The sequence below is a fragment of the Balaenoptera physalus genome (genome assembly GCF_965194825.1).
Source record: "Balaenoptera physalus genome assembly, chromosome: 7".
Classification (NCBI taxonomy): Eukaryota; Metazoa; Chordata; class Mammalia; order Artiodactyla; family Balaenopteridae; genus Balaenoptera; species Balaenoptera physalus.
Window position 1 is genome coordinate 6861515 of NC_138886.1, and position 71709 is coordinate 6933223.

The 71709-nt window shown below is 50.1% G+C and overlaps 2 long non-coding RNA genes across 2 annotated transcripts; one reads left to right on the top strand and one right to left on the bottom strand.

The window, feature by feature from the left end:
* Positions 1–372: 372 nt before the first annotated feature.
* LOC309663788 lies at positions 373–4561 on the bottom strand. The gene is made up of 3 exons (XR_014265468.1): positions 3102–4561; positions 1617–2269; positions 373–1329 (listed from the first exon to the last, which is right to left on the bottom strand). It is a non-coding gene; the product is annotated as an uncharacterized lncRNA (long non-coding RNA).
* Positions 4562–5502: 941 nt separating this feature from the next.
* LOC309663786 lies at positions 5503–7977 on the top strand. The gene is made up of 2 exons (XR_014265466.1): positions 5503–7111; positions 7750–7977. It is a non-coding gene; the product is annotated as an uncharacterized lncRNA (long non-coding RNA).
* The last annotated feature ends 63732 nt before the right edge of the window (positions 7978–71709 follow it).

Below are 71709 nucleotides of genomic sequence, written 5' to 3' on the forward strand. Positions count from 1 at the left end.
AAACATTACTTCTTCCAAGAAGCCTTCCTGGACATCCCAACCCCTTGTCCGCATGGGAACCCTTGGCCTTCACAGCTCTGTACCCACCCCCACCCCCTGCATAGTGCTTCTCCCAGCGCTCACAGTACCGAAATGTGAAATTATTTGAGGAATGTCAGCCTCCCCAGGTGAGCTCTGTGAGGCCACAATCACGTTTTGCTCCCCATTATCGTGCAAGCACCAAGGACAGGGTTGACCCAGGGGCCCCCCAAATATTCATCAAATTGAATTATTAATTTCCAGAACCTCCTTGATTTGGGAAACTCAAATTCTTTTCAATATAGACAATCCATTACCTACATAACGAAATAGGCTTTAACTTTCATACCTTTGTAAGACTTTTCCACTCATGACACGAACAAATCTGAGAAAACCCTCAGCTTCATCCTGCGTCCTAATTTTTCAGCTCGTGGTCACTGAACTCAGAGCAGCAGCTGTTCCTGCTGTGCCTCCTCGCAGCCCAGCCTCCGGCCACCCTTTCCTCAGAACACGCAGGAGGCTGCGGGCTGCTCCAAGTGTCACCCCTTGCCTGGGGATAAATGCCAACCATGAGTAATGGTGGGTGGCTGAGGGAGATGGAGACGCATATTCAGCCCAGTCAGCAAGATCAGCGAAAGCCAATGTGGCCCCTTGCCTGGGGTTAGGGCCTGACTCAGCCGGTCCACACACAGCAGCCCCCCAACCAGCTGGGGAGTGAAGGTGCGGACCCCCAGGGGAACACGGGACAGGATGCCCAGCGAGGCGTGTTGCCAAATCCCGTGCATTCATTGGTTCCTGCATCTTCTCCCTTGTCTATTTCAACAGTCCAGCGACTAGTGTCTGCTCCAACCGGTTTGGGGGAGGCCCTAGTGAGGCCCAGGGCTCACCCTCTCCCCAGGCTATGGGATGCTCTACAAGATGCTTCAGAGGGCCCCAGGGGAGGAGGTATTCAGAGAGGGGCAGTGTTGAGGTCCATTCCAATGGTTCTCCATGAAAGAACTTTCTTGATGCGGTGATGCAAATAGGCTACAGGAAACAATCACCGTTAGTACCACTGGTGCTGTGATTGTGGTTGGGGCCAGCTCAGGGAAGGTGACACCTTGAGGACTGGAAGAAGGGTGGACTGTCCCAAAACATAGACGAGTTGGGGGAGGACTTAGGACGTGGGGTCACCGTCTGGTTGGGCTCCACAGGCACGGAGGGTGAGGGTGAGCCTCAGGGGGAATGAGACCGGTTGAGAGGGAGGATCTGCGCCTGGAAAAAGGAGCCTGGCCTGGGTGGGGGTCCTAGGTTCCGCCAGGGCTCACGTTCCTGTGGGATAGATGATATAGACAAATTGAAACAAACAAGCAACTAGATGGGATGTGGGAGGTGGCAAGGGCAAGGGGCGGAAGTGGGTGGTCAGGGAGGACTCCTGGCGGGGAGAGGGTGGGCCCTGGGGATATCTGGGGGGGAAACTGCAGGAGAGATGGCCCAAGGGACTCCAGGGTACCGTGAACTTGAGAGAGTGGAAGAGAGTGGGGGTGGGGTGGGGGAAGGAGAGGGAAGTAGGGGAGGGGTGGGAGAGGGAGAAGGGGTTGGGGGGGTGTCACACTCACCCACATACACACAGGGAGAGCTTCTCCAGACAGCTGTGCGTGCCCCTTGTTTCCTTCCCAGAATTCCCGGGCTCACCCATCAGGCAACAGGCTACACCCCACCCCCCAATAATCAAAGTCCTCCTCATCTATGCAGAGCTTTAGGGGGGTTCAGCCTTTTTGGATCCTCACAGCTGCCTGTGAGGTGTCCTAACCCCCATTCTGCCGCTGAAACAGCAGAGGCTTTCGCTGGAAAGGGGAGCAGATTTGGGATGGGGATGGGGGAGGCAAGAGGCCTGGAAACCCTCAGGGAAATGCACATTCCAGCTGCTTGCCAGCCCAAGGACAAGCGTTCTCAGCTGCTGTCACATCAACACACACACATGCACACTGACACGCACGTGTGTACCCGGACACACTCACAATCCCACCCTCACACTGTCATGCGCACACACTGGCAAACAGATAAACACAATGACACACAAGCATAGCCCAACACACTACCACACGGCACAAACATACACACGCACACACACACAAAACTGCCTCTCTAGTTGGTCTGCGCTATCTGCTCCAGAATGGCCATCTCTTTAGGCTGGAGCCTCCTCTGGGAAATGTTTCCATCTTCATATGATCCTCCAGGCTGCCCCCCAGCTGCCGGGTCGCCTAAAATCCTGAGAAATAAGGGAAGATTCCTTTAAAACGCACACTTCAAATTTTAGGCTGAAACAGTATTTTGGAAATTTGGAGCTCAGTCTTCAGGCTCAGTCGGATGTGGGCTTGTGTTACCAGGCAGGTGGGGACAGGTGGGATGCTGAGGGCCCGCGAGGGGGGCTCGGGTTGCAGAGCAGGGGGTGTTGGCGGGTGGTTAGTCTGGGCAGATTCCACACCTGCCCCACCCCCCATGGCTGGGAGCAAACTCCACAAAGCAAGAGCTGGCCGGGGGCCGAGGGGGTCAAGGATACCGCTCTGGGAGTCCCACCCCACCTCCCACTCACTCTGCAACCCTCCCCAAAGGACTTCGCTCCCGTGAGCCTCAGTTTCCCCATCTGTACAATGGGTGCGATCCACCTCTTAGGGCTAGTGTGAGTTAAATGACATACATCATACCTACAAAGTTACAAGCCTTGGAAGCCCAAGAAAAGAAAGTGGGGCGGGGGATGGGAAAAACTCGAGGCAGTGGCCTCTCGGGCGTAACCGGGCTGAAAATAACCAGCATTTTCCTTTTCTCTGCGGCTGAAGCAGCGCTTCCCATAGGACCGCGCCTGCTTATCAGGAGCAAAGCCGCTCTCTCTGCCAGAAGGTGACTGTGGGGGCTTGGCTCCCCACTCCAGCCTCCAGCCCGACTCCCACGGAGGAGAACACTGAATTCCTCCCTCCCAGTTCAGGTTTCTACACCCCCGCCCAAGCCCCCCAAGCAATTTTGCATATATTTAAATCTCTGCTGTTTCCAGGTTTGAACCGCGCCCCCCGCCCCCGCCCCCGAAAAACGGAGACAGAAATTACAAAAGCCCGTCATTTGTCTCCGTCCCCGCACCCCATCTATCAGGGCCGCCGAGCCCGTCGCCTCGAATGATGCGCGCGCCCGGACGGCGCTTTAATGGGGCGCCGCGTGTGACTGTGCAGCCGCGGCGCAGCCGGCCGGCATTTGCATACATATTAAACGTAGCAGTAAAAAATGCAGACATGCAAACCATTTGGATGGGCTCCTCGGCAAGCCTGCCAGGAAATCAATCTTCTGGTTTCTTAAAGGAAACCTGCTCGGGAGGAGGTGGCGAAGCCTCGCAGCCCACTGGCCCTGGGAGGGGGGCGGCCGGCATCTGTCCATCTGTCCGCGGAACCCAGTCGGCTCTGGGGGTCCTTCCCGGCCACCGCCTCGGTGGACTCGCGGACAGAGAGCCAGGGGACCAGGGGACTGGAAGGCATCATCAGTCCCTCTGGGAGTGGGTCCTGGCTGGACGGGCTGTGTGCCCTGGAGTACGAGGCTTGGCCCCTCTGAGCTCTGCCCACCCAGTGGTAGTGATAACTTAGCACAGCGCCTCCCCCATCCCCAGTGGGTGCTGGAGCTTTTTTTCTCACTTGGTGGCTCTGGGGCTTAATGACTAACCCAAGGTGGCCCATCTCCTCTGTGACGAGCCCGGATCCCAAGCCAGGTGTGGAAGAGATCAGCTAAGAGCACAGGTTCTGGAGGGCAGAGGCCTGAGTGCCAAGTCAGGCTCCACTCCTTACAAGCTGTGTGACCTTGAGCAAGTGCATCAACCTCTCTGTTTCCTGAAAAAAAGGGGGGATCAATATTCTTCCTTCTTAGGCGTGTTGTTGGAATAAAGTAGGTGTCATTGCCTGGCTCACAGTAAGGACTTAGCTGCAGAGCAGAGTGTAAGAGGGTTCTTGGTATTACTGGTGTGTTTTTTGGGGTTAAAATTCCTTGCTATGTCTAGTGGCTTGGCAAGCCACTCCTCCTGCAAGCCTCTTCACCTATAAACGTGGTGTTTGATTCTCACAGGAACTTCTAGCTCACATGGATCACCTACCCCGCCCTCTGGAGATGTGGGTCCCAGGAGATCCACTGTCGATTCTAGCCAGATGTGGCCAAGGCGGCACCTCTGAGGGCTCTGACACCGTCATCCCCTGGCAGCTTAGGCAAAGCCCAGGGCCCCGGTGGGGCACACCCGAACAAGCCCCAAACAGACTGAACATCTATGGGACCAGGAAAGGCAAGTGGCCCAGAGTCTCCGCGGAACCAGAGGGGTCCTGCTGCTCCGCCCACCCTCTCTCTGAATTCACTTTACAGATAAGGAAACTGAGGCTCAGAGGTGCGCAGCCACAAAGCTTGAAGGTGATGGAACCGGGATTCAAATTGGGTCTGAATGACTGCAGAGGCCACCTCCCCAGAGGCCACTTGTAAATACTGTCCACAGAAGAAGCTCATTCTGCAGTGTCAGGGAATGCTGCTTCCCCCCAAAGAAGGTGTGTGCTTGTGAAGAAAGAAATCAGTTTTGTGCCTGGGCTCAACATGCTATTCAGAATTCACGAAGGTTCTTCCTTGAAAGGAACTGGAAGGAAGGAGGAGGGGGGCTTTTGAGAACCAGTTTGCCTTTCATCCACTTCCTCCACACTCCCGGAGGGAAGCAATGGAGGTGACCGGTGTCCCCAGGACAGGCTGGGCAGTGGATGGTGCTGGGGAGGTGATGCGGGGCGGGGGGTGGGTGCACCCAGCCCAGTGAGAGCCATCATCCTCTCTGAGACCCTAGCCCTGAGTGAAGAGCCAGGCCAGGGCCGGGGGGTCTTTGCCTTCAGCTGGGAGGGGGTCCCTGGGATTCAGAGCTGCCCATCTGAGTGGCAAAGTGCCCTCCACGCTGTGTCAAGTTGTAGCCTGGTGCCATGGGAACCAAAATGTCTGAATCCAGGGTGTGGCCCAGTTCGGTGGTGGCGCCTCCCTGAGGGACCTTGGGCAAAAGCCCTACGCTCTCTGGGCCAAGGTGGCTAAGCTGACTGCACTCCTTCTCTCTCTCCTTGGAAGCCCCTCCCTTTCACCCCAGCCTCCAGGCTCTCTGGGCCTCTGTCCCTCCACCTCTCACTGCAGGCCCCAGAGTACAGGCCGTCCCCCCCTGCCCAGCAGGCAGCGGGTGGAGGTAGCTGGCAGGGCGGGAAAAGGCAGGAGGGGCAGGAGTTACAGGAACCGGCTGGGCCTGGGCGATTGCTCAACTGGGGAGCCTGGCCGGCTGGCCTCCACAGGCCCCCACTTCCACCAGCCGCCCTCCCTCCTAGCTCTGCATTGCAAACATTCCTCGCCAACCTCGGTTGCTGCAGCCCCGGAAGGGGGAACTGCCACAGACCCAGCACGGGGCCGCCAGAAACACTTAACCCCTTCCTTCCTTCCAGGCAGAGCCTGCAGGCCAGAGGATGGGGCTGGGCCTGGGTTCCCAGACTGTGTGACCCGGTCAGGCGCATTGATGGCAGCCCGGGCTGGCCCCAGGTTAGCAACCTGGATCAACAGGCTGCATGTCGGCTCGTACAGTTGCCAATCAAGGATTCACTCAGCAGGCATTCCCAGAGCTCTCCCTGGGTGCCCAGCACTGGGCCTGGCACAGGCAGGGAAATCCAAAAGGGGGGCGCTCAGAGAGCCCACATTCTAGTGGCGGGGAGGGGTGCAGATCAGATAAACAGGCGTTTTTTTAGCTCACTACAATGATGAGTGCTACAAAGGAGAAGGACAGGGTGAGCCTGAGTGCGAACTAAAGTCGCTCAATTAGGCAGGGAGGGCTTCCTGGAGGAAGTGACATTTAGCAAGCAACAAGAAGAGGAGAGGGAGAGTGTGTCAAGCAGAGGATGTGAGGCTCTAGAGAGGAGAGAGAGGTTTCACGGTCCAGTCTGTGTGTCTGGAGGAGGGGGGGAGGGTAGAGAGCCCCCAGGTGGGAGAGCTTGGACTGTCTTGAGGGCAGTGAGAAGCCATGGAAGGGTTTTACCTGGGGAAAGACGTGGTCAGGTTCAGCCTCAGGCACTAAGATTCCCATAACGAAGAAAGGGAGCTAGCTAACTAAGGTTTCAGGTACAAATCAAATACACACAAAGACCAGGAGACCTGAAACTCACCAAAGTGCCACCAACAGGAGACATTTCAAATGGCAGCCTGGCAGCTGGGCCTGGCACCTGGTCCTCCTGGGGCCCAGGGTGCACTCTGAGCCCTGCCATCCCTGGGCCAGCCAGAGGCAGCAGGCTCAGGTGGCTCCTCCTCCCAGGATGGGATCCACCCCTCCCCTGGCCCAGACACCAGTCTGCAGACAGCTGGAGCTCAATAAATGCAGCAATTAGAGTGTTGAAGCTGGAAGGGGCTGAGAGACCCTTCAGGCCCACAGTCTCCTCACTTCAGATGAAGAAACTGAGACCCAGAGGCAGCAAGGGCTGGCCCCCCCGCTTCCACTGAGGGCAGATGTGCAGCTGGGCTGGCTACCGTGGAGATGCTCCGGCACAGGGGGGCCGAGGGGCATGCATCTGAGATGCCCACAGTACATGTCCAGAGAGGAAGCCAGCACACCCAGCCTGCTCGTGACCTTGGCACCCCAAGACCTCTGTGGACCCCCCAATCAAAGCCCCTTCCTCTCCCCACCTTTCACGGGACCTCACAGAGGCCGAACGGAAACAGAGATTCAAATCCAGAAAACCAGGAACCATTTGGAAATGGGCAGTCACTAAACCCAGCTGGTGGAGGCCGTCTATTCCTCTGTTCCCTTAGAGCTTGAAGGAATGAGCCAGGGGACAAAGTAAGTTGGTGGGAAACTTCTTGATTGTATTGTTTTCGCTGTAGACATGTTTCCTTTTGTTTTTTTCTTTTTCTTTTTCTTCTTCTTTTTAAATGAAGTGCTGCTTAGAACACCAACATACCAAAGAGATGAAAACGGAGCTCCCCTGATTGGAGAAGAAGGGGGTGGTCTGGGACCCGCCCCATGCACACCCACATGGGCTCTGTGTCCCCCTGGGCAACCCCAGGCTCCTCGGAACCCACTGAGGGCCAGCAGGTAAGCCCAACCCGAGATTTTAGGGATGGGGAAACTGAGGGCCAGGGAGGTGGAGACACTTGTCCAGAGTCACACAGCCCTGAGGGATGGAGCCAAGCGCTGTCAGGCCAGCCTGACCCAAAAACCCTCCGTCAAGCCAGGCCCAGGCTGTGGGATCAGGAACTAGTGCCTACATTGTGTTTTCTGAGAGTCTCTATGCCTGGTCTGTTTGTTGGGACAGCAAATTTAGCCAGACCTCCCCAAACCCTGCTCAGCGAGTTGAGACTTCTGAGGGGAAAACATGCCCAGGACGCTCCCTCTGTTGAAATCATGCTGGGACAGGACAGGAAAGGGCCTGGCCGGCTCCAGGCCCACACATGCCCCCAGCAGAAGCAGGAGCTGAGTTCCTTCCAGCCCCCCTGGGGTGGCCCATACAGGGGGCCCGAGCAGCAGCGACTGTCTGTTTTGTGGCTCGGGGTCCACTCTCGGTCACAGAGCAAAGATCTTTCCAGGCAATGGCACTTCTACAAAGGTTCTTTGAACCTGGGGTGCCACCACCTTGGTGACCCGCCATCAGCTTTGCCAAGATAGAGCATTCCAGCACCTTCTGAAGCCTCATCACAACCAGAAGAGTCGGCCATTATTACCCCATTTTACAGGAAACAGGACCATGAAGTCACTTGCCTGGGTCACAGAGCTAATAACGGACATGGCAGGCCTGGGATACACGTGTCTTGAGCACCCAGGTGTCTGCTCCTTACCACTAGGCCACCACCGGAGATGTGACCCCTTCTCCTAGCAGGAGGCTGGGGCGAAACCAAAGAATTCCTGGCTCACCCTGACTCTTCACACACTGTTAATGCACACCAAATAAATATTTTATCTCACCTATTTATTATGTATTTATTTATTTATTCATTTTTGGGGCCGCACCACGTGGCATGTGGGATCTTAGTTCCCTGATCAGGGATCGAACCCACGCCCCCTACAGTGGGGGTGTGGAGTCTTAACCACTGGACCACCGGGGAAGTCCCTATGATGTGTTTCTCTTTGGCATTTATCCATCCTGAGTTTACACCCCACTCCAGTCTTCTCCACGTGGGTTCACACGGGTCTTAGATTTTGTCTCTGCATTTTCAGGGGGCAAAGCTGCTTGTGTCCCTGTAGCCATCACTGCCAAAAAAAAAATCTCATTTTATACATTTCACAAAAATGAGTGGCCTAACTTGGAAATATTGTGGAACTTGCTGCTTGGGGACAAGGAATGCATGTCTCCACGATGCCGTTGAGGCACTTGGCATAGGGTGAGGGCTCAACGAACGGGCCTGGATGATTATTATTGCTGCTGTTCATGGGGTGTTGGCGTGGCTGATAAATTCCTGGTCTCCTCCTCCTTCATATCACAGGTTAGCAAGGTCCCTTCTCAAAGTTACTAATTGGCACTAAATGGTAAGAAACCAGCTGTGAGAATGAGAGATGTTTTGTCCTTGTGCTGGAGAGATGTTTACCATGGCAGTTGGCCTGCAAGATGGTCTCCAAACGATTTCGACCTCCTTCAGCCCTTCCCACAATGAATAGGGCTGCCCTGTGGGACCAATAGGACAGTGTAGAAAGGACCACATGTGCATTCCAAGGCCAGGTCGTGAGAGGCTTCAGTCTTGCTCTCTTGCATTCATCTGGGGGAAGCCAGCCGCCACATTGTGAGGAAACTCCAGCAGCTCTGTGGAGGAGTCTGTGTGGCAAGGAACCAAGGCCTCCTGCCAACAGCCTGCACCGCCCTGCCAGCCGGTGAGTGTGCCACCTTGGAAGCTGATCCTCCAGCCCCAGTCAAGCTGTCAGGTGACGGCAGCCCCAGCTGACACCTGGAGTGCAACTTCGGTGAAGACCACAAGCCAGTTACGCCAGTTCTGAATTCCTGACCCACAGACACTTTGAGATAATAAATGCCTATTGTTTTAAGCCACTAAGTTCGAGGTGATTTGTTATGCAGCAGTAGATAACTAATACAGAAACAGAGAGACCTTTTAGTTATGAGGGCCTTTCATTGACTGGGTTCCCAAAGTGTGTTCCTTGTAATACTGACCCCAGGCTATGCTCTGAAAACCACAGTCTGTCCAGTATTGGCAGATTGCGGACTTTCGTCTCTTATTCAAGATGCCCAGTGCACCTTGGCATATTCAACCAGACCCCTCTGGGCAAGGAAGCTGTTTCTCAGGAGTCTTTGTGGCACTCTGGCATCATAGTTTCAGAGCTTCTTTGGGAAGCACAGCCAAACTGCCATGGCAGCAGGCTCCTATAGCACATTAGACAATTGTGTCCAACGTAAAAACAAAAACACTCTTAGCCTGATATTCAGAGTGTGGCTGACGGTGTTATATACAAAGACAAGAGGGCCAGTCTCTCTGAGCTCTTCTTCCAGCTGAAGGGCTGGTTTGCCCTGGGTCCCCTCTGGTCCCACCAGTCATACAATCAGTGGTATTTATTGGTCAGGGTTCTGAGCCAGTGTTTGGCCGTGGACCTCAGTGCATTTGGGGACCACTGGGGATTCAGATTTTGGTTCCTGACCTCTGTAGCTCCAGCTCTCATCAGCTCCAAGGCCCACTGACACGCAGGCCATGCTGTGGCCTTGAACTCCCCGCCCCTCGTGTTTGCCACGTCTTCAACAACAATGCCTCAGAGCTGGATACTTCTCAGTGGGAATGCAACCGTGGTCTTAAAACACGCACCACTGGAAAACAGCATTTGATATAGAAAAAAATCATTTTACAGGCAACTTTTTAAGAGCGAATCCACCCCCTTCAGCGAAGGAAGGCTGTGCTCAGAAAACCACATTCTTTCAAACCCCTGGGGCTGCATGGGGGGTGGGAACGCTAGCAGGCAGAGGCCTTTTCTGTTGAAAACATAATTTTACCCTCATGTTGCTTCATCTTTCCCTGCATGGACATTCTGGCGGCTCTCAGGCCTTTCTGGAGCCATCGCTTCCAGACACCAAGTGGCCTGCCCTCCTCCCTGGGCCGGAGGCCCCAGTGGGGGCACCTTGTTACTCAGAGTGTGGCCCTGGCTGCCTCAGCACCTGCCTCACCTGGGAGCCCTGCCCAGGCCTGCTCCATCAGAGTCTGCACTGGAACAAGATTTCCAGGTGATTCTAGGCACATTAAAGATGGGGAGTGCTCGGCGGCACCCCAGAACTGCCGTCTCAAGGTGCCTGCAGCCTGCCCGCTAACGGGCCGCCACGCCTGCCTTCCTCACCCACCTTCCAGGCTCCCGTCACAGACAGCTTCTCAGAAGCTGCATTTCCCGAGCCCCATTTCCACGCGCACTCTGCCCGCCCCTGCATCCCTCTTTCATCACGGAAATCCAGTGAGAGGATCACACACGACAGGGTGGGAAGTCAGGACACCTGAACAAGAGGTAATGGCAACAATAAAGACACCCAGCCCTTACAGAGCGCTTCCAACCCAGAGGGAAGCAATAGGACCCAGGGGTTCAGAGAGGGAAAGCCATCTACCCAAGATCACACAGCTGGTAAATGGCAGAGTCAGGATGACCTCACAGCCACCAAGCTCTCCCTGGACACCCCGTGGCAGGAGGACATCCTTGATGGGGAAGTGGGAGAGGCTGCAGGGATTGTCAGAGAGTTGCACCCTCATCCCAACTGGCTTAGCCGAGTGATTCCCAATCTGGGGTTCCCTGGGGGAGCCCGCCAAGGATTTCTGGCAGCGGGGGTTGGTGGGGGGGGGAGACTCCATGCTATTTACAGCCTCTTGAAATCCCTGATGGTCACTGCACCTTGACTGAGGGCCAGGCCACCACAGACTCCATACGACATCACCCTTCTTTGCTTTGGATGGGATTAGATCAACCCACTGTGCTCCTTCAGACTCTCCGATGGGAGTTGCACAGCATCATGGATGCCCTTGATTAACCCAAACTGAGAAAGCTTCTATTACTTACACAGAGGCAGTTTTCTTGTTGGGCCAACATGGGCCTGGGGGCAGATAAGAACAGGAGGAACTTTTCTGGTGGGGATGGAGAGAGGAATCAGCTTCTGTTTTCTTTAAAGTGAATCGAGTGCTGGAGGCAGCCCCAGCGGGCAGGGCTGAGCCACCCGGTCTCACAGGTCTTCACGAGATGCTCTCGTGCCATGCTTTCCACGGAAGCAGACCATGACGTGTGGGCTCCTGTTCGCAGGAAGCCAGCCACTGACAACCTTGAATTTCTTGTAGAGACCGGCAACGAGACCTCTCGGTGGGCCTTGCCCGCGGCTTCCACTCCACTCTGCACCTTTCTTCCCATCTCGGCTTGTCCGAGTGCACGTTTGGGGCTGGAATGGTGCTTCCCTTGCTCCTTCTAGGCAGACCCTTCCCCTCCATCCCTCCCACCTCCACCCCACACCCACAGGAGGTGTTAGGCCTTGGAGGTTCTGGTCAGGAGCACTCAGAGGTTAACCGCCGGGGCTCTGAGGTCCAGTGGATACAGGGGGCTTGCAATCGACTGACAACTTCAGCTCACGCCCCTGCCACACGCTTCCTCCATCTGGAGACACCCTGTCGGTGTGGGGACCCCAGATTCTTGACCACTGGAAGGTGTCCTTCCACGAGGGACTTGAAGTCACCTTTGGACTTGGGATTGGGGGGGAGGGGCACAGCTACTTCTTAAAAAATGATCCTCTTGCGTCTGCGTAGCAGGAGCTGGAGACCCCGGTCCCAAGGCCCCGTGATCGTGGACTAAACAGCACAGTGAAGGACAAGCCAGCTGGGTTTCAAATACAACTCGAGCGGAGCCCGTTCTGAGGTATAAAAAAAAAAAAATGTACCATCCATCAGCACATCGAAGGGCCTAGAACTCTTATGTTGATGCACCAACCAGGGGACTTTTTATAAAGCAAGTTCCCTCGGGGGTCTTTCTGGTGATTCTTTATGAGATGGATCAGCTACGCAGCCTCGGGTGCCCCCTGTTACACCACGTTTCACTGGTTTTTCAATGTGTCCCCCTCTCCTAGGGGACGTAGCTCCTCCAGGGCAGGGGCACCCCTGGTTCGTCTTTGTGCCCTGAAAGCTCACTTAGGGCCCTGCAGCCAGGACTCACAGGTCTGTTCATCAGTAGAACAGAGCGTCCAGGTCCAATGCCAGACTCATCAGTTTCTCAGTGTGGAACGTAAAGCCAGTCACGTCTCCTCTCTGTGCCTGTTTCCTCCCCTGGGAAATGGCGATCTCAGTCCCTTGAACCTCGTGGGGTTGCTGTGACGTCGGCCTGAGCAGGTGAACACACATATCACAGGCCACACCCACGAGCGGGGTACCTCTATCCAGCCCCAACTCCGATGCAAGGCTGGGCACATGGCAGGTGCTCAGGTACTGTTTGGTGTTCAGATTTTTTTTTAATTAACATTTCTTAAAGTACAGGGATAAAAATTGTATATTATTTGTGAAAGTGTGATTTTTTTAAAAAGAGAAAACTTGACCTCTTTCTTCCCACCTACAGCCAGCATTCAAGATAGATACTCCCCATGCATGTCCCCCTTTTACGAATGAGTAAGTCAAGGCTCAGAGAGGTCAAATGAGGTTCCCAAGGTCACTCAGTGACAGAGTCAAGCTCTTAACCATGAGCGTCCTGGGTTTATTACCCCTGGCCTCCATGAGACCCTTGATTAGACTCCCCCAGAACCAAGGGCCCCATCCCAGAGAGAAGCAGCAATGATCAACTGCACACATGAATTAACCGGGCCAGTAACCACATAATAAGGTCATCTCTACTTCAAAGATTTCTCTGAGTGGGAACCAATGTGACAGGGAAGGAAATTTTGAATCAGGTCACACCAAAAACACCAGGCAACTCTGGAAGAGTACAACTTCCCCAAGCCTGAGCTAACTCTGGCCAACTTCCATCTGATTCCCTGGCAATCAGGCAAAAGGCGGGGAGGGGGCAGATTCAGATTAGAAGCCTCTTGGGCTTTAGTACCAGGCCTGAGAACAGTGGGCAGGGGGTAAGGGTGGGGGGACTTATGCTCTGTGGCTGTCTTGAGGCGGGTCTCCGAGAGGGTCTTTCAAGCTGCTGTATGAGTTGGTGATTAGAATCTGGGCTCTCGAGCCACAGAAACCTGGGATTCCCTCTTGGCAAGCTGTGTGACCTCTCTGACCCTCAGTCTCTTCATCTGAAATGTGTCCACCAAAGCTTTATTGTCCAGCTGCTCCTTGAGGAGCTGATGCTGGGTGCCGGGGACTCAGCAATGAATGGGAGAGACAAGATTGGGGCCTTCACCAAGCTCCCCTGCCTAGCAGGGGAGACAGTGAGCGTGGAGACAAACACGCTCAGATATCAGCTATAAGGAAATAACCCGAGGATGAGAATAATCTCTATCTCAAGCTGGTGGTGAGGATGCAGAGTGTGCATCCAAGTCAAGGCTGAGCCCAGCATTCAGCACGTGGTGAGTGCTCAGCCCGTGAAAACTGCTTTAGTTGCTGCTGTGGCGATGATTATTACCGTAACCTGAAGGAAACTGGGCTGCCTTGGGGCCCAGTCTCATCACCATGTCCCGTTCAAAAGCAATACCAGTCTGACATGCCCAAATCGTCGAAAAGCAGTTTAAATCGTCCTGATCTCTCAGAGACACCAAAGGGGATTTCCTTTGCACACCACACACAAAAGCATTCTCAAGACTCTCTGTGACAATCTGTCTGCCTAGAAGGTCTCAGGGCAGCTGCTCCAGAAGCATCGCCCCTCCCTGCATCTCCCTTTCGTCCTTCCCAGAGAGGCAGGGGCTGCTGGGCCTGGCCTCGGGGGAAGGCGACTGGGTACATCCAGGCTCTGCTCTCACTAGCCACGTTGCTTAACTACTCAGTTTCCTCATCTGCAAAATGTGAATAACAATAGCACTGCCTCCAATGAGTTATTGTGGGGAGTCAATGAGATAACGGCTGGAAGGTGTCTAAGACGGGCAGGCACAGCTGGGCTACCCCAGTGTGAACTCATGGTTTCCTTCTACTGCCTCCCCCACCTGCCCTTCGCCCCAGTTAGGAGCTCTGGGCAGGGTCTCCCTGTAGTCAGTCTGGGCTCTCTAGGTCCTAGCACCCAGTGGCAGCTCCACCGGCCGCCCTGCTGAGCACAGGGAAAGAGCCACTGCCACGCAGGTACTTGAGACCTGCTGATCACTGGGGAAAGACGGTTCCCCACCAACAGAGGCCACTGCTTGCCCGAAGCCTGGGCAGTGTGGCCCAAGATCTCCTCCTGCATCAGAGATCTGGTGTCTCTCTTCCCAAGGGGCTCTGGACCAGGCCCTCGTCAGGCATGTGGTTCCTGCCCCCAGAGGGCTCACAGACCCGTGTGGGAGGCAGATAATCGGGGCCTGAGCTTGAGGTGAGACACCCAGGGCAGCAGGAGGAGAGGACCTGCTGGGGCATCAGGGAGGGCTTCCCAGAGGAGGAGACACTGAAGGGAAGGCCACACCTATAGGCAAAAGCCTGGAAGGGAGAAAGTGGTGGTTCTAGAAGATACAAGAAGTTCTTCCCACCTGCCCCGACAGGTACAGTTTGCCGAGCTCCGTCACCTATGCCATCTCACTTGGCACCCCCCCCCACCCCACCCCAGAGGACAGAGGGCAGGAGCTCTTACTCACCCCATTTACAGATGGGGAGACCAGTGCCAAGAAAGAAAGAGACAATTTCTGGCTAAGACTAGAGCCCGTATCTCCTGACTCCTGGCTCAGGTGAGAGAATCAAGATGCAAGACGGGGCCCAAAGCACCCCTGGCATCTGCCTATTATCATCACCCCTATTTTACAGATGAAGAAACTGAGGCTTAGTGAGACCACAACATCCCTCCAGTCCTGCTATTTCTGTCTATCTCCGGGGACCTATGACAAGCCTGAGGTACCCAGCTGCCCTCCCCAGGTGGGGCAGGAAACAGCCAGGAGCACCGGTGACTCTGGGTTGGAGGAAGGAGCGGAGCCGGGGTGGAGGAAGGACGGGAGCCGGCATGGGTTTCACAAATGAACACCAGACTGGGAAAAGCGGAAGAATGTGGGTGGGGATAGGGGTGGACCTCAACAGGAGGCCAGTCTGGGCGGGGCCCAGAGCCCTAGGCAGCCCCCTCACTCACGCCAGGGTGAGACCCTGATTTCCCGTAAGACACCACCCCCCCCCCCCCCCCCCGCTGGGCGGGGAGAAGGACCAATGCCTCCTGGCCGCCCAATCAAACGCACTCCCGGTCTGATGGGGGAGGTGGCCAGGGAGAAGGGCTCCCAGGGCCTTCCAGGATGAGCCCCCCGGGACCTGCCCAGGACTCAGCCGCCCACCGCCCACCCCCAGCCTCATTAGCACCGACGCCCGGCGTCCTCCCCTCGGCTTTCGGGTGGCTCCAGAATTTAAAGGTTAAATCCTAACCTCGTCTCAGCAGTTTCTCCCGGCTTTGCCTATCCAGCGCCAGTTGCTGGTAATTATATGCATCTCCGAGCAGCCAATCAGCTGTCAGACTGACAGATACTGATCTTTTCGTTTTATTTTTAGCTCTGTGCTTCCCCCTCTAGTTGCAAAAAAAAATTCTGTTTGTTCTGTGTGCTGCTTGGCTCCCAGCTCTGCAACCGGCTCTCATCTCCGCCAGCCAGGTCCGGGAGCAGGAAGCCGGAGGGGCTGGAGCCTCCTGCCCCTCCAGAAAGGGGGGGGGGGGACACAGTGCACCCGCTGCCCCCCAGCTGCAGACCCTGGGCTGCGATGGGGAAGGGAGGAGGGTGGTGCTGCCCAGAGGCGCCTTTGGACGCCAAGGGAGCAGGAGAGGAGATGTACTTGGCACTGGAGGGGAGCAAGTCCTCACCTGCGAGCTGGAGGCTGGGAGAGAGACAGAGAGACAGCCGAGAAACAGAGACATGCAGAGGCTGAGATAAAGCTAGACTGAGAACAAGAAAGAGAAGGGAGTGGAAGGGAAAAGACAAGCTCTCGCCCCCTGGAAATATTCTCCCCCCAGAACTGAACAGAAGGGGGCAGGGATGGCTGTCAGCCCAGCGAGCACTAGAGTGGCAGTCAGGAGGGGGCTTCCCAGCCAGGCCTGCAGGGCTCAGGCCTGGGACCTGGCGGCCCCTCCCAGGCCTGTGTGCCTCCCCTACCCTGTGAAGGGCAAGTGAAGGGCTCCTCAGAATCCTTTTCTGGGGAACGTTCTGGAAGGTTCTGGGACCTCCCTGGAGGCACCAGGAGGCAGGCAGGTGCGGGGCCTGGCTGGAAGGAGACCCCTGTTCACACGAGGTCTTTGGAAGGAGAGGAGGAATCTGAGGACCAGGCAGGCTTTCAGGGCCCAGAGAGTCTCCCAGTCAAGGACCCTGGTCCAGGAGAGGGGTCAGCAAATGATGGTGATGCTTCCTTCCATCATCACGGCTCTCTACAGTTTGCAGAGCCTCTCCCCTCGCCCCGAGGGCCTCCGTTCCTTCCCCATAGCCTCAGGAGCGAGGATCACCTCTGTTCTGATTGGCCCTGGGGGAGGGGGCTGCAGTGTAGCTTAATGGTCTGGAATTTGGGGCACAATGGACTGGAATTCAAGCCCCTGGGCTGCTGTTCAAGCTCTGTGAGGCCTAGCGGAACACCCCAAGCTCTCTGGGTCCCAGTGTCCCCATCTGGAAGGTGGGCCCCATGCCACCCCCTCCTCAGAAAACTGTCTGGGGAGTGGCGTCACCCTGCGCGGATGCTCCCCGTGCCCCAGCATCCGCGGGGCCCAGCCCACCTGTGAGCGGGTATTATTAGCGGCACCGTTTTGCGGATGGGGAAACTGAGGTTCATGTGACTTGTACTTGGCAGAATTGGGACCAGAACCTCCCTCTTCTTGGCTTCCTTTTCTCTGACACCACAGATGGCGCGCTGAGAAAAAAGAGAGAGGAGAGCAGGGAGAAGGGAATTAGGAGACAGAGCAAGGTGGAGAGAGGCAGCAGCACAGTGATCAATTACTTGGGCTGTAAATTTCTGCTGTTTTGCGAAGTGAGCACACAACCTTGGAGAGGCATCGCTCCCCAGGCTGCTGGGGAGAAACCAAACAGCCAAGCCCACAGCAGACTCTCGGATGGTGGGAGCCAGAGAAGGAGAAGGGAGAGCCCTAGAGTGGGGTCAAAGTGGCTGGCGGCGTGGGCGGAGGGCAAGGGCCCCTGGAAAGGAACGGAGCAGGGCGAGCTTGGGAGCTGCCTGGAGCCCCCTTGGGAGGGGACTCGCCTTCCTCTTCTCTTCCCAGCAGCTTCCTCTCCCACTGTTGGGAGTGGGAAAGGCAGTCCTGGGGAGCCCTATCTGTCACAACACCCCTGCCTGGCCAGACCCTGTCTGCTGCCTCCACAGCTGCTCCTGGGGGCTGCTGGGATGGGGACTCAACTTCCTCATCTGTAAAATGGGAATAATGACAGCGTTCATCCCCAGGAGTTGATCTGATGGGTCAGAAAAATCTAGGATATAAATGGTCTAGCTTGGAGCCTGGCACATACACAGCAAGTAGAGTTAATATTGTTGTTGTTATTATTATTATTATGAAGGTAAGCAAGGGCTAAAGGGTTTGTAAAGGGCTAAAGGTAGTTTGGAGACCAATTGAATTATTTTAAAAGTAGGGGTCAGGGGACTTCCCTGGTGGCACAGTGGAGAAGAATCTGCCTGCCAATGCAGGGGACACGGGTTCGAGCCCTGGTCTGGGAAGATCCCGCATGCCGCGGAGCAACTAAGCCCGTGCGCCACAACTACTGAGCCCGTGTGCCACAACTACTGAGCCTGCGCTCTAGAGCCCGTGAGCCACAACTAGTGAGCCCGCATGCCTAGAGTCCAGTGCTCCTCAACAAGAGAAATCAACACAAGGAAAAGCCCACGCACCGCCACAAAGTGTAACCGCCGCTCCCCCCAAACTAGAGAAAGCCTGCACGCAACAGCGAAGACCCAAAGCAGCCAAAAAAAAGTAGGGGCCAGGCCTCCCTCTGAGGCACAGTGGTGGAAAGGGTGACCCACAGTGGGGTATATCATGACCTTGACCTGTGTCCTTCTCCCAGCACGTAGGGGCGGGGGCCAGGGGCCAGGGTGCAATTTGTGCTTAGGAAATGGGGCCAGAACGAGGCAGCCCAGGCCCAGACTCCTGGCCTCCACCTTCCTGGAACCTTGCTACGGCCCATTTAGGGAATGAGCCATAGGCAGTCCAGCGTCTCCCTCTGGTATCCAGGTGCTCCAGGAAAATGGGATTCCAGCGACAACCCTCTCGGGGCTTTCCACACGGTGGAATTGCAAAGACCACAGCATTTCAGAAGCACCCTCTGCGTGCTCATCTTCTCTTAGGCACGAGGAAATTCAGCAGGGAACCAGCCCCAGGCCCTGCCCTCAAGGAGCTGTGTGGGAGAAAAACAAATAGATACAGCTGACCCTGAACCCTGGTCTTTGGACCCCAGACAACAGCCAAAGTAATGAGAGGCCACGGGATGGAACAGGAAGATCACAGACTATAGATATCGTGAAATGAGGAAAGCCAGGTAGAGGGGCCTGAGGGCAAGGGGTGAGGCCAAGATGGGTGGTAAATATCGGTCCTGGAGAAGGTACCTTGAGCTCAGGTGGGTGCCAGGCACAGGGCCCACCGTGCACCCTCTGCAGCCTTGGGGATCCCAGGCTGAAGGTAGTGGAGGAGATTGCTACTTGAAAGGAAACCTAAGATGGATTCCTTTAAAACGAAGAGCAGCTCCCCTGGATGGAGATAATAAAAATGTTGTATTAGTCAGGATGGGCTAAGGGATATAACAAACAACCCCCAAATAAAAATTTCGTATTCACATCACAATCTACTGTGGGCTGGTAGAGGGGAGAGGTGGAGGCCTTGCTCCATGCAGTAACTCAGGGGCCCAGGCTCCCTCATCTTGTGGTTCATCAGCTTCTAGGGACTTCTGCTCCTCGACAATAATCTTGTGGAAGGGTAGAGAAAGAGTGTGGAGGATGGCATAGAAGGAATTTTATGAACCAGGCTAAAAGGGGTGGTGGGGCACATCACTTCAGCTCACATTCCATTGGCCAGAGCTCAGTCATGTGGCCACACCTAACCCCAAGGGAGGCTGGGAAATGTAGTCTTGCTACATGCCCAAGAGGAAAATAATGAACCAGGGTTTGGTGAAAACATAGCAATCTCTACCACAAATGCTGTTCGCTTTAGGTGGATGAGCTGATGCTCACAAAGCACCCGGTGTCGGGCCCGGCCACTGACTTGTGTGCTGAAGCTGGTTATTTGTCTTAGAAATCCAGAGGCTGCTCGCCTGAGGGTTAGGACGGGCATCTGAAGCCTGTGCCTAGTTCTCTTCCTGAAATGGTACGTTAAAGTGTGTGTGTGTGTGTGCGTGTGTGTGTGTGTGAGAGAGGGAGGGAGGGAGAGAGAGATGGATGAGAGATATTTTTTGGTCTAAGGGGAGCATCCAAAGCTTTCACCAGATTCTCAAAAATATGAGCATAATGGCTTAAAGAGAGGTATACTGTCTTTTATATACTCTCCCATTAAAGCAACATTCTCTTTTATATACTCTCCTATTAAAGAGGTATACTCTCCTATTAAAGCAACAGCTTAGCTGTGCAACACTGACCTATTTTGGGGACTTAGCAAGGCCTTGGTACCGAGCACATTGATCCTTATGGCCCCACAGTAGGAGGTAGAACCAAGGATTCCGCAGCTACCGTCTTCCCTCCCCCACTAAACACGCCCCAGAGATCCCAGGGTCAAGGCAGAGAAGGCCTCAGCTGCGCCATGACAGTGGACATGTCAATTCCAGTCGGCTGCAATGGCCAAAGCAGCCATGGGGGTCATAGATGTCAGCATGGGAGGCCAGCTGAGATGCGCATGTGGAGAAACTGAGGCCAGAAAGGGGCCATCCTGCCCAGGGTCACACAGAGATTCAGGCAGAGCCAGGATTCACATTCAGCTTCAGTCAGGTTTCTGTGGTTGTAAGCAACAGAAACGGGCTCTGTTTGCCTTGATCAGTAAGAGGCTTCATCACCAGACTGAGGGGGAGTTCAGAATGGACGGAGCACAGGAGGAGCAGACAGGCCCCAGTGAGGATGCAACCAGAGCATCTTGGAGAGCAAGGGAGACTCAGTGACACCCTTAGGGCTGGCCATCATGACAAGGACTGAGTGCCCCATCCCCGGGGACGGAGGGCTGTTGACCCAGCCAGGGCCACAGGCCCGTCCCTTAGCACGGAAGGACGGAGCATTTGGACGGGCAGCCCCCTCCCCAGGCTGCACACATGGGGGGAATTCCCCATGAGGCAACTGGGGGACTTTTGCCAGAAAGAGGCGGGCCACGGGTGCTGGGCGGCCAAAACAGCAGATGTCCGCTCTGGCCTCTTGCTCCGGGGTTGTGCAATCGAAACAAAACAACCACGGGGCTGGTTTCCTGCAACCCAGAGCTGCAGCCTAATCAGAGAACCCAGCCCAGAGCGTGACCTGGAGGCCCAGAAAACAGAGGCGCTTGGCGGACTGGTGTTCTGGGCTCTGACGGCTCCCCCAAATGACCAGCAGCTCCTTGAGGCTGGCCCCACACCAGGCTGGGCTCCCACAGGGGTTGCCCAGGCTGGTTGAGGGAGATTTCACAAGCAAGGGACGCATGGCTGGAGGAGGAGCCGGGCTGAGCGCTGAGGGTCCAGGTGAATTCACTGCAGGGGAGCTGGGAGCCCTGCCGACCTCACCCTGCCACTGGTGGGGGCCCTCTGAGAGTGGGTGCTCAATCTGGAAGGAGCTAGAAACCACAGACAGAGGAGGAATGATGTGATGCTTGGTGTCAACTTGGTGAAGCTACAATCCCCAGTTCTTCAGTCAAACACTAATCTTAGTGTCACTCTGAAGGTACCCCGTGGATGTCATTGCAGTCCATAATTGGGTGACTTGAAGTAAGAGAGATTGTCCTAGATATTCTGGGTGGGCCTGATTCCATCGCTTGAAAGGCCTTAAGAGCAGAGCTGAGGCTTCCCTGATGGGGAGGAAATTCCGCCCACAGGCAGCAGCACCAGCCCAGGCCCGGAGGTCCAGCCTGCCCTTCGGACTTCAGGCTCGTCTAGCCAGCTCCACAATTGCTTAACCAATTCCTTGCAATAAGTTTCTTCACATAGATCTCCTGCTGGTTCTGTTTCTCTGGTTGAAGCCTGAGTGAGGCAGATGGGGAGGGGAGACTGCAGCGGTGCGCTAGGAGGCCCCCAGTTCTCTCGGAAGGGGCACCTAACATCCCTACAGCGGAGTGCTAACTGGGTCGTGTCCCTTAATGCAGCCGGGGAACAAGGACAGTGGTGCCTGGAGGGGCTGCACGGCCCCTGGGTATCAGTGTTCAGAAAGGTGGCTCAGAGCCCTGGGGCTGGCCTGGCATCCTGTCCCCCGTTCCTTGCGCCCCACCTGCCGCCCCCTTGTGTAGCAGACACATCACTGAGCTGAGTTTTCCCGGACTTTCGGAGCCGCGGGGGCAGGGAGTTTGTGTTAGCCTCTTGGACAAACGAGGAGACTGGGGCCTGGACTCGCTCACCTGTCTGGGGGTTCAGATGGTCCTGCAGCCCCTCCTCTCTCAATGCAGCCCCTCCCAGCCCACCACACGGGTGCCATGGCTGTGGACAGAGGCTGAGGTGACTGGCAGCCCCCTCACAGTGGTGCCAGGGGGTCTGAGCTGTCCTGGCAGAAGGAGCGCCGTAGAGGGGCTTCCAGACCCGCATGGGCAGAAACCAGCCTGAGACTGGCTGATGGTACCTGGGGGAGAGCAGGGCCCTGGTGGGGAAGAGGCCACATCACTGTCAGCCCCTCTCCCCCAAACCAGGGGTCTCTGGAGACTTCAGGCCCCTTAAAGGCTCTCCCCAGCCTGTTAGTAGGAGCCCACAGGCAGAGGCTAACAAAGCCCCCATGCTGCCTTTTGAGGGACCTCAGCCATCACCAGAGCGGGGGCAGCTTTTCATCCCCCACCCCCTCAACAAGGAGGGGGCAAGAGGGAGGATAAAGAAAAGGGGAGACTCCCTGACTTGAACTGCAAGCCTGCTCCAACAAGCAGCTGGGCCTGCAGGCATTCTGGGGCATGCCTGTTGGTGGGTGGGGCTTTCACTCTTATTTATCCATAAAACAGGAATACAGAGCCCACCCTGCCAGGCTCAGCTCCAAGCCCCATTGGTTGCTCACTCCTTTCAGCCTCACGACCACCCTGAGAGGTGGAGGGGCCAGTGGTATCTTCATCATCCCCATTTTACAGAGGAGGAGACTGAGGCAGTTCTTACCCAAGGCCCCACAGCCGGCAAATGGCAGGCGAGCTCTGTTGCCCTGTGGTTCAGCCCTGTCTCATTGATCCCAAGGTCTGACCTACCTCTCCTTCTTCTCAGGCCACCAAGGGACCTCCCCCAGGAGGCCTCCCGTCCCCTGGGGCATCATCTAAAAACCCCCATGTCAAAAGGATTCTCTCTGTCTTCTATTATAGTACATACCGCAGCCCTGGCCCCATTCTCAATCTCTGTTTCTCTCTCATAATGCTGTTTGTTTGGTCTTTGGGGCTCCCACCCCCATTATCAAAGCAATAAACACCCATGATGGAAAGTTTGGAAGGCACAGAGACCTCACACTGTGGTGTAATTGATCTGGTCCCACAGCCAACAGTTCCCCCCAGACATGCAAAGCCCGGTCACACTGGTGGCTGCTTCTGGGGGGTGGGGGCCCAGTCCAGAGCAGGGACGGGGAGTGTCCCTGCCGCCCAGCACGGCTTTGCGAATCTTGAGTTGGTTTGTTAACCCAGCACCCGGTGACATCCATCAGAGCTGTCATCTAGGGGCATCTGCTGGGTGGCGGCACCAGGCCCTTGTCCTCCCTGTGAGTGACTTATCGCCTGCTTGGTGCAGACGCGTTCTGCCCAAGACCTCACAATGCTAAGACGGAAACAAGAGGCCACACGGAGTAGCGTCCACTCACTATATAAAACAATGATGGGCAGATGTCACCCTGGGGTTAATGCACCCAGCAGACGCTAAGGCTAACCCGTATTTTTACCTTAACTGGAATCCCAGAGATTCCCATAAACCTGGTTTGCTGGAAGCAAGGGAAGTGGGGATTAACTGAATCTGGGCGGTTTCCATGGAGCCCGGATTGTATAAAACAATATTTAGCCTCTGGCGGGGGTACAAGGACCACAGGTTGGGGAGGGAGCCCTCTTACCTGCCAAGAAGGAACCTGAGAGATCATTCCACTGCCAACTGCCAGCATCAGCAAGATGTCTGGGTCCATGGACCATCCCAGCAGGTGACACAGGGGCCATTGTGTACTGGCCATACTTTCTGAGCACTTCCCTGGCCAGGAGAGCATGGTTTTCATTGGCATACTGGCCCCAGCCCTCCCCGGGCCAGGCTGCAGCAGATCTGCCCAGCGTGCTCTTCCCCAAGACCTGTCTAGGGCCAGGAGATGCCAAGGAGACAGAATGTCACTGTCAGGCAAGGAATTCCTCAAGGTCTCCAATGCAATCATTCATTCATCTATTCATTCATTCATTCCATGTATTCATCACAAAGCCTTTAATTGTTAGATCCTTTCTCATCAGTGCCTGAAGGGTTGAGAGCAGTCATCCCCTGCTCCCCAAATCCCCCAACCATCCCTGACCCTCCATACCCCCCAATTCACTGAGGCTGAGCTGTTGGGTGTAGTGAATCGCATGCCTACACAACACCTTCTCTGGGCATCAGATTCGATTGGACAGTATCTTTAGCGATAACAGCAAGAGCTGGCACAGAGCTCTTACCATGGACTCAGTCCACCATATATTAGCCCATTTACAATGGCCCGAGATGTAGGTGCTACACTGTATTCATTATCATAAGGTAGTGTATTCATTCATTAATTCTTCCAACAAATTCTTATTGAGCATGGATTCCACCCCCAACCCCAGGTCTGTGCACGGCCCTGGGGAAACCCAAGGCGAATAAAGCAAGGCTTGCTCTTGAGGCGCTAAGGGTACGGTGGCTGGCTTCCAAGATGGCCCCTCCAGGTATTAAAGCTCTTGTGTCGTGACCAAGAGAGTGGACATGACAATATGTGACGATATGTGACTTCCAAGGCTGAGTCACAGAGGGCACAGTGGCTTCCGCCTCGCCCCCTTGGATTGCTCACTCCAGAGGAAGCTGGAGGCCATGCTGTGAGGACACTCAAGCAGCCCTGTGGAGGGGACATGAGCTTGCCAGGCCTGTTCGTGAGCCACGGGGAATGTACGTTCTCCAACCTCATGCAGTCCCTGCGGACACCTGACTGCAATCTTCTGGAAGACTCTGAGCCAGAACTACCCAGCTCAGCTGCAGCCAAACTTCCGACCCACGGAAACAATGAGATAACAAGTGTTTATTGTTGTTTTAAGCTATTGTGTGTTTGGGGGTTATTTGTTATGCAGTAACAGATTAATGAGTGTGTGTGTATGTGTGGGTGTGTGTATAACAGACTTGTAAACAGATGAATCAAGTGCAAAAAGGTATGCAGGGGACTATCCAGGGAAGGAAGTGTCCCCACGAGCTAAGTGACGTATTCCCAAGCACGGTGTCCTCAGAGTATACAGAGGAGACACGCAGGAAATAATGATTCACAAACTGTTTCGTTCATTCAGAAAACACAACTGTGAGTGGATATATATATATATATGTATAACTGATTCACTTTGCTGTACACCTGAAATGAGCACAACGTTGTAAATCAACTATACTCCAATAAAAATTTTAAAACACAACTGTGCACTTGCTGTGGACTCGACAGTACTAGGTACAGGGGCTAGGTGTGGAAAGCAGGCCCAGTGCCAGCTGCGATAAAGTTTTCATTCCAGTGGGGGAGGCAAATGCTAGATGAAGTCATAAATAAACATATAATTCCAGATGAGATGAGGGCCATAAGAGAAAAGATGCTGGAGGTCTTACTTAAGGCCGTATAAACTTAGGCCAAAAGGAGCTGCAAAGTTGGTCAGGTGGTGCTGGGAGGTACAGGGAGCAAGCATTCCAGGCAGAGGGCACAGCATGTGCAAAGGCCCCGAGGTGGTGAGAAGCCTGGTGAGTGGGAAGAAAAAACTGAAGGTCAGTGTTGTGGGAACAGAGTGAGTGCAGGGGAGAGGGACATGAGGTGTGGCTGGGAAGGTTAGGCACAGGCTTTGTGGGCCAGGCTAAGGCTTTCGGTCCTTATACTAAGCAGAATGGAGAACTGCTGATGGTTCTAGTAGAATAGGGGTGTGTCACTACTACCAGTAGCAGAATACCTGGTTAGATCCAAGTGGCTTGAACCATAAAGTTTATTCAAGAAGAATTACTGAGATAAGAAGTCCTGAGGTCAGTCCAGTAGCTCAAGAGTCAAGATTAAAATTCTTAATCACATCTGCAAAATTCCTTTTGCCACATAAGGTAACGTGGGAATGAGCGCCTTACAACCTTTTACTCTACTGTCCTTGGGGTTTTTTTAAATCTCAAATATGTCACCTTATGGTTGCAAGATGGCTGCCACAGCTCTAGGCATCACATCCTCACACACGAGCATCCGGAACAACTCTCTCTGTATTTGTGAAGTGGGGGGAGAGAATCTTTCCAGAAGCCCCCAGCAGACTTCCCTTTCTATCTCATTGACCAGAATTGGGTCACATGCTCACCCCCTGTCCCAGTCACTAGGATAAGGGAAACAGATTGTCATGAATGGCTTGAACTGATCATGATTGATCCCCTGGGGCTGGCCCCAGTGTTCCCCAAACAAGGCTGGGAATCTGTGCGCAAGGAGAAGTGACATGATTATGTAATCGGGATGAATGCTTCAAAAAAGAAGTACCCAACCTCTTCCGAAATTCTGCATGTGTTTGTCTAGCACAGGCTGTGTCCAGTGCAAGCCCCTGAATGAAGGAGCCTGCATGAGGTCAGAGGTTGTAAGCAGCCTGCAGAAGCAAATGATTCCTAAGTGCAACGTCCACGTCTGAGCAGATTCAGACCCTCCAGCATCCAAGTGGCCTCTCCAAACATTGGCTCCAGGGACTTCCCTAGCGGTCTGGTGGTTAGGACTCCCGAGCTTTCAATGCAAGGGGCACGGGTCTGATCCCTGGTCAGGAAACGAAGATCCCACATGCCGCGTGGTGCGGCCAAAACAAAAAACAAAAAAAGAACCCAAAATAAACAAACATTGGCTCCAGCCTCTGGCTCCTGCTGTTCAAGCCAGGAGTTCAGGAGGTCCAGCCACCCACCCTTGGCAGGGTGGGAATGTCAGGTTGATGCTATTGCTATCAGGTATGAGAAGAGAGCCAAACCCTGGACTCCCAAGCCTTTGCCAGGTCACTTCTTTTGGTCACTTCTTTGCCAGGTCACATACTAACAGGGTCATTATTCTGCCTTCCACTATATGTCCTTCTACCAGAATATAAGTCCCTGAGGCCAAAGGTATTTCCCTGATTTGCTCACTTGCATGTCCCAAGAATCTTCAGGACCTGGCACATAGCAGGAGCTGAATGAATATTTGGTGATTTATGAACACAGGAATGAAAGTGCTCCAGATTTCACAGGGAAATCTTTACAGAACTGTGTCTGGAACCAAGGAATCCGATTCCCAGGTCAGTTCTGATTGCGGGGAGCAGGTAGTGGTCCCCAGGGGGAGGGCGATGGAGCCACGGCAGCGGATGACCCGTTAGGGGACGCGTGAATCAAGCAGGTTGTGCCCATGATGCAGAGAGAGCAGGCGTGAGCCGCCGTCCAGCTACCAAGAGGCAAAGCAATGTTGTGACAGTGCCAAGGGGAGCCTCCCGTCTCTGGAATGTGGGAGAACTTTGCCTGTGACTCTACGAGCAAGTACAGTCAGGGCAGCAAAGAGCTCTGCCCCAATCGCGCTTGGAGGTGGCCAAGCGAAGACACAACGAACTACGGGTCCTTTGTAGACCTGGGAGGCAGGAACACTGGCTGTGATTCCACTCTAATGCCTGCTGACCTGTTCAGTGTTATTCTGAATCTTTGTTTACAGTTCAGGGTTTTTTAAGGTAAAATTTGCATAGAGTGAAATGCACAAATCTCACGTGTACAATTCTATGAGTTTTGACAAATGCATACACCGGTGTAACCCACACACTTATCAAGATATAGAACCTTTCCATCACCGCCAAAAGTATTTTTATGACTTCCCAGCCAATCCTGCACCCCCAAAGACAACCAACTGATTTTTTTCATCATTGAATAGTTCTGCCTGTTCCAGAACTTCATATAAACGGCATCATACAGTTTGTGCTCTTTTGCATCTGGTTTTTTTCATTCAACATAATGTTCGTGTGATTCTTCTGTGTTGCGTGCATTAATAGATCATTCCCATGTTATTAATGAGTAGGATTCCATAGTATAGATACACCATGGTTTGTATATCCATTCTCCTGGTAATGGACATTTGGGTTGTTTGCAGTTGGAGGGGTATTATAAATAAAGCTGCTATAAACATTCACATACACATCTTTATTGTGAACATACGCACTTATTTCTTTCAAGAAAATACCTAGAAATGGAATTCCTGGGTTAGGAGGTAAGTGTGTGTTTTACTTTACAGGACACTGGTGAAACATTTTCCAAAGTACTTGTAACATTCTGTGTTCCATTCAGCAATTAAGAAGAGTTCTGGTTGTTCCACATCCTTACCAACATTTGGTGTTGTCTATCTTTTAACATTTTAATCATAAAAATATCTTAATCGTGAGATACTGTAGTAGTATCTCACGGACGATAGTTTGCATTTCCCAGATAACTAATGATGTTGAGCACTTTTAAAAGTGCTCATTGGCCATTCGTATACATTCTTTTTTTTTTTTTAAGTTAGGGTTTTAACATTTTTTCAATTGAGGAGTTTTTTGTTTTTTGTTTTTTTGGCCACGGGGCTTGCAGGATCTTAGTTCCCCAACCATGGATTGAAGCCATGCCCCCTGCAATGGAAGCGCAGAGTCCTAACCACTGGACCGCCAGCGAAGTCCCATATACATTCTTTTCTAAAGAGTCTGTCAAATCTTTTGACCATTTTGAATTGAGCACATGCGCTTTGATTATTCAGTTGTAGGATTTTCTATATAATCTGGACACCAGTCCTTTATCAGTTATATGTTTTGCAATATTTTCTTCACATTTGTGGTTTCCCTTCTCATTTTCTTAACAGTAAGCAGAAGTTTTCAATTTTGATGAAGTCAGTCTGTTGACATTTCAATCTGTTGATGGTTATTGCTTCCTGTGTCCCATCTAAGAAATCTCAGCCTGTTCACATCAAGAAGTTTTTTTTAATGTTTTCTTTGAAAAGCTTTATAGTTTCGGTTTTTACATTTAGATCTATGATCCACGAATGTTGTGTATAATGTGAAGTAAGCGTCAAGGTTCATTCTCTCAATATGGACTCCCAGTTGTTCCAGGACCATTTGTTCAAAAGACTTCTTTTCCCCATTGAGATGCTTTGGCCCCTTTGTCAAAAATCAACGTGCTCTATAAGTGTGGATCTACCTCTGGACTCTCCAGTCAGCTACATTAATCTATTTGTTGTGCCTTGATCCCTTAGCCTTGAAATCAGTTTGGGTAAGTTCTCTAACTTACAGCAAATATTTTGGCTGCCATAGGTCCTTTGCATTTCCACAGAAATATTAGAATCAGCTTGACAATTTATATATTTTCACAAGGCTGCTGGGAATATAATTGGGATTGTGTTGAATCTATCGGTCAGTTGGGGAGAACTGACCACTTAACAACATTGAGTCTTCCAATCCATGAACATACTACTTCTTTCCATTTATCTTAAGACTTTAAAAATTTTGTTCTTTTGTTAAATTTATTACTAAGTATTTTATGCTTTTTGTGTTATTGCAAATGGAATTTTTAAATTTTTCATTTTCACCACCGCACACCTATTAAAATGACCAAAATCCAGAACACTGACAACACCAAATGCTGACCAAGATGTGGAGCAACAGGAACTCTCATTCATTGCTAGCAGGAGTACAAAATGGTACAGCCACTTTGGAAGACAGTTTGGCAGTTTTTACAAAATTAAACATACTTTTCTTGTACGATCCAGCAATAGCGCTCCTTGGTATTTTTTTTTTCTTTTTTCCTTTAACATCTTTATTGGAGTATAATTGCTTTACAATGTTGTGTTAGTTTCTGCTGTATAACAAAGTGAATCAGCTATATGCATACGTATATCCCCATATCCCCTCCCTCTTGCGTCTCCCTCCCACCCTCCTTATCCCCCCTCTAGGTGGTCGCAAAGCACCAAGCTGATCTCCCTGTGCTATGCAGCTGCTTCCCACTAGCTATCTATTTTACATTTGGTAGTGTATATATGTCAGTGTTACTCTGTCACTTCGTCCCAGCTTACCCTTCCCCCTCCCCATGTCATCAAGTCCATTCTCTACGTCTGTGTCTTTATTCCTGTCCTGGCCCGAGGTTTATCAGAACCATGTTTTTTTTTTTTTAGATTCCATATATATGTGTTAGCATATGGTATTTGTTTTTCTCTTTCTGACTTACTTCACCCTGTATGACAGACTCTAGGTCCATCCACCTCACTACAAACAACTCAATTTTGTTTCTTTTTATGGCTGAGTAATATTCCATTGCACATATGTGCCACATCTTCTTTATCCATTCATCTGTCGATGGACACTTAGGCTGCTTCCATGTCCTGGCTATTGTAAATAGTGCTGCAATGAACATTGTGGTACATGACTCTTTTTGAATTATGGTTTTCTCAGGGTATATGCCCAGGAGTGGGATTGCTGGGTCATATGATAGTTCTATTTTTAGTTTTTTAAGGAACCTCCATACTGCTCTCCATAGTGGCTGTATCAATTTACATTCCCACCAACAGTGCAAGAGGGTTCCCTTTTCTCCACACCCTCTCCAGCATTTATTGTTTGTAGATTTTTTGATGATGGCCATTCTGACTGGTGTGAGGTGATACCTCATTGCAGTCTTGATTTGCATTTCTGTAACGATTAGTGATGTTGAGCATCTTTACATGTGTTTGTTGGCAATCTGTATATCTTCTTTGGAGAAATGTCTGTTTAGATCTTCTGCCCATTTTTGGATTGGGTTGTTTGTTTTTTTTGATATTGAGCTGCATGAGCTGCTTGTATATGTTGGAGATTAATCCTTTGTCAGTTGCTTCATTTGCAAATATTTTCTCCTATTCTGAGGGTTGCCTTTTCGTCTTGTTTATGGTTTCCTTTGCTGTGCAAAAGCTTTTAAGTTTCGTTAGGTCCCATTTGTTTATTTTTGTTTTTATTTCCATTTCTCTAGCAGGTGGGTCAAAAAGGATCTTGCTGTGATTTATGTCATAGAGTGTTCTGCCTATGTTTTCCTCTAAGAGTTTTATAGTGTCTGGCCTTACATTTAGGTCTTTAGTGCTCCTTGGTATTTATTCGAAGCAGTTTAAAAACTTATGTCCACACAAAAACCTGCACACAGATGTTTACAGTAGCTTTATTCATAATTGTCAAACTTTGGAAGCAACCAAGATGTCTTTCATCAGGTGAATGGGTAAATAAACTGTGGTAATCTGGACAATGGAATATTATTCAATGATAAAAAGAAATAAGACAAAGTAAAGGAGCTGTTACAGTGGAGGATTACTGGACTGAATGGCAATATTATGACATAGTATGAGTGTGTTTCATGTTGGGTAATTGCAATCATTGTTGCTTTTGTTGTGGTCATCCATGTACAATGCTTGGTGTCAGTCTATTTATCTCTTGTAAAAATAAAATACAGTGTGTGTGTGTGTGGAAAAAAAAAAAAAAAAAAAGTTGCCAAAGCAAAAAAAAAAAAAAAAAAAAAAAAAGAAATAAGCTATCAAGCCATGAAAAGACATAGAGGAAACTTAAATGCATATTACTAAGTGAAAGAAGCCAATCTGAAAAGGTTGCACACTGCACAATTCAAACTATATAACATTCTGGAAAAGGCAAAACTATGGAGACAGTAAAAAAATCAGTGGTTGCCAGGAGTTAGGGGAAGGGAGAGTATAGACAGATCATTTTTAGGGCAGTGAAAATACTCTATATAGAGAATACTCTCTATGTATCTAGTGGTAGATATATGTCATTTTACATTTACCCAAACCCATAGAATATACACACCAAGAGTGAGCCCTAATGTAAGCCATGGACCTTGGATAATAATAGTGAGTCAATTTAGGTTCATCAATTGTAATAAATGTACCACTGTGGTGGAGGATGTTGATAATGGGGGAGGCTATGCACATGTGAAGGCAGGGGGTGTATGGGAAATCTCAACAAATTTATTTATTTATTTATTTTATATTTTGGCTGCGCCAAGCGACTTGTGAGATCTTAGTTCCCCAACTAGGCATTAACCCGGGCCATGACAGTGAAAGCAGCAAGTCCTAACCATTGGACCACCAGGGAGTTCTCAAATCTCAACAAATTTAAAAGAAATGAAATCAGAGTGTGTTCTCTGATCATAAGAGAATCAAAGTAGAAATCAATAACAGAAAGACAGCAGGAAAATCTCCAAACACTTGGGAACTAAACAACACACTTATAAATTATCCATAGGTTGGGCTTCCCTGGTGGCTCAGTGGTTAAGAATCCTCCTGCCAATGCAAGAGACACGGGTTCAAGCCCTGGTCTGGGAAGATCCCACATGCTGCGGAGCAACTAAGCCAGTGCACCACAACTACTGAGCCCGTGTGCCACAACTACTGAAGCCTGTGTGCCTAGAGCCCCTGCTCCGCAACAAGAGAAGCCACAGCAATAAGCCTGCGCACCACAAGGAAGAGTAGCCCCCGCTCACCACAGCTAGAGAAAAGCCTGCATGCAGCAATGAAGACCCAATGCAGCCAAAAATAAATAAAATAAAATGAGTAAATAAATACATACATACATACATACATAAATTATCCATAGGTCAAAGAAGAAGTCTCAAAGGAAATTTTAAAAATACATAGAACTGAATGAAAACAAAAACACAGAATATCAAAATTTGTGGGATGCAGCTAAAGTAGTGTGGTGAGGGAAATTTATAGCATTAAATGCTTACATTAGAAAGAGAGAAAGTCTCAGGTCATTCATCTAATCTCTCACCTTAAGAAACTAGACTTTAGAAATAGTTTTATGTGAATGAAATATCCCACCTACAAAGTATAAACTGTAAATCCAGTATTATATTGGGGGAAAAATTTAAAGATGAAACTAGGAAAAAAAGAACAAAATAAATCCAAAACAAACAGAAGGAAGGAAATAATAAATATAAAAGCAAAAATGCATAAAATTAAAATCATAAAAACAATAGAAAAAATCATAGAAACAAAAAGCCAATTCTTTGAGATGATCAATAAAATTGAGAAATCTCTGGCAAGACTAAAACAGAAAAAAAAAAAAAAAAGATAAATCACCAATATCAGGAATGGAACAGGGGGTACTCTACAGACTATGAAGACATCAAAAGGATAGAAAGGGAACATTGTGAATGGCTCTACAAATATAAATTTGGCAACGTAGAGAAAATGGACCAATTCCTTGGAAAGCACAGACTATCACAACTAACCCAATATGAAATAAATCATTTCAATAACACTGTAAGTATTAAAGAAATTGAAATAAGAAGAGAAGGGAACATTTCCAATTCATTTTATGAGGGCAGTATTACCCTGATACCAAAACCAGATGGTACAAAAAAAAAAAAGAAAAGAAAACTACAGATCCACATCCCTAATGAATGTAGAGGCAAAAACCCTTAACAAAATATTAGAATTTGGCAATATATTAAAAAGAATTATACACTGTGACCAAGTGGGGCTTATTCTAGGGGTATAAGACTGGTTCAATATTTGAAATAAATCAATGTAATCCACTGCAAACAGGCTTAAGAAGAAAAATCACATGATTATACTAGTGAATACAGAAAAAAATTGACAAAATTCAACTCCCAGTCAAAAAACATTCTAAGAAAACTAGGAGTGGAAGGGAATTTCCTCCACTTGATAGAGAACATCTACCAAAAAACTACAACTACCATTATACTTAATGGTTAAAGATGGAATGCTTTCCCCTCCTAAGAATGGGAAGAAGGATGCCCACTCTCAACAATCTATGTTTATTTAGTGCTAGAAGTTCTACCCAAAGCAATAAGGCAAGAAAAGGAAACAAAAGCCATATAGATCAGAAAGGAAGAAACTAAAACATCCCTATTTGCAGATGACAAGATTGTCTATGTAGAAAATCCCAAGAAGTCTACAAAAAATATCCCAGAACTAATAACTGAGTTCATCCTGGTCATAGGATACAAGATCAACACACAAAAATCAATTGTATATCTCTACATCAGCAATGAACACATGGAAACCAAAATTACAAGTATAATACCATTATGGGGACTTCCCTGGTGGCACAGTGTTCGAGAATCTGCCTGCCAACGCATGTTCAAGCCCTGGTCCGGGAAGATCCCACATGCCGTGGAGCAACTAAGCCCGTGTGCCACAACTACTGAGCCCACGCACCTAGAACCCGCACTCTGCAACAAGAGAAGCCACCGCAGTGAGTAGCCGGAGCACCACAATGAAGAGTAGCCCCCGCTCGCCGAAACTAGAGAAAGCCCGTGTGCAGCAACGAGGACCCAACACAGCCAAAAATAAATAAATAAAAATAAATTTATTTTTAAAATACCATTATAAAGACTCAAAAAAATGAAATACTTAGGTATAAATAAAATGTGTACAGGACTTGCATGTTGAAAACTACAAAACTTTGATAAAAGAAATTTTTTAAAGACCTAAATAAATGGAGAGAGAATTTGTGTTCATGGATTGGAAGAATCAGCAGAGTAAAAATACCAGTTCTCCCAGAATTATCTGTAAGTTTAATGCAATTCCTATCAAAATCCAATCAAGATTATTTTAATTTTTTAAATAAATTTATTATTTATTTACTTATTTATTTTTGGATGCGTCGGGTCTTCGTTGCTGCGCGCGGGCTTTCTCTAGCTGTGGTGAGCAGGGGTTACTCTTCATTGCAGTGCACGGGCTTATTGTGGTGGCTTCTCTTGTTGCGGAGCATGGGCTCTAGGCATGTGGGCTTCAGTAGTTGCAGCACGCGGGCTCCGTAGGTGTGGCACATGGGCTTAGTTGCTCCATGGCATGTGGGATCTTCACAGACTAGGCCTTGAACCCTTGTCCTCTGCATTGGCAGGCACATTCTTAACCACTGCGCCACCAGGGAAGCCCCAAGATTATTTTTAGATATGGATGATATTATTCTAAAATTTATATGGAAAAATCAAAGGAATTAGAAAACCTAAAACAATTTTGAAAAAGAATAAGAAAGTGGGAAGAATCACTCTACCCAATTTAAAAATACTATATAGCTACAATAATCAAGACTGTGTGATATTGGTGGAGGGATAGACACATAGATCAATGGATAAGAAAAGAGAACCAGAAAAAGACCCACACAAATATATACATGTGATTTTTTATTAAGGTACAAAATAATTCAATGGAGAAAGGACAGCCTTTTCAACAAATCGTGCTGGAACAATTGGCCATCTATAGACCAAAAAAAACAAAAAAAGTTGAACCACAACCTAAACTTTACTCCTTATATAAAAAATAACTGTGGATGGATTGCAACCTTAAATGTAAAATTATAAAACGTTTAGAGAAAAAAATAGGAGAAAAATCTTCTGGAGCTAGTATCTGGGTCTAGGAAAAGAGGTCTTAGACTTAACACAAAAAGCACAATCCATGTTAGAAAAAAAGTGATAAACTGGACTTCATCAAACTTTAAGCGTTTTGCTTTGCCAAAGACCCTGTTAAGAGGAAGAAAAGACAAACCACAGACAGGAGAAAATAGTTGCAAATCACCTAACATCTAACATCACAAATTATCTAACAAAGAACTTGTATATAGATTATACAAAGAATTCTCAAAACTCAACAGCAAAAAACCCCCACAAACAATCCAATTAGAAAATGGACAGAATATATGAAGAGATATTTCACTGAAGATATATGGATGGCAAATAGGCACATAAAAAAGATGTTCAACATCACTAGCCATTAGGGAAATGCAAATTTAGTCCACAATGAGGTATCACTATACACCTGTTAAAATGGCTAAAATTAAAGAAAAAAACTGAAATACAAAAAATCAAATGCTGGTGGGGATGCAGAGAAACTGGGCCATTCACGCATTCTTGTTGTAGAAAATAGCATGGCCACTCTGCAATATAGTTTGATAGGTTTTCAAAAAACTAAACATAGAGTTACCATATGACCCAGCAATCAAGTTTCTGGGCATTTACCTAACAGAAATGAAAACTTATATCCACATTAAAATGCATACATGAATGTTCACAGCAGCTTTATTTGTAATAGGCCAAAACTGGAAACAAGCCAAATGCCCTTCAGTAGGTGAGTGGTTTTAAACAAACCATGGAATAGTACTCAGCAACAAAAAAGGAACAAACTGTTTTATACACACAACAGCTTGGATGGATCTCAAGGGCATCACGTTGAGTGAAAAAGCCATTCTGAAAAGGTCACATGGTGTAGGATTTCATACACATAACATTCCCTAAATGAGAAAATGATAGAGCTGGAGAACAGGTGAGTGTTTTGCTAGAATTAAGGGTGTAGGGGGCAGGGGTTGGGTGTGACTATAAAGGGGCCATATGGGAGTGATCTTTGGGTGATGGAATAGTTCTGCATCTTGATGGCCATGGTAGTTACATGAATACACACATGTGATAAAACAATACAGAACTCTATGCACCCATTGTACCAATGCCAATCTCCAGGTTTTGCTGTTAGACTATTATGTAAGATATAACCATTGGGGGAAACTAGCTCAGGGTACCCTCTCTGTTCTATTTTTGGAACTTTCTGTGACTCTATAATTACTTCAAAACTAAATTTTTTTTAAAGAGGAAGGAAAAAATACTTCAACCCAATAATTCTATAACCAGCAAAAATATCCTTTAAGAATGAAGACAAGATAGTCACTTTCAGATTTAATAAAAGTTGGGGGTTTTTTAAACCATTTTTTAAATTGAAGTATAGTTAATTTACAATGTTGTGCTAGTTTCAGGTGGGCAGCAAAGTGGTTCAGTTTTATATACATAAATATTCTTTTTCAGAGTAATAACAGTTGTTTTGTAAATAGAGACTTTTTCACCAGAAGACACGTACATAAGCAATGCTAAAAGGGGAAGAATACGAGATGGAAATTCAGACCTTCAAGAAGCGTAAAATATCTACTTACCTAGATATTTATCATTTAGAAATGCTAAATATCTAGGTAAGTAGAAAAGAGCATTTTTTCCTCTTAATTTCTGTAAACTATATAGAACTCCCTAAAGCAAAAATTATACACATTTACATATGACAACTATAGCATAAAGGGTGGCAGGGTGGGAGCCAACGGACTTCCACAGTTGCCAGGAGTCTACACTTTATGTGATGTGGTTCAATGTTAGCTCTAAGTTGAAAAGTCAGGGATGTAGGAATGAATATTTTAATCCCTTAAGCAACCACTAAATAATAATAATAATAATATTGGTGCAAAGAGGGTAGGAAAAAGAGTACAGAGGAACAAATTGCAGAGTTGTGCTTTAAATATAAAGACACAGCTGGATTAAAAGTAAATGGATGGAAAAAGGTAACACATGCACACGGTAAGCCAAGGGAGGATGGCGAGTTATATAAATATCACAGCAAAGACAGCTCTGTCCCAGGTGTCCTCAAGACCCGCTCCCTAACTTCATGCCCAACTCCATCTGGGGCCTCCTCCTGGGGAAGCCTCCTGTGACACCAAGGAGGGAAGGGTGACATGTGGAGCACCGAGGCAGGGCTGTGTGTGAACTCAGGCTGGGTCTTCCTCCGGCCCCTTTCCACCTGCCGAAGCCTGGCCTCGGTTTGGCACATACACGGGTGTGCTCAGTGAGGAATGGCAAATTCTGTGGATTCCTGGGTGGTTTCTTGATACCGAAGGCTGCCATTTGCCTTGGTATACCAGCTCCTGGCCAGAGCCAGAGGGTGGGGAGGGATTCAGGGGGTCAACAAAATATTTACTGAGCACCTACTGTGTGCCAGACCTACCTGCGCCAGGTCCTGGGGTTATATCAGCAAATTGTACAAACCCAGACCCTCACCTCAAGGAGCTTATATTCTGATAATAGGTTAGGGAAGGGAGACAGTAAACAGTAAGCATCATAAAAAATAGGTTATGAAGTTTGTTAGAAGGAGACTAGTGCTATGGGTCTGTCATACATCGCCTTTATGATGTTGAGGTAGGTTCCCTCTATGCCCACTTTCTGGAGCGTTTTTATCATAAATGGGTATTGAAGTGTGTCACAAGCTTTATCTGCATCTATTGAGATGATCATACGGTTTTTATTCTTCAATTTGTTGATGTGGTGTATCACACTGATTGATTTGCGGATATTGAAAAGTCCTTGCATCCCTGAGATAAATCCCACTTGATCACGGGGAAACCAAGTGAGGTAGGGTGAAGGGTGGGGTGTGCAGGGGTGGGGTGTGCAGGGGTGGGTCTGGGCATGTTGCTCTGTGTAGGCTTCTTGAAGAGGTGACGTTTGAGCCAAGACTTGAAGCAGGGGAGGGAGGGAGCCCCCTGATCTCTGGAGAAGAGCTCCGGGCAGAGGGAACAAAGGGAGCCTGGAAGGTGCCAGGAGCAGCGGATTCTCAGGGGAGGGGGAGGAGTGCCACGATGCCCCTGCTACCTGGGCACCCAAAGGCCAGGCCCAGGCTCTGTCCCTCAACTTGCGGAAGGACAGGTGATCCACCAGGTGACTCCCGCTTTGCAGGGAGGCTGGGGAGTGAGACTGAGGTCCAGGTTTGGCAGGATTTATTGGGAAAACAGACTTGCTGTTATCAGGGAGCCACGTCAGTCCCAGCTGCCCTGTGGCCGTGCTGTCAGAGTCTATCCCCTGTTCTTCCCAAACCCAAGACCTGTTTGCCCACTGTCTGAACACATACCCAGGTGTCCTCCCGATGGATTTGGAAAATGTCTGCTGCAGGTCCCATCCTTGGACACATCTGTTCCCAAAACCTCCTTATAGGCTTCTAAGGACCCCACAGTCTAGGCCAGGCCCCCAGTGCATCCAAACCCTGTGGTCTCCGCATCCAGTTCCTCTCCTAACGTTGCCCAGCCCGGCTACTTGACAACCACCATGGACTCACCTCCCTCCTCCCTTGCTAACAGGCCTGTTTCCCTCCAGAGGCTTCTTCCCACCACACCTCCAGTGCCCTCCTCATCCCGTCCCCCTCTGGCTGGTATTAGCGAGCCCCATTAAGGAACATTCCATATCATACAGGTATTTGATATTCCAGATAAAATCTTGGCAGCCCCCGTGAACCATCGTAACTGTCGAAATGCCCACAGGACGTGGGATTAGCTCTGCAGCACATGCAAAATGAGGGGATTTTATTTGGTGTTTAGGATTTTTACATGTATACTGTGGGGGGGGAGGGGTCCCGAATATGTATTTAAATCAAGTAACTTAATCCACGGAGTTCAAGGCTAAAACCACCATAGGAAAATGGCATTTGCATATATTAATCTCTTAACATCCACAGGGGCGAATGTGCAGAAGAAAGCGGGGCGACCTGGAATTGGAGGATCCCAGGGGAATCGCCAGGTAGTGGCTGCTTTCTGCCCTCACCTGCTTAACCCCCCCCCCCGCCTCACCGTCCCCCAACCCCGCCCCCCACACACACACCTGGCTGGACGCAGACTCACCAGGGTAGGGGCCGCCGGCGTCTGCACCGAATTCCCCAGGGCCTGGCGTTTTTGGTTGAGTGAACGAATGAACGTGGGCACCGCGAGAATATGCTCTAAACAAACACACGAGATGCCGAGGGGCAGGACAGGAGATGAAGGCTGAGCCTGGAGGCGGCTCCGTTCTGGTTGGGGAAGAACAAACAAGGGGCTGAGAGAACCATGGCGGGGGCGTGAGGATGCCCAGTGCCCGTGGACCGCCGGGGCACCGCTCTGGGGAGACTGGCGGCGGAAAGGAAGCAGCGGTGGGGGCACAGCGCAGGCCGAGGCCTGCGGGCCCAGAAGGAGCTCAGGATGACTGAGAGCGGCCATGGGGGTGGCCGGAGCCAGCTCTCGGGCCTCGGGAGCCTTGGGGCAGATTGCATTTTACTCCAAGCACTTGTGAGAGGCAGTGGTGACAATTAGGGAAAATAGCCATATTTCTGGAGCCAGGTGACAAACTGAAAACATGTGCGCACACACCCCTTCCCCCGCCCGGAGCGCAGCCCACGCCCCCTTATCACACACACGCACGCACACACGTGTGCATACACACACTAGCAGCCCAGAAGGCAGCCTCAGCAAGAAGGCTGGTCAGTGGGGGGCCCAGTGTTCGGCTGACCTTGACCATGGGGCCCTAGGCCAGGTGGAGACGCTGGTTTCCCTTCTTGGCAGCTCCCAGTGGAGGAGCCAGAGACCAAGCCCCACCTGCAAAGATGCCCCAGGGCTCCTGGGGGCACAAGGCTCCCAGCTCCACTCCCAGCAGGGCCCCCGGGGAAAGACGGCCAAGCCCGGTCCCCAGTCACTTCCAGCAGCAGCAGCCTCTGTGCTGGCACTTCTGGGACCCTGGGGTGTCTGAATTAATTTGACTCCCTCCTTAGAGATGATGAAACCGAGGAATTGACTTGCCCGAAGCCACAGAGCCCATCGAGGGCAGGGGCTGGGTTTGAACCCCTTCCACCTGCGCAGCTTGTGCCCCTTCCCCAGTCACCCGGCCACATCCCTGCCCCGTCAGGAGTTTCAGTTCAGCAGACTCTCATTCATTCAAAGCCTCCTTAATTCAGAATTCTGGAGGGGAGGAACTTCTCCTTTGCAACAAACACGGAGAGAAGCAGGGTTTACGGAATAAATGAACTGCATTAGCCAGATTCATGGCGAAAGGGTTAACCTGGAAGGAGAGACAGTCAAAAACCTGAGAAGCGCACCGCTCACAGAGGATCTTCACTAGAGCCTCTGCGGTCCCAGTTCGCACCACGGGGGAGGAGGAGGCACTAGCCTAGCTGGAGGAAGCCCTGCGTTTGCTCTGTGCTGTGTGACCTAGGGCCGGGACATCGCCTCTCTGAGCCTCAGTTTCCCATCGAAAGCGTAAATAACAATGCCTTCCCCGCAGAGCTGCTGTGAGAGGTGATGTGTATAAAAACAGTGTGAGGTTTGGTGCATAGTAGGTGCTCAGTAAATCACAGCTGTTTCACAAGAGTTAAAAAGCACCTCATGAACCAAATCTCCTGCATCTCATCTTCTCACCAATTCACACCGGTCTTCCCAGACATCGATGAGAGCTCCACGTACAGTTCTTGCACCTGGCTCAGGGTGGGGTCCCCTGCACTTGACCTATCGATGGGTATCAGTCAGGTTCTCTGCTGAGCGCTGGGCACACAGCAGTGGCCTAGACAGACAAGATCCCTGCCCCCATGCATAGTCTGGCTATTGAGCGCACCCGACAAGGGCACAAAGAAGGGTGGCAGGTGGTAGGGTTGCCAGATTAAACACAAGATGCCGAGTTACATTTGCGTTTGAGTAAACAACATTTTTTTTTTAGTATAAGTATATCCGGACCAATATTCAGGATAGAGACTTCCCTGGTGGTCCAGCGGTTAAGACTCTGCGCTCCCAATGCAGGGAACTAGATCCCACATGCGTGCCGCAACTAAAGATCCCGCACACCGCAAGGAAGATCCCGCGTGCCGCAACTAAGACCTGGCACAGCCAAACAAATAAATAAATATTTTTAAAAAAATATTCAGGATATATTTATACTCGAAAGTTATTTGTCGCTTATCTGAAATTTATGTTTGAGTGTGCTGTATTTTTATTCTACTTTTGTTGCTAAATCTGGCAGCCCTACAAAGCTGGTCTTTCCACTTTTAGCAGTGACCCAGCCCCTCCTACAGAAGTCCTTCTCTTGAATGAACAGACCTGTGGGCCGGGGGATAAACAGAGGGACAAGCCCACAAGAGAAGCACAAGGGGTGGTCCAGGAGGCCCCTGAGAAGGTGACTTTTGAGCTCTGACCTGAAGTGTGGAAAGCAGGAGCAAGGGTGTTACATTTATGAAGAGGAGGAGGGGTAGGAGAGCTGTGGGAGGCGAGACAGAGAGCCACGGGCTTCAGAGGAGAGCACGTGGGCCAGGATGGGGGCGGGGGGGAGGACAGGGTAGCTGGACAGAGGGGAGGGGTGCTGAGGGACCCCAGCTTGAAAGGGGGATGGTCTCCCCTCCCTGGTAATCCAGGCAGTAGGTCCCTGAGGTATGGCGTCCCATGCCACGGACCGCCTCTCACAAGGGTCTCTGACACACGGGGAAACGCACACAACACAATGTTGGGTGAGAAGTTCAAGTTACAAAACAGACGGCAGCTACGGTGTTGCAGGGGTTGAAGCAGACCACCTGACCTAGCACATCACAGGGGCTCAGGAGATGTGGGATCAATGAAATCATCGTTTTCCCATTTGCAGACAAACTCAGGGGAAGCAGAGGGATCTCTAAGGTGTTTTTCTTTCCGTTTCGAGAATATTTTACTGAATGAATGAACAAATCCAACAGATGTCAGTTTAATAGGACTCCATCCAGAAACCGCTGGTCCCAGACTTAGTAATAAAACAACAAGCAAAGACGGAACCTGCCTCCTGGTCCCCAGTGGGCGCCATGGCTCTTGAACTTGAGATAATTAGTGCGTTTGCGAGTTCCCGCTCCCTCCCCAGCCTGCTGGGTCTGCAAAGCCTCCTGCCAAGCACAGCAGGAGAGATCAGCCCCAGAGCCTCCAACACCCCAGCCCTGTGTTCTCAGCCCACTAGGCCTTGAATGGGTGTAAGATCCTGGCTCACCAACGAGGGGGGTGGGACCAAGGAAGGGAGCTCTGTGGGGAGGCCATCTGGCACAGACCGGAGGTTTCACTCACTACTCTCCTCCTGTGTGTCCTCGGGCAAGTGGCTTCACCTCTCTGAGCCTCAGCGTCCTCTGATGCAGGGACGGATTATAGCGATGCTGCCCTTCACTGATTCACAAAGGTTTGGGGACAACTTGTTCCACGCCAGGCACCACACCAGAGGTGGAGCTACAGAAAGAAGGCCTTGGGACGCCCAGCTCAGGTTCTCACATGGAGGCACCAAGCTGAGGTTCTCACACAGAAGCACCAGACAATGAACAGGGGCTCAGCCCACGGGATGATCACGCAGGGTGGTCTGAGAGGCCCCTCAGACAGGCTGGTCTTGGAGCTCAGACCTGAAGCCTGGGAAGGAGGAGAAAAGACAGATCCTTTCCTTACAGGCTTCGGGCGAGAGGGGTCCTGACGGCCAGTTCCTGCTGGATAAAAGGATCCCCAGCCCAAAGCGCCAACTGTCGTGCTTAAAAGGTCCCTCTTGATCCCTCCAGCCTTTTTTTGGAGGGGGAGGTGTTGGCAATGACTTCTTTATTGACGTATAGTTGATGTACAATATTATATAAGTTGCAGGTGTACAATATAGTGATTCACAACTTTTAAAGGTTATGCCCCATTTATAGGTATTATAAAATATTGTAATCCCTCCAGCTTTTTAAGCACTTTGTTATTAATAATAACACAAGGGTAAAGTTTGTTGAGCACTTACCATGAGTCCACGTCCTCCATGCTTTGAGGGGTTAACGTGCTCAGACCACACAGCTGGACGGGGAGCGGGGTGATGTCCTGCCGGGGCTACACAGCAGCTGGCAGCAGGCAGAGCCAGTGATTCGCGGCCCAGCCTGGACCCCCGTGTTGGCACCTCCTGGGACTTCTCCTAAGGGGAGGAGGGAGTGAGGGCACAGGCTGGAGATTGGGGCAGGGAGGAACCCTTCCCACCACATCCTTACACCATCAGACCCCGAAGCCCCTCTGGCCATCAGGCCCCACCCTTTCCCTCTAAGGAAAGAGAAGCTGAGGTCCCCCCAGGAGACTCAGATCTCCCAACTCCCACCCCAATGCTCCCCGCCGGCTGCAGGCCCATACCTCAGAGCCCCCTACCCAGGAATGGCCCCCCCCCCGCAGCCCCTCCATGACCAGTGTGTAGAGGATGCTTTGGGAGGGGTGGGGGAGAGGGACCCAAAGCTCTGCTCTGAGGCCAAGAGCCAGACCTGGGTGCCCAGCAGCCCTCTAGGGCCACCCACATGTGCCGGGCCAGTGGGGACCTGTGTCCACACAGCGGCCTCTCCCTCCACATACCCCCACCCCCACCCCGAGAGGTTGCAAAGGGGAGGGGGCCGCCTGGTCAAAGGAGACCCCTGCAGAATGGAGTGGCGCGGGTGGACAGCAGATCCAGCGAAGGCAGGGTCCCTGAGTTCCAGGCTCACCCGGTGACCTTGAGTGGCTTTTCCTTCCAAGGCCCATGCACACTGTCCAGACTCCTGGGCCCCTCGCTGTCCCCCAGCCCCTTCCCTCCACAACACACTCCCATTTCTCCACACCCTTCTCCTTCCCAATGACTAGGACTGGGTAACCAGAAGTGACACCACCGGCGCTAGACCTCTTGCCACGTGGGATGAAGTCAGGCCCATTCCCCAACTCACTGGCTGTGTGACCTTGAACACATCACTGGCCCTCTCTGATCAGCTTCCTCACCTTAAAATGAGGCTCACGTCAGCCCCAAGCCTGCAGGGCTGCTGGAGGAGGGGGAGGCCCAGAAGATGCACTCAGCACAGACACAGCACCGAGTGCCTGAACCCCTCCTGCCAAACTCGTCACCGCCTTTGGGGCAAACTTAACAAAACGAGTATCAACTGGGTCTCCTGACTCATGAAAGAGCAAAACTCTACGCATGGCTCCCGGTCTTGACCCAGCCCTTCAGGTACGACCTTCACTACGTTTTACTCAATCTGAATCACTGTATTATTCGATATTTTTCTTTAAACGAATTCACTATTCTCACCTAAATAAATGCGGCTATCCGGGAACTTTATATGATTACTGTAAGTGGAAAACTCAGATCCCATGCCATAAATAGAAGATAAAAGTAAAGATAAATTACAATTAAAATAAAACAGTGTTAACAAAATCTATCTGGCTATCGTTGCCTGCCACAGTGCTTTGTTAGAAAGGGTTAGGGAGTGTGAGCTTCTCCTCCAGGAAACTGAGGGAGGGTGCAGAAGGGAGTCCGTGTGGCTCCTGGAATCACCCCCTCCTATGTCACCGGGGCTGCTCACGCACCACTGGGAAACCTCAACCAGTGGGGAACAACCCCGGGCCACTGAACCAGGGATGGGGCTCCCTGCAAGGTAGGGACCCGACCTCATTTACTGCTGACAGGTACCGTCATTACCTCCCTGCAAGAGGCGAGTACCACTGTGGTCCTGTTACAGAGAAGGACACCCAAGTCCTGGGGGGGCCAGCCTGGCCCATGGCCTCCTGCTGGAAGCGGGCGGACCACAGCCCTCAGTCATCTGCTCCCTGCATGGCCAGTCTGTTCTCTACAAAGTCTCCACATTTTGGGGGGCTCCCCTCCACTGGATACCCTCCCCACCTGGCACCCCATGTTCAACCCCACCCACCAGGGGGCCCCCTCCTCCAGCCGCAGTGGCTCCCCCACCTCCTGGAGGGTGGGGTCACCGTCCCACTGAGGATCACGGGGTCTGCTGGGCTGCTCTGCTCTTTGGGACCCAGCACTCTCTGCAAGCAGGGCCCTGCTGACCGTTGCCCCCTCCACACAGACAACGCAGCCCAGAGCCTTGGCCAGAGATGGAGAGGAAGGAGGCCACCCCCAAAATCCTCGCAAACTACCCTCTGGATTTCTAAGTGAAGTAGGTAAGTCGGATCACAATCCTCCCATAAGCTAACAAATTTCCTTCATAAGAATGCAAGTATAAGTCTCAGAAAGGGATGCGTGAATGAAAATGGGTGACGGTGATAAAGGGGGTAAGAAACTCACGAGGGCGCCTGGACGGTCCCCGAACAGTCCTTTGGGTGGGAGGCCAGCCAAGATGGAGGGGACGCTTCATTGAGGGAAGGACTGGCGGCTATTTGTCCCATCTCGCCCCCCCCAGAACGAGGAGGCAGAGACAGTCCATGCTCTGCACTGGCTGAGCACTGTCAGGGGCCAGACAGGCAGGCTGGTGGCATATGTCACAGGCGGCCAATCTGCCACTCAGCCCAAGTGCAGGCCGTGAGGGCTCTGTCCACAGGGGTCCCACTGGGCCGTGACCTCCTTCTGAAGCCCATAGTGTTACTTACTCTGACCCCACAACTTCCCTGGTTCCCCTCAGAGCAGCCCGGACACCCTCTGACCCGAAAGCCTCCCTAACCCCTTATAAAATGCGATGAGCCCTGGGTGGAGAGAAGGTGGTGCAGGGTCGGGGAGGGGCTCTTAAGCAGTCCCACTGGTTGGGGCCACTCAGACCCAGTCTGCGGAGTGTCTGCCTTAGATGCAACTTGCAGGATGAATTCAAAGGTGAGCCCAGCCCTTTGCAGACTAGAACAGTGATTCTGCAAGTGAGGGCCTGGCCAGGGGCAGTGGGCAGACCCCCTGCCTGCACGCAGACCCCTTATGAGAAACGCTCAGTCCCAGGACCCCACCCCCAAGGTCCTCAGAGCCGTCCTGCTCTGGTCAGGGGGCAGGAAAGCAGGAGGGCCAGCGGTTGCAAGGGGCAGCCCCCAGGCATCCCACCTCACCCTTCAGGTCACCCTGAGCAACTGCCACCTTGACTCCTTCTAGGTCTTAGCCTCAAGGTCACATCTAGGCAAGCGAAAGGGGAACCCCCCCTCTCAAAAGGATTCCCTAGGGCAGAATGCCTAAAAAGCAAGGACAATCACCATGAAATACAGATGGCAAGCGGAAAGCATTCTCTTAAAACATCTAGGGCTTCCCTGGTGGCGCAGTGGTTGAGAGTCTGCCTGCCAATGCAGGGGACAAGGGTTCGAGCCCTGGTCTGGGAAGATCCCACATGCCGCGGAGCAACTGGGCCCGTGAGCCACAATTGCTGAGCCTGTGCGTCTGGAGCCTGTGTTCCCCTACAAGAGAGACCGTGATAGTGAGAGGCCCACGCACCGCGATGAGGAGTGGTCCCCGCTTGCCGCAACTGGAGAAAGCCCTCGCACAGAAACGAAGACCCAACACAGCCATAAATAAATAAATAAAATTTAAAAAAAAAAAAATCTAAGTGCTCTGGGGCCAGCAAGGAGGAGACACGAGAGGGTGGTGAGGAGAACAGGCGTTTTGGTGCTACCTAGAGCTGGGTCCAAATCTCAGCTCCACCAGAGCCAGTTGTGTGACTTTGGGCAAGTGACCTCCCTTCTCTGAGCTTCGGTTTCCTCCTCTGCAAAATAGTCAAGACGATAGCACTGACCAAACACAGGTTTTCTGTAGATTTCCACACATTTGTGTGGAAAGCTCACGAAGCCTGGGATATGCAGATAAAATTGGCATAGGTGACAGCAATTACCGTTACTGAATGTCACGTACAGACAAACATTGGCAGGTATTAAACGTATAAGAAAATTTTAAGTAAAGAAACTTAAAACTGAGAATTCCTATGCATTAATTCAATTTAGTCCGCAGATTGGAACAGATTCCTGCAGTTCTATTTCTGTTCAGCTCCTGGTGCCATGTCATGTCAGCAGTGAGAAGCAAGCCTTGTGGCTATCTGGGGAAGTACATGCTGAAGGGGCCCTTGAGTCCCCGCCCAGGCTCCGAGCTTCAATCCGGGTACCTCGACTCCCAGAGTGGGACAAGTGGCCTCCCCCTCCTCAAAGCAGAGGTGAGGAGCCTGAGGGACCTAAACCAGGCTGCCAGCGCGTGCAAGTCTGGGCTTTCTGGAGCTTGGTTGGCTTGAAGAGGGGCGTGGTCACAAAGGGGCGTGGTCTCTACTCCCTCTGCCACGCCCACCGGGTGGGGGAGGTGAAGGGAGGGACCCGAGAGGGTAACCAGGACCGCTAGAGGAGATTCACACAGGATTAGGAGGATCTGGGGGCACCAGAAAACCTTGTTCCCTGGGGCACCTCCTTTGCAGAAGAGAGCTGGCAAGCAGACGGAAGAATTCTTGAGGCTGCACACCTGGCCAAGGGGGAGGGGCCGGGGGCCAGGTGCAACCTGGGCAGGCAGAGAGCGGGAGGAAGCTGGGCCCGGCTCCGGTGCAGGGCGGAGCCTCCCAGGGAAGGCCAGTCGTCTGTGCCTCACTTATTCATTCATCCAGTTTGTACCAGTGTGTGGTCTGGGTGCGGGTTCCGGTGCCAGGTGAGCCGGCCGAGACCAAACACACGGCCCTGCCCTCACGGGGCTCAGAAGGGGTCAGCAAGGTAAGGGAGAGGTGGGATCAGCTCGGGCCTGGGCGACGGGGACTTCGGATCTCCCTCTCCCTGCCTTGAGAAGCCACTGGAGGATTCTGAGCCTGCAAGAGACAAGATTGGACTTGCATTTTAAAAGAATGGTTTGGGCTACAGTGTGGAGAATAGGCTGAAGGGGAACAGAGGGTGAAGCCGGGAGAAGGTCAGTTAAGACAGAGGAGCGGGGATGGCGGCTGGCCCCCCGGGTCCCAGGAGACCGGGAGAAGGGGCCAGATTCCTGGTGTGTTTCGGGTTAGAGGTGACAAGACTCGCTGGTCTGGATGAGGATGTGAGAGAGACAGGAGTCAGGGACAACTCCAAGATTTTTGACCTGAGAAAATGAAAGCATAGTATTCCCATTGGCTGTGGGGAGCAGGTTTGGGGTCAGCTGGTGGGAGAGACACTGTTTGGAACCGGGGGAGTGTGAGGGGCCATGAGCCATCCCTCGGAGATGCTGGGAGGCCATGGGATGTGCAGGCCTGGAGTTCAGGGGAGGGGCCGGCTGGAGGCAGGCATCTGGGGGACGTCCCTGCAAAGCTGGTTCTCAGCCCCATGACGTGAAGAGACCACCCAGGGAGAGCTGCAGACAGACAAGGGAAGCGGGGTCAGGACCGAGCCCTGGGGCAGGTCCAGGTTAACAGGGAGAAGAGGAGCAAGAGGAAAGGTGGGAGGTCAAGAGAAGCGAGTATTCGGAGATGGAGGGAGTGCCCGGCTGTGTCCATTGTTGCTGGCAAGTGGACCAAGGGTAACCTTTGGGGTCAGCAACATGGTGGTCAGCACTGACCTTGGCAAAGGCTGTTTGGGCGGAGGGGCTGGGGCAGGAGCCTGACTGCAGGGGGCTGAGGAGATCACAGGAGGGGGCACCTCACTAAGACCACCCTGACGAAGAAGTGTCCTGGAAGAGGGTCGGATAAACAGCGCTGAAGCTGGGGTGAGAGTGTTGTAGGGTCAAGGGGTGGCTGTTTTAAATATGGGAGGCATTCCAGCGTGTTTGTTGCCTGCTGATGGGGACGACCCAAGAGAGGGGACGTGAGAGAGATGGTGCAGAGCTGCAGAGAAGCCTGGAGTAGGTAAATGGAGAAGAGAAGATGCAGAGGGCCCCTCACCCGTTCCACTGCCTGGGGGCCAGAGCACGAGAGGCAGCACGCTGGACTCGACCGGGACCAGGCTGTGGCGAGAAAATAGGAGGAGGGGGAGGGCAGGGGGCTGAGGGTGGATGCAACAGAGACATTCGCCTGTAACCTGAGTGAGGACAGACAGAGGCGGTGGGGGGAGGGGGAGGGGAAGGAAAAGGGGGTCAAAGATGGCAGGGGGCAAGGAATTATCGGACTCAAGGTCGCAGAGGGAGTGTGTGGAAAGGCAGGAGTCAGAGAACGAGGAGCTGGAAACGGAGACTCCAGGTGGGCGAGGGCATTCCTGGAGAAGCCCAGATCCAGGTGTGGCCTTGGAAATGGCAGCTGGGGTAGGGGCTGAAAGGTCTTTGGAGCAGCGGGTTTTGGGGAACTGAGAGGTGAGACCAGGTGAGGGGAGGACGAGGCAGAGGGAGTCCCGGAGCAGCCCCGCTTACCACGGAGGTCTCGGCCTTCCCTGGGGTCAGGAATATTCCTGGCGTCCTGGCTCCAGCTGCAGAGCAGAGGCTGTCTGAGGCCTCCATGCAGACCACCCTCTGTCCCCCTAAGCAAGGACATCTCTTGATGGTGGCTTCTGGCAAAGGCAATCTTCGAAGTCTTTTTTTTTTTTTTTTTTTGTAAAATACACAAAACACAACATTTACCATCTCAACCATTTTCAAGTATAAGTTAAGTGGCATTAAGTACATTCACATGGTTGTGTCACCCATCTCCAGAACTCTTTTCATCTTCCCAACTGAACCTCTGTCCCCATTAAACGACTCTCCACTCCCTCCTCCCCCAGCCCCGAGCAACCACCATTCTGCTATCCGACCCTAGGAACTTGACGACTCTAGGGACGGCATATACCTGGAATCATACAGTTTTTGTTTTTTTGGTGACTGGCTTATTTCACTTAGTAAAATGTCCTCCAGGTTCATGCATGTTGTAGCAGGTATCAGAATTCCCTTCCTTTTTAAGGCTGAATAATATTCCATTGTATGTATTTCCCACATTTTGTTTATCATTCATCTGTCAATGGACATTTGGGTTGCTTTTACCTGTTGGCTATTGTGAATGATGTTGCTATGAACATGGGTGTACAAATCCCTCTTCAAGTGCCTGCCTTCAATTCTGTTGGGTGTATACACAGAAGTAGGATGGCTGGATCATAGGATAATTCTACATTTAGCTATTTGAGGAACCACCATACTGTTTTCCACAGCAGCTGTACAGTTTTACATTTCTACCAGCAGCCCACAAGGGTTCCAATTTATCCACCTTCTCTCCAACACTTATTTTTTCCTGCTTTTTTTGTTTTTTATGTTAGCCATCTGACATCAAAGTTCATTGACAAACATTGTCTCACTTGGTGAGGCGAGAGCATCCCAGGTGGAAGGGACGTAGAGAGACATCACTTGAGTGGAACAGGAGCTTGAGTGGAACAGGAGTCTGGAAGCTAGGCGGGGTTGTGGCAGAAACAGCAAGTGACAGACATGTTTGGTTGAAGGTCAGGAGTGTAATCAGAGACGAGGCTGGAAGTGTGGGTGGGTGAGGCTGAACAGAAAGTGATGGGACCGCAGACGAGAGCACTGATTAATCCTTGGGTGAGGGGTACAGGTTGACTGGAGGGGAAGAGCTAGGAATTTGGGAAGCCGGATAAGAGATGCTTAGAAAAGTCTGGAAGAGAAGAGAGGACACTGCTGGGAGACACCCACCACCACCAACTCCCACTGCTGTGAAGCCTCATGTGGACCCAACCCCAAGCCAAACAAAGCCCTGTGCCTCCATCATCTCCACATACCTGGTCAGGTGGGTACAGGATTACCCCAGTTTATAGGGGAGGAGACTGAGACTCAGAGAGTGTAAGTAACTTGCCCAAGATCTCAAGCCAATAAGTAGCAGAGCTGGAACTCCAATCTGTTCTCCATCATTCCACAAGCATTTATCAAGCACCTACTCTGTACCAGGCCCCACGTTGAGAGCTGTTTGACACCAAATCCATTGTTCTTACCGGCAACTCTACACCAGCACAAACAGTGGCCAACCTCCAAGCCACTCTAAGACACAATGCACGAAGGTAATCCACCAGGACACAGAGAAACTGGAGAACAATTAGAAATTGGAGGGAATTCCCTGGCAGTCCAGTGGTTAGGACTCCGAGCTTTCACTGCCGAGGGCATGGGTTCAATCCCTGGTCGGGGAGTTAAGATCCCACAAGCCGTGCAGCACAGCCAAAAATAAATAAATAAATAAAGTACAGCTGAAAAAAAGAAAGAAAGAAATTGGAGAAAGTGGCTAAACCACGTGGGCTATTTTATCACATGCATTTGAACTCACCCAACACAGAATCTTCTGGGTCCAGGAGAAGGTTGATGGCCAACACAAGAGGGGAGAAGGGGAGTGCCAAGAAATTACAGACCATTCAGAGCCTTCCCTCCCAGCAGACAAGCTGATGGTCACCCAGGGATGGGAGTCTGCAAAAAAAGGAGATGGTGGGAAGGCTTCACTCACAGGCAATTGGAATATTTGTAGGTCAAAATCAACCAAATTTTGTTGGCAAGCGCCTATGGTTCAATCTAATACAAAACGATGTCGTGTCACTTTCACTGGCTTTCATTCCCTCACCCAACATTCGGTGAGTTCCTACCAAGTGCCAACAGTGGGAACACAGAGAGGAACAAAGCACGTGTGACTCCTGTCCTCGTGAAGCTGTGATCTGCTGAGGGTCACAGACGTAAAACACACAGTCACAAGTGTAATTGCGGAGAGGGGGGCGGTTACCCAACTGGGGCATCAGGAACAGCTCCCCCAATGAAGTATAGTCCAGGCTGAGACCCAAAGCATGAGTAGGAAATGCCCCAGCAAGGGCGTAAGAGGGAAAGTGTTCCAGAAGAAGAAATCAAGGGCCGGGAGCCTTTGGAGGAACAGACAGGGTTCACTGAGCTAGTAGACAGGCTGCCAGATAAAGGGAGACCAGGGTTTTCATCTGTTTAGACTTTCAAAGGTCAAGGTAAATAGGGCTTACCATCAAAAACATTTTAACAGGCGTAGAATCTTTGAAATGTTCCCTGCTGTGTTCTCCCTTTTGCTAACCCAGTATTTTTTTTTTCCTCTCTCTCGAATTGCCACCACCATGAAACTTAAACCATGAGGCTTTCGCCCCATGAAGGGATGGCGGATAACATCTGTAGCACAGAGTAGAAGATTTGTTGTCAGACAGTGCGGGGGTCTGGAAGGCCCTTTCAAGGCAGAAGGAGAGATGGTCAGAGGGTCCTAGGGCAGCAGAACGATTAAGACAGGTTTAGGGGATATCCAAGGTGGTGCCTGTGCCCCCCCCACCCAGGTTGTGTCCACACTGGGCCAGACACTGCACATGGCAAGGCTGCAGGAGAGTGGAAATGGCTGCAGGTCCCCAGGCAGGTGGAACTGAGGACAGTCTCATAATAGGGACCCTCACTGCCACACTGAGTGGAGGGAGCCCAGGAGCTGAGAAGGTCCAGGGAGGGTATTAAGGATTGAATTGTATTCCCCCAAAAAGATATGTTGAGGTCCCCACCACCCCCACCCTGTACTTGTGATTGTGAACTTCTTTGGAAATAGGCTCTTTGAAGATGTAATCGAGTTAGGATGAGGACATCAGGATAGGCAACCTGGTATGACTGATGTCCTTATAAGAAGAGGAGGAGATGCAGGCAGAGATTGGAGCGAGGCAGCTGCAAGCCTGGGGCTTCCAGAGTGGGAAGAGGCAAGGAAGGATCCTCCCCTAGAGGCTTCAGAGGAAGCATGGCATGGGCAACACCTTCATCTCAGACTTCTAGACTCCAGAATAAGTAAATATCTGCTGTTTGAAGCTACCCAGTTTGGGGCACTTTCTTACAGCAGCCTTAGTAAACCAACACAGATGAGAAGAGGCTTGACTCTGAGATGCGAAGTGTGGTACAAAGCAAGATCCAGAATTACCATCATCGAAAGTCAGCAGGATGCCCAAAGACCAGTGCGTACCAAGCCAGCCACACCTGAGCAGGTGCAGTAAGCAGGACGAGACACTCCTTCCTCAACCCCTTTAGACCACATAAGCTTCTCCACACAGCCAGACACCACCTACAAAAGGAAACGGAAGTAAGATGGCCTGAGTGCAGAGGAATCACCCTTACAAGGAGTCAGGTCTTTGAATTGCCCAGATATTTGCCTGGAAGAGACTGTTTTACAAAGGCAGAGACGACTTTCAGTATGTCACCTCACCTCGTCCACTGCCAAGACATCAGTGGGAAAGGGGACACAAGGGCAAAATGAGATCAGTTCTAGAATAATCAAGGTTTTCCACACATTTTCGTCCAAGAATGTACATTTCATCCCACTACACTCGTTTTTATAGATAGTGTCTATGGAATTGGGGCACCTCCTTAAGCTCGGGTGAAGGAGAGGCTCAGAGACAGGAAACAGAGGTGGGATGAATTGATGCATCTCCAGATCGGGTGACCTGATTTATCATGAAGATGTTCACTGGAGCCTGACTTATAAAAGCAAAATGGCGGAAGCAACCTAAATATCCAACCATATGGGATTGAGTAAATAAATAATTATAATGGGCTACCCTTGAAACCATGCTATCCAAGATTGTTTAACAATATAGGAGAAGGTTGCTTTAAATGGTAAGTAATAATAATAACAAATACAAATCAACCTAAAAACTGTATCTACAGTATGATTCCAATATTTATGTGATGTTACTGTATCAGGCTAACTGCTTTAACAAACAATGCCCAGAGTCCAATGACAACATAGCCAAGGTTCATTCCACCCTATGGAACTATCAGGGGGAGGTAGGGTCTCCACTGGGTCATTCGGGAGCTCAGGAGCCTTCCGACTAATGGTCTGACTGCCCCCTAGGGTCTTGAAGTCCTTCACTGAGTCCTTCCCATCCCATGAGCAACAAGAGAAGAGAGAAAGCATGGAAGATCAGAAGAGCTTATGGTCCAGGCACAGAAGGGGGTGACATCACTCCCTCCCACATTCCATTGGTCAGAACTCAATCACATGTCACCCCACCTGCAGGGGAGACTGGGAAATGTAGTCTAGCTGCCTGCCACGAAGAGAAGGGAAACAGGATTTGCTGAACACATTAAATCTGCCACAGTTAATATGCACTGAAAAAAATACTGCAAAGAAATCACCACATCTTAATAGTAATTATTTCTGGGTGGTGAAATTAGAGCCATTTAAAATTTTTTTATATTTATGTCACTTTGAATTTTCCAAATTTTCTGAAATAAACATTTAGTACTTCTCCAGAGAGAAAAAAAATAATGTAACTTAATATTTGACAAAATAGTCCCCAGGCTTCCTGTGGGATTTGGACAGGCTTGTTTAGTAGTCAGGCTTCAGGGTCAGACCTACAGGTTATATGATATAAAGAAAGTTACATCACTTTCCTAAGTCTTCAAGTCTCCGCATCTGTAAAACGGAAAATAAAAATACATGTCAGAGTCGGTGGGAGAATTAAATGAGAAAACGTGTGGAATACCATTCGCCTGGTGCCTGGCATGGAGTAAACCCGCAGCAAACAAATGGCAGCTGTTTTTCTTTCTGGCACCCACACCGCCTTCCCCAGGTCCACTCACTCGCTCTCTCTGTGCCTTCTCACTCCCCAGACCGTCAGCACTACCTCCCCTGACTCTCTCACCTACGACCCTGTTCTATTTCAGAGGGACATAAACAGTAAGAATATCCAGGGACTGGGACTTCCCTGGTGGCTCAGTGGTTAAGAATCCACCTGCCAACTCAAGGGACACAGGTTCAATCCCTGGTCCAGGAAGATCCCACGTGCCATGGAGCAACTAAGCCCGTGCGCCACAACTACTGAGCCTGCGCTCTGGAGCCCACGAGCCAGAACTACTGAGCCTAAAAGTCACAACTACTGAGCCTGAGAGCCACAACTACTGAGCCTGTGCGCCTAGAGCCCGTGCTCTGCAACAAGAGAAGCCACCGCAATGAGAAGCCCATGCACCGCAACGAAGAGTAGCCCCCGCTCGCCGCAACTAGAGAAAGCCAGCGCGCAGCAACAAAGACCCAACGCAGCCAAAAATTAATTAATTAATTAATTAATTAATTAAAAAAATAAAAAGAATATCCAGGGACTGCCACCACCGCCCCACCCTGGCACCTGGTCCACTCCCTCTGCCCCCTCCTGCTCCTAGAGATGCCCAACCCTGCCTTGGGCATCAGATCCCACCTCCTGCCCTCAGGGACATGCCTCACCCCAGCCACTCCGCCTTTCCTCCCACTTCATCAGATTTCCCTTCCCTGCTGGATAATTCTCACCTGCATACAAACGCGCGGTAACTACTCTCATCTTTGCAAAACCTCTGACTGCATGTCTCTCTCCAGCTATCACCCCATTTCTCAGCTCCCTTTTATTACAAAATTTATCAAAAGAGTTATCTGCCTACTATACCTGCTTCTCATCCCAGTCTCCCAAAACCTACTGCAAACAGGCTTCATCCCTCCCACTCCACCAGCACCGGTCCGGTCTAGGTCACCAATGTTCTCCCCGTTGCTAACCCGATGGTCCGTTTCCTTCCACCTCTTATTTGACCAGAAGCAGCCCTGGCGCTGACCATCACTCCCCGCCCCCAATTCCGAAGGCACATTCTCCTGATTTCCCTCCACCTCCCCACCGCCACTCCTCAACCTTCTTTGCTGGTTCCTCCTCATGTCTCAGGCCTCTTAATATTGGAATGACCAAGACTCAGTCTTCTGACCCCAATAATGGGTTCAGTTGTGTCCCCCATAAAGATATGCTGAGACATATTATTCAGCCTTAAAAAGGAAGGAAATCCTGTCTCATGCTGCAATGTGGATGAACCCTGAGGACATGATGCTAAGAGAAATTAGCCAGTTACAAAAGGACAAATACTGCATGATTCTGCTTATGTAAGGAACCTAGAGTAGTCAAATTCACAGAGACAAGCAGTAGAATGGTGGTTGCCAGGGGCTGGGGGAGGGGAGGATGGGGAGTTAAGTGTTGAATGGGGACAGTTTCAGTTTTGTAAAATGAAAAGAGTTCTGTGGATGGATGGTGAGGACGGTTGCATAAAAACGCGACTGTACTTAATGCCACAGAACTGTACACTTTAAAATGGTTAGGATGGTAAATTTTATGTCTTGGGTATTTTTCCGCAATATACAAAAAAGACAACCTAAAAAGATTTTTAATAAAAAATTTTTTTTAAGATATATTGAAGTCCTACGCCCCACCCCCTGGAACCTCGGAATGCAACCCTGTTTGGAAATAGGATGGTGCAGGTGTAATTAGTTAAGATGAGGTCATACATGAGTCAGGTGGGCCTTTATCCAATTTGACCGGTGTCCTTATAAGAAGAGGACAGAGACACACAGGGAGAGATCAGATGGCATGTGATGACCAAGGCAGAGATCAGAGTGATGCAGCTGCAAGCCAAGGACTGCCGGCCACCATCCAAAGCCAGGAGGAGGCAAGGAAGGATTCTCTCCAGAGGCCCGAGGAAGCATGGCCCTGCTGACACCTTGATCTCAGACTTGTAGTCTCCTGAACTGTAAGAGAAGCACTTTCTGTTGTTTTAAGTTACCAGCTTTGGTACTCTGTTAGGCAGTTTCTAGGAAACAATACAGGCTCCCCCTCTTTTCTCACTTCCTAGGTGGTCTCATCCAATCTGGACCCTTCCAGTGCCCCTCTAGAATCAGGGGGCCCACATTCACATCACCACCCAGCCCTCCCCACTGAACCCAGAAGCATCTTGTCAATGGCTACCTAGTGGTCTCATCTGCATCTCAGATAACACAGGGAGCTCAGCTGGTGCTCTGTGATGACCTAGATGGGTGGGATCGGGGGTGGGGAGGGGGGAGAGATCCAAGAGGGAGGGGATATGTGTACACATATAGCTGATTCACTTCGTTGTATGGCAGAAACTAACACAACATTGTAAAACAATTATACGCCAATAAAAAAAAAAATGCCTAAACGGAACTTCTGTTCTTCCCCCCAGAACTTGCTTTCTCATCTCAGCTAACGGCTACTCATCCAGCAAGTGGCCCCAGGGCCCAAAACTCTGGGGTCAGCCTTCACTCTGCCTTTTCTCAAAAACCCTCCTCCGTCAGCTAATACTGGCAGCTCCACCTTCAAAATCAATCCCAAACCCAGTTCCTTCTCATCTGCCACCTCCCCCTGACCCTCCTCCTGCAGTCCTCAGTATTCCCAGCACAGCAGCCAGGGGGATCCTTTTAAAATGTAAATCAGATTATGTCCTGCTCAAAATCCTCCAGTGGTGTCCCACCTCTCTCCTGGTTAAAGCCAAAGCCCCAAGTGGCTGCTAAGCCCCGCCCCCAAAGCCTCTCCTCCCTCATCTCCTGGCATCACTGACACCCCTCTTCCCATCCCCACTCCAGCCACACAGGCCGCCTTCCTGTCCCTCAAGTCCCACCTGGGAGCCTTCACACTAACTGTTCCCTCTACTGGACACTCTTCCCCGAGACATTCAATTTGCCCTTCACCCATCCCCCCAAGTCTTTGGTGAAATGTCCCTTTATCTCCAAGGTTTCCAGGGTCTCCTTCGTTCACATCACAAACCACCTCCCTGCACTCCCGCTGCCCTCCATCACTTAATTTTTCTCCATAGCCTCTATCACCTCTAATAAAGTGTATAACCTACTCATTTCTTTTTTTAAAAAAAATATTTATTTATGTTACAATTTCTTTTTTAAAAAAATAAATTTTATTTATTTATTTATTTATTATTATCATTATTTTTTTTTTTGGCTGTGTTGGGTCTTCATTTCTGTGCGAGGGCTTTCTCTAGTTGCAGCGAGCAGGGGCCACTCTTCATCGCGGTGCGCGGGCCTCTCACTGTCGCGGCCTCTCTTGTTGCGGAGCACAGGCTCCAGACTCGCAGGCTCAGTAATTGTGGCTCACGGGCCCAGTTGCTCCGCGGCACGTGGGATCTTCCCAGACCAGGGCTCGAACCCGTTTCCCCTGCACTGGCAGGCGGATTCTCAACCACTGCGCCACCAGGGAAGCCCCTTATTCATTTCTTGCTTACCATCCACCTCCCTCCACCAGAATTCAAGCCCGTGATGGCAGGATCTTTTGTCTCTTTTTTTCCCCTGCTGTATCCCAGTGCTTAGAACCGTGTCTGGCACAGAGCACTGTTCCGTAGGGGATGGAAAGATGGATGGATTTTCTGAATAATGCCCACATTTTTTTCATTGGCAATTTCAACTCCAGAAAGGGGTTAAATGAGATGGAGGAGCAAAGGGCTACTTGTCTTGCTTGAAAGCTGAGTTTAGATTTTTCCCCATAAGATTTAAGGTCATTTCAGAGTCCACTGAACTGACTTCTTTTTTTTTTAAATATCTATTTATTTATTTGGCTGCGTCAGGTCTTCTATGCGGCATGCGGGATCTTTCGTTGCGGCACACAGGTTCTCTAGTTGTGGCGCGCAGGCTATAGCGCTCGGGCCTAGTTGCTCCGAGACATGCGGGATCTTAGTTCCCCGACCAGGGATCAAACCTGCATCCCTTCCATTGGCAGGTGGATTCTTAACCCCAGGACCACCAGGGAAGTCCCTGAACTGACTTCGGATCAGGGCTGGAGGGGAGTCTGTCCAGTGTTGTTTCTCCTCTGTGTAATTTATGATTCTTCCCCATCGTGGCTCCCACCAGGGCTGCCCCTCACCTGCTGGACTGAACATGGCACCCCCCAGTCTAGGCCTGGGCAGCCAGCTACCCTCCTTGACCCCCATGATTACTCCCTGCCCTAACTCTGACCCTTCCCCAGTCCCATTCTACGTAGCTGTCTCAGTCTCGGCCCGGGGCCACCACTTACCAGCCATGTGACCTCGGGCACGGCCTCCTCAAGCCTCAGTGCCTCCATCTGTAAAATGGAGAAACCAGTAGTCCTTACCTGATTCCAAGATGAAAATGAGAGTTGACAGTCCATACACAGCACAGTGCCTGGAATCAGGGATCACTCAATAAGCATTGCCTAGTTTTGAAATTATTATTATTACGGATGAGTCTTTCCAAATGTTTACCCTTCCATATCCCTCACCCACTGGTGTCCCATTAAGAGTTTTCACTATATGATTTATTAGTAATAATGGTGACCACACAGCCCAGTTCTTTTTTTTTTTTTTTTTTTTTTAACAATTTTGGTTTTTGGCAGTGCCGCGCAGCTTGCAAGATCTTAGTTCCCTGATCCGGGACCCCGGCATTGAGAACGCCGAGTCCTGACCACTGGACAGCCAGGTAATTCCCACACACAGCCCAGTTCTCCTTTACCAAGCACTCTTGTGCTGAGTGCTGTTTGCACCGCCCAGCACATCCCAGAGCCCCCAGCGTGCTCCAGCCCGCCTGCCTTGCCCTGTGTATGTTCTTCCTTCCAGCCTGCAGCTGGAACCCCCGTCCTTCTTTTTTTCTTGCCCCCAACATCCAGGATGCCAACTAAACCAGTGGCCTAGGACTATGGGGTTTCTGAGGAGCCTCCCCTGGGCCCAGCCCTGTGGAGATGATGGAAGACACAGGAAAAATGAAGCCCGTCTCTGAGATCCTGAAACTTACACATAGTTGCGGGGTGGGGTAGATTTGCACCCAGAACCACCAGGAAACAATTCAAGCCAATGGCAGGAACCGGATGGAATTCACCCTGGAGGTGGTGAGAGTTCTTCTTGGCCCCAGGCTTGCGGGAGGGTTCCGAGGCCCACATTCGGTCCCTCCGGCCCACCCCACCTGGCAGTGCACTTTGGATGAAGTTCCTTAGCGTTCCTGGCGGCCTCTGCCCGTCTTGGGGATCCGGACACTCATGGCAAAAGGGAAGACGGAGCAGTACGTGCAGGTGACCTGATCCCCCAGCAGCAAGAGCTGCGAAGCACTGACTGTTCTTGTCCCAACAGAGTGGTGCTTGGAGAACAGGATCCGGGGGCTTGTCCTCCTTGGCATCTAACACGCGGCACATTTTTCTCATTCGCCGTTGTCTCCCCACTAGGATGTAAGCCCCACGAGGATGGGAGTTTGTGTTTGTGGTTCATCGGTGACTAGAACATGCCTGGTATGTGAGGGGACCTGTAGGGGTTGGATGAGTGAATGATTTCCCATTTGTCTTAAGTCCAGGCTGGGGACCTTCTGCTTCGTTCTGTGTCTAACCTGAGGGCTGTGAACAACTGCTGGCTGCCCACCTTCCCATAAAACACAGCTAATGGCCATAAAGCTTTCCGGGCAGGAGTGTTGTGGGGACAAAACATGACAATCCACGTAAGAACCTTGGCATTGTCCTGGACACAGCAAGTGCTCAATGGTATCTGCCACTAGTATTATTTGGGGGTTGATTTCCGACTCCTAATTTGGGGAGACTTCAGGCTGACCATGTTGCGATCAAACCTCAGTTCCCCTTCAGCAAGAGGAGAACGTGATGTGGCCCCCGCTAGGCATTGGGAGGATCCCGAAGGCCCACAGATGCCGGTTACTAACAGCTTGGGTGTGATGGAGAAGCACGTTTTCCTTCTGGGATCTGCAGGGTAATGGTAACATTCTTGCACATTGTAAAGTGCTTTCAAATAGATGAAATGCTTCCTGTATGTTCCCTGGTCTCAGTTACGGAGGATGGGGCCGGGTGGGTAATTTCACGGATCCAAGCCCAGAGAGGGACCGTGCGTGACTCCCCCAAGGTCCCACAGCTTGTTGGTGGAGGAAGCCATGTTTCCTCCCACCTCCCCTGCCAAGTGGGTCAGCAGGAAGGAGAGTTTGAGAGGAGGGTTTGCCTGCCTCTCCAGCTGGCCCACCATCCTTGCTGGGGGTGGACATGGCCAGAAGCTCCAGAAGCGTCTCTGGAAGGGAAGGAGACGAGACTGGAGTGGTCGGAATATCGCCTCCTCAGAGGGTCCCTCCCGGATCAACATACTTAAAGTAGGTCCCCTGTGTTACTTTTCCGCCTTGTCACCTACAGTGTTCACTGCATCCTGTGGCCCTTCTTTCCTCCCTACCTTGTCTTTCTTCTCTTGCTCGGGGTCTGCCTCTCCTACTGGGGAGCATCTTGTAAGGAGGCAGGGACCTGGGGAATCTTTGCCATCATTGTGCATCTGCCCCCTTGCACAGGCCGGGCACTTAGCAGCTGCTCGAGGCATATATTTTGGGGGTAAAGAGACACATTTCGTCCATGAATTGGTGATAACATATACTTCATGGGGCTGTTCTGAGCTTTCAGGGCGATGGTGCCTGAAAGCATAAGGCACAGGGCTCCTGGCACAGAGCAGGGGCTAAAGATGGTGGCTTGTGTCCCTCCCCTGGATCGGGAGCCTGAGTCACATGTCCCCAGCACACCTGGCACAGCTTGGCAGTAAATCTGCTGAATGCTGGAATGAGAGATTCACAGGACGGAGAAATGGGGGTAGAGTCTTTGTGCTCAGTGATGGCTTTTGTTGCCTAGGAACCCCCAAGCCCACCCTCAGAAGTGAGCGACTCTGTGGGTGAAGAATGGGGAGCGAAGGACCCAGGAAGTAAATAGGCTCCACTGCAAGCGAGCGGGTTTGGAGAGGGGCTTGGGAGGGTTCTCAGCTCGGTAGGGCCCAAAGCCAGGAGAGGTGCTGGTTCCTGTTTGGGCAGAATTAAGATCCACAATGATTTCCCTGGTGTCCACAATTTACCAAAAGAGTTTATCATAAGAAAATGATAACATCTGCATTTCGGCTCCAAAACGCAGTTGAAGGATGGGGGTCAGTCGTCATGTCAGTTGATGGGACCTAACGGCAGGTTGTCTGGAAGCTCTGTGAGTCTTGGGTTGATTACAGAATAGTAGTACCCCAGAGGTACCCAGATGGCCCCTCAGCCCCTGAGAGCCACCCAGGGCAGGGTCTCTCTGGGTGCTTGGGGTTAGAACTAGAGATCTTCAGGGCCCAGGACATCACTCCACATCACTGATGTGGGCTCTGCTTTGCTCTTGTCATGGACCTTTCTGGGGCGTTTTAGGACATCTACCTGGGCCCCTTCCTCCTTGTCCCAAGGTGACTTCTTGAACTTTCCAATTTGGCCAACGGCTGAGGAGAGGGGTGTGGCCCAGTAGATGAGAGCAGTGATCCAGGTTCAAATCCCGTTTTCATCTCTTACTAGTTATGCGGTCTTAGATGATTGCTCCACTTGTCTGAGTCTCAGTTTTCTCTTCTGTAAAATGGGGTGAACATCCCATGAGGTGACATCTCTGGACTGCCTGGCAGAGAGCCTTACAAGGGCCTTGGGGAAGCTTCTTAGCCGACAAAGCTCTTGCTCTGGTGGAAGAAGCTTCCTCTCTCAAGCTGGGCCCCACATGGGGTGCAGCGTGAACAGGAACACGGGAGTCCTGGGGCCCCTGGACATCACCAGACAACGGCTGCACATTCAGGAAGGCTATTTCTCTCCTGGGAATGCTGGATTGGCCACCATCATACCAGCAGCAATAGTATAAATGTAGGTAAGAGTAAAATTGACAATAATAAAGGCAATAATAACCAGAATTTATGGAGCGCCAAGAATGTGTTTTATGCTGTGCTGAACACCTTACGAGTATTATCCCATGTCATCCTCACAGTGGCCCTGAGAGGTGGATTTTGTCACTATCCCTATTTTATTTCACTTATTTATTTATTTTTTTCTCCTCCATAGAATTCTTTCACCCAAAGCTGGGGCTTTTTTTTTTTTTAATGTTTTAATTGAAGTATAGTTGACTTACAATGTTGTGTTCGTTTCTGGTGTACAGCAAAGTGATTCAGTTTTGTATATATATATATACACACACACACACATACATATATACACACATATTCTTTTCCATTATGGTTTATTACAGGATACTGAATATTGTTCCCTGTGTTATACAGTAGAATCTTGTTGTTTATCTATAGTTTGTATCTGCTAATCCCAAACACCTGCTTTATCCCTCCCCTACCCCTTTCCCCTTTGGTAACCATAAGCTTGTTTTCTCTGTCTGTGAGTCTGTTTCTGTTTCTTAGATAAGTTCATTTGTATCATATTTTAGATTCCACATATAAGTGATATCATATGGTATTTGTCTTTCTCTTTCTGACTTACTTCACTTAGTATGATAATCTCTAGGTCCATCCATGTTGCTGCAAATGGTATTATTTCATTCTTTTTACGGCCGAGTAATATTCCATTGTATGTGTATGTGTGTGTGTGTGTATGTGTGTATATATATATATATATATATATATATATATATATATCACATCTTCTTTATCAATTCATCTGTTGGTGGATATTTAGGTTGCTTCCATGTCTTGGCTATTGTAAATAATGCTGCTATGAACACTGGAGTGCATGTATCTTTTCGAATTATAGTTTTCTCTGGATATATACCTAGGAGTGGGATTGCTGGATCATATGGCAACTCTATTTTTAGTTATGTAAGGAGCCTCCAGACTATTTTCCATAGTGGCGGCATCAATTTACATTCCTACCAACAGTGTAGGAAGGTTCCCTCTTCCCCACACAGTCTCCAGCATTTGTTGTTTGTGGAATTTTTAATGACTATCCCTATTTTAAAGATAGGAAAACTCATACTCAGGGAGCTGAAATGACTAGCCCAAGGTCTCCTCATTGGCACATTGCTGGGGGGAGCGGCAGACTCGAACCCAGAAGTCCAGGTCCCAAGTCTCTCAACCTCTCCATCTGGCTGCCTCTTTTTGTCCATCTTCCCCCTCCTACCTGTGCTGATTACAGCTGTTCCCACTTCCTTTTTCCATGGACGTTCTGTCTCAGAGCAGAATGGAAGGCGAGAGGGTGTGCGGTAGGATTGCAAGGAGCTGAACATTGATGGGGGCACCTGAGAGCTATGACACTGATTTTCCCACATTTGTTCTGCCTGGCCAAGGGCTCTGTAAGGCTGCAGGGAAGATGGTGACAGGGCCTACTGTCAGTGGGGCTTGGTGTCCCCTGCTGGAATCGACTCCTCCCAAGTCACACAGACCCTCCACGTCCATCTCGAGTTTTGACAGCTCTTTGAACATCTTCCTGACCAGGCCACTCCTCTTATGTCCTGGGACTAAGGTAAGAGTCAGGGCTTTGGAGTCCCTCACATCTGGATTAAAATTCTGCCTGAGTGCATCTATGAAAAACCCACAGCTAACATCACACTTAGTGGTGAAAGACTGAAAGTTTCCCTCCAAATCAGGAGGGAACAAGACAGGGATTCCCAGTCTCCCCACTCCTGTTAAGTATTGTACTGGAGGTTCTAGCCAGAGCAATTAGGCAAGAAAAAGAAATAAAAATCATTGAGATTGGGAAGGAAAAAGTAAAACTATCTCTATTTGCAGATGACATGATCTTGTGTATAGAAAATCATAAGGAATTCACTAAAAATATATATTAGAACAAATAAATGAGTTCAGAAAGGTTTCAGGATACAAGATCAATATACAAAACCAATTTCTATATACTAGCAATGAACGCTCTAAAAATGAAATTAAGAAAATAATTCCATTTATATTTGTATCCAAAAGAATAAAATACTTAGGAATAAACTTAACAAAAGAACTGTAAGGTTTGTACAGTGAAAACTACAAAACTTTGCTGAAAGGAATTGAAAGAAGACCTAAACAAATGGAAAGACATCCTATGTTTATGGATTACAAAACTTAATATCCCCACCTCACACCATATACAAAAGTTAACACAAAATGGATCATAGACTTAAAAGTGAGAGTGAAAACTATAAACCTCTTAGAATAAAACAAAGGCATTAATCTTCATGACACTCCTTAGGCATGTGACACCAAAAGCACAGGGATACAATATAAATAGATAAATGCAGCTTCATCAAAATTTAAAGCCGGGACTTCCCTGGTGGCGCAGTGGTTAAGAATCCGCCTGCCAATGCAGGGGACACAGATTCGAGCCCTGGTCTGGGAAGATCCCACATGCCTCAGAGCAACTAAGCCTGTGCACCACAACTACTGAGCCTGCGCTCTAGAACCGCAAGCCACAACTACTGAGCCCACGTGCCACAACTACGGAAGCCCGTGCACCTAGAGCCCATGCTCTGCAACAAGAGAAGCCACCGCAATGAGAAGCCCACGCACGGCAACGAAGAGTAGCCCCCCCTCGCCACAACTAGAGAAAGCCTGCACGCAGCAACAAAGACCCAACGCAGCCATAAATAAATAAATAAATAAATAAATAAATAAATAAATAAATAAAAATTTAAAGTGTACTTCAAAGGATGGCAAGAAAGTGAAGACAACCCATATAATGGGAGGAAAAATTATAAATCATGTATCTAATAAGGGACTTGTCTATATAGAGAATTATTTACAACTCAATAATAAAAGACAAATAATCCAACTGAGAAATTCCAAAGACATACAAATTGCACTAAGCCCATGAAAAGATGCTCGACACCACTAGTCATTAGGGAAACACAAATCAAAACCACAATGAGATACTACTTCACTCCCACTAGGATGAGTAAAATAAAAAAGATGGACCATAACAAGTGTTGGTGAGGATGTAGGGAAAATGGAACCCTCATACATTGCTGGTGGTGTTGTAAAATGGTACAGTTACTCTGGAAAACAGATAGGTGGTTCCTCAAAATGTTAAACACAGAGTTACATATGCCCTAGCATCCATTGCTATGTATATACACCCATGAGAACTAAAACATAAATTCGCACAAATACTTGTACACATATGTTCATAGATACATTATTTATAAGAGCCAAGAAGTGGAGACAACCCTAATGTCCATCAACGATGAATGGATAAGCAGCATATGGTATATTTATACAATGGCACGTTATTTGGCAATAAAAAGGAATGAAGTACTCATACACGGTAAAACATGGATGAGCCTTGAAAATATTGTGCTAAATAAAAGCTTCCTGTCACAAAAAGACACATATTGTGTGATTCCATTTATATGAAATGTCCAGAGTAGGCAAATCCATAGAGAGAGGAAAGTAGATTAGTGGTTGCCAGGGGCTGGCAGCAGGGCAGAATGGGGAGTGATTGCTAATGGGTGTTGGGTTTGATGAGAACATTTTGAAGTTGGACAATAGTAACGGTCGCACAACTCTGTGAATATACTGAAAAGTATTGAGTTGTACACTTTGAAAGCGTGATGTTTATGGTGTGAATTATTAGGTTGGTCAAAAAGATCATTTGATGTTTTCCGTAAGATGGCTCTAGTAGTGCTTAGTTGTCTTTAACTTCATTCAAAACAATTTTGTTAGATTGTATTGTGACAGCTGTCATATCAGCATGTATTTTAAAAAAAAAAACTTATCAAAACTGGTGAATTTTTGTGTAGCCATTATAATATTGAAGATGGAAGGAAAAAAGCAACATTTTTGGCATATGTAACTCTGTGTTTAACATTTTGAGGAACCACCTATCTGTTTTCCAGAGCAACTGTACCATTTTACAATACCACCAGCAATGTATGAGGGTTCCATTTTCCCTTTATTATTTCAAGAAAGGTAAAAACACAACAACTGAAACACAAAAAAAGATTTGTGCAGTGTATGGAGAAGGTGCTGTGACTGATCGAACATGTCAAAAATGGTTTGTGAAGTTTTGTGCTGGAGATTTCTTGCTGGACGATGCACCACGGTCAGGTAGACCAGTTGAAGTTGACAGCGATCAAATCTAGACATTAATTGAGAACAATCAACGTTATACCACACGGGAGGTAGCCGACATACTCAAAATATCCTAATCAAACACTGAAAATCATTTGCACCAGCTTGGTTATGTTTGGGTTTGGGTTCCACGTAAGTTAAGCAAAAAAACCTTCTTGAGTATTTCCCCATGCAATTCTCTACTTACACGTAATGAAAACGTTCCATTTTTAAAACAAATTGTGATCGGCAATGAAAAGTGGATACTGTACAATAATGTGGAATGGAAGAGATCGTGAGGCAAGTGAAATAAACCACCAACAACCACACCAAAGGCTGGTCTTCATCCAAAGAAGGTGATGTTGTGTATATGGTGGGATTGGAAGGGAGTCCTCTATTATGAGCTTCTTCCAGAAAACCAAACAATTAATTCCAACAAGTACTGCTCCCGGTTAGACCAACTGAAAGCAGCACTCAACGAAAAGCGTCCGGAATTAGTCAACAGAAAATGCATAATCTTCCGTCAGGATAACGCAAGACTGCATGTTTCTTTGCTGACCAGACAAAAACTGTTACAGCTCGGCTGGGAAGTTCGGATTCATCCTCCGTATTCACCAGACATTGCACCTTCGGATTTCCATTTGTTTTGGTCTTTACCAAATTCTCTTAATGGAAAAAAATTCAATTCCCTGGAAGACTGTAAAAGGCACCTGGGACAGTTCTTTGCTCAAAAAGATACAAAGTTGGGCTTCCCTGGTGGCGCAGTGGTTGAGAATCTGCCTGCTAATGCAGGGGACAAGGGATCGAGCCCTGGTCTGGGAAGATCCCACGTGCCGCGGAGCAACTGGGCCCGTGAGCCACAATTACTGAGCCTGCGCGTCTGGAGCCTGTGCTCCGCAACAAGAGAGGCCGCGATAGTGAGAGGCCCGCGCACCGCGATGAAGAGTGGCCCCCGCTTGCCACAACTAGAGAAAGCCCTCGCACAGAAACGAAGACCCAACACAGCCATAAATAAATAAATAAACAAATACTTTGGGAAGATGGAGTTATGAAGTTGCCTGAAAAATGGCAGAAGGTAGTGGAACAAAACAGTGAATACATTGTTCAATAAAGTTCTTGGTGAAAACGAAAAACGTGTCTTTTATTTTTACTTAAAAACAGAAGTCACTTTTTGGCCCACCCAATATATCTCATCAAAACAGTTATTTAAAAGAGGAGGAGGCTCAATTTAATGGGAAATATAGGGATAGAGAAACAAGTTACATGACACCACGAGGAAGCAAACAGACGACATTTGTGGACATTCCACAGGACAACTGACTCGGTGTCTTCAATAAGTCAATGGCATGAAAATACATTAAAAAAAATTAACAACAACTGAATGCTATGTGTAGACCTTCCAAGGATCCTAACTCAAACAAATCACCTGGAAAACCGCATTGATGAGAATATCTGGATAAATAGATTATGCACCGGATATTAGATGATGCCATGGAATTGCTGTTAGTTTCGCTAGGTGTGACAATGGTACTACGTCCTTATATTAGAGGGATACTGAAGTGTGTTGGGATGAGATGATGTGTCCAGGATTGGCTTTATTTATTTATTTATTTATTTATTTATTTATTTGGCTGCCCTGCACGCGCCATGCAGGATCTTAGTTCCCTGACCAGGGATCGAACTCGTGCCCCCTGCAGTGGAAGCGTGGAGCCCTAACTAATGGACAGCCAAGGAATTCCCCCCAGGACTGGCTTTAAATTCACTTTAGTGGCAACAAAATAATTGAAAGGGACAAATAAAGCAAGTAAAATCTCAATAATTATTGAATCTGAATGATGGCATATGGGGTTTTATTATACTCTTTACTTTTGTGTATGTTTGAAAATGTTCCTAATCGAAACGTTTTTAATGTTAAAAAAAAAAAAGATCCTGCCTGTGTGGCCTCAGGCAAGCCCCTTCTCTGAAGCTGGGTCTGCACATCTATAAAAAGGGGTTGGTATCTGTCCCATTTCACAGATGCGGAGACTGAGGTTCACAGAGGTGGCGTGACCTGCCCAGGTTAGCACTGGAGGAGCCAGTATTAGAATCTGAACCCACCCAGCTCTAAACCCTGTTTGTCACCGCCTTGCTTCCCCGTGGACATGGTGGCTGCCCTTGGCAGTTGTCGTGTGTGTGTGTGTGTGTGTGTGTGTGTGTGTGTGACCTCGGGGCCTGCCTGAAGCCAGCCTGAGGCCCGTCCGAGGTGGAGTCTGTTTTCTCCCTCAAGCGGGCGCAGTGGACACTGGGGCATCTCTGAGCTGGCTGCAGCTCTCACACAGGCCCCTCAGTCCACCCTGCCCTAGGTCACCCTTTGCCCCCAGCTCCGGATGTCCAGGAGCCAGGCTCAGCGGCCCAGGCAGCCGGACAATGGGCCCTTTGGAGACCTTGCCAGGGCCTGAGCCTCGGCTGTGGGTTGCGGCCGAGGCCACCACAGAAGGTCTCTTGTGGCCGGTCCGGGCTGCAGCCAGAAATAGGTCCTGCTGGGCACGAGCTCCTGAGGGCCCCGCCCTGGATTCGGCCTGGGAATGTGGGTATTTGTGGCACTGAGGGGAGGAGAGCTTCATCAGGAAAGCAGGCCTATTTTGGGGCCTTTGGGAGGCAGGGAAGAAACTCAGCCCACCCCTTAGTGCAGAGGCGGGAACACAGGCTCCCGAGTCCCTCTGGGCGCAAATCCTGCCTCTGTCCCTGTTGGACGTGTGTCCCGCCGGCTGTGCAGTTGGTTATTTCCTTCTCCGAGCCTCACTTTACTCCTCTGCGTGATGGGACAAATCATAAGTCCTTCATTGGTTGTAAGGATTCCGATGATGCGTGCACAGCTCCGGGAATAGTCTGTGCTCATAACCTGTCTGTTATTAAAGTGCTTCTACCACCTTCCCCCTCCTACCCCTGGCTGGGGGCTATTGTCCTTGGATGGGCCCTGCAGGGCCTGGAAGGTGGTCTACGGCACACTTCTGCATCATCACTGGGGGGAATCAAAGCACTGCAGCCCAGGCAGAGGCCCGCAAGCCCCCTACGGCTGGACTGCCCCCCCTTTCCCCTCCCCAGCCCAGCTCCCTTGTTATCCTGCAGGCTCCCCAGGTCTGCTCTGGACTGCAGCCTCTTGCATCTTCCCATCATGCACTGCACTGGGGCCCTGCAGGAGTCATTCTCAGAGCTGGCAGTGGGAGGGATTTCAGACATTTTTTCCTGCATGACTTTTACATCTGCCTCTCTTTGCCCGAAGCTGGGTAATGAGGGCTGATAACTGAAGAGTTTGCAAGTCTAGGCCTGTGGTTCACAGACAGATACAGACCCAGGTTCAAATCTGGAGTCATACGGGCAGCAGTCTGGCCCTTGGAGAAGGAGAGATGGGAGTCATGCTTATCTAGTTCTTCTGGAAGCCAGGGGACCAGGTCTCCCTCCTCCCGCCCCTTGGATGTCCTTGAAGCTATTTTTATGTGTTGCTGGAAACCAGAATTACAACCAGAGCCAAAAGCACTGGGAGGTTTTCTGTGCGCCGTGGGTCTCCCTCAGGGGAGCACAGGCCATTCCCAGCAGACTGGTGGAGCCCATCCAGATGCTTTACTGGGTGGGTGGGGAGCCTGGTCCCCATCCCCCTCGAGCCCGGAGGTCATTGTTGCGAGGCCCCGGGTTGGTTGGCGCAAAGATAAGGAATGAGGATTTACAGAGGCTGAGGAGGGGGTGCAATTGTCATGGGGTCTTTGAGGCCTGCGTGAAAATCCAGAATGCTCATGGAGTTCAATCATCCATCCATCCACCCATTCATTCATTCATTCATTCACTTATCGCTGACCTCTTCACTCATCACATATTGAACCAGGATCTTCTTGGTGTTGGTGGGGCATCACCCACCAAACACACGGAGCCCTGCTTCCAAGGAGCTCACAGATCTGACTACTTTACTCTCCAGCTCCAACAGAGATGCTGCAATCTTTATACCATGACAGGTACGAGGCACAGCAACGGTCCCCGCTCACTTAGGTCTCATAAAAGAGGATCTTGATCTTGGCCCTTCCTTCTGCCCTCTGCAGAGAGCTCTCCCTTTCCCAGCCTGGTTCCAGGGAGAGGCAGGGATGCAAAGCAGAGGGGAAGGAGCACGGTTGTGCGCTTGCTGGGGGAAGTTCTGGGCTGTTCTTTATTGGCGGCTCTGTGCAGTGGGGAGAACAGAAAGGGACTGGAGTCCCTGAGGGTGAGTGGAGCTGTAGATGAAGAACTGAGTGGGCAGAGAGAGGCAGGAGAGTGAGGGGTTCTGGAGTAGAACACAATACAAGAGCCCTGGAGGGAGAGGTGAGGGGATTGGGAAGAGTTGCTGGGGGTTAGAAATTGGACCCTCCGTGATATTCTTTGCAAGACCAAGAATATTGGAAACCCCTGTAAATAATATGTGGGTGCTGTCCCAAACTCCTTTTAATGAAACTTTGTAGGGAAGAGACCACATGGGCCCCAGGAGTTACTCGGGTTACATTACATGGCTTATGGGGCTTTCCATGATCTGTGGTCTGCCCATCTTTTTATCACTCATCTCTTCACTTTTTCCCTCCCCCAACTCCTCATCCAAACCCCTCATTTCAGCCTGATCTAGTCCCTTTGACCTCCTGCTGGCCTTACTGTGACCTCTGCCTGGAACCACCTCTGCTCCCACACCTGGACTCTTTCGAAGTATTTGGTCTCCTGAGCTCTCTATCACTTCCTTCCCTCGGTCACTGGGTTGATATGCCCAGACTACTTTCCTCTTGTTTTCTACTTTAGTATGATTTTTAGTGCAGTCTTAGACAGATGAATATCAACTTAGCACACCGGTGAGTTTTATCAGTCTGTTCACACTTAGCACGACACACAGACAAATAACCAGAATATCTAGGGAAGTGACCCTGCCTGGCACTTTGTCTTTCTTGTTCACAATAAACCACAGTAATTAATTCATTAAAAATATCCCTTGGGCACCTATTACCTCCTAGACATTCTGTTGGAGGCCGGTGATATAAGTATATTTAATGGAATTCAAATCTACAATCCAAACCCTAACCCAACACCAGGCCTAAACCCAACCCTAAACCCAATACCAGCCCTAATCTTAAAGCCAACCCTGATCCTGAACCCAATGGTAATCCTGATCTAACCTCAATCCTTTCCTGGCCAAACCCAATACCAACTCTACCCTTAACCGAAACCCAACCCTAACCCTAATTCTAAACTTTGTGTTAAAAATCTTTCGGTAAATGTGTGTCTCCTTGTCTGTCATAGTCAGTGGATGGTGCTGAGTAGTAATGAAACTCATCTGATTTTGGATCATCCAATGCCTTCAGACTGGAAAAGGTGGAAGGCAGGTGAGACCAAGTTGAGCACCAGCCCAATCCAGGCGGGAACTTTGAAAAACAGGGGTGTATGTTTTCATGTAAGTCCCCATGAGGCTATGTCATGGCCCATTTTCTAAACTCAAGATCCTTAGTGTGACCCTGCCTGACTCAGCTGATACCTGTTGATTCCTTCCCTCGCTGGCCTCTGGGCCACACAGACCCTCTCCTTCTGTGGATGCCCCGAGCTCCTTCTGGCCTCAGGGCACCCA